We start from the raw sequence: 62,860 nt of genomic DNA, 5'->3' as shown, positions 1-62,860 counted from the left end.
TCCCAACACCCTTGCCCGATCGTCCAGATCAGGACTTCCACTGCCTAGTCTAACCAACTAGGTCTTCTCGCTCACTTCCACACATCCAAACATCAAGTCCTGTTTGGATCAACCCTTGGTCAAACTGACCAGACGTAGGTGTATTGTTAAACATCGAAACTCTAGGCAAGATCTTAGTGCATCTTGCACCAACACTTTCATTTTCTACCCTTTTGCTAAAACCTATGAAAAAGCTAAGGTTTCATCCTTATTTTTCATGAAATAAACCCAAGTAAATCTAGAGTAATCATCTACAATTACCAAATAATATTTATTCCCTATAAGTGAAGGGGTGTTATGACAATCAAATAAATCTAAATGCACTAATTCTAAAGGTAAAGTAGTGCTAGTTAGAGTTTTACCTTTGTGTGATGATTGAGGTTGCTTACCCTCTTGGCATGCATCACACATCTTGTCCTTGACATATTTGACTTTTGGTAGTCCTTTCACCAACTCCATTTTAGCCACCTTGGCGATGTTATTCATGTTGATGTGTTAAAGCCTCCTATGCCAAAGTCATCATTCCTCTTCTTTTGACATGAGACACTCAATAGAGGAGTTAAAAGCAAAAGACAAATTTATATAGTAAAGGTTTTGGTCCCTATATTCTTCTAATATCACAATTTTCAACCTTATTTGTCTAACTAGATATTTGTTTGCATGAAATTTAACTTGATAGCCCGAATCACATAATTGACACACACTAAGCAAGTTAAACTCCATGTCCTTAACTAAAAGAACTTTATGAATTGTAATTGTGGGTGATACCTCAATTGTACCTCTACCTATGATTTTAAATTTTTTACTATTTCCAAATGACACCTTTCCTTTCTTGATGTATTTTATTTTTGTAAACTTGTTTACATCTCTGGTCATGTGACTTGAACACCCGCTATCCATGATCTACATGTTAGTATCCTTCTTCTCTCTTACCTATACAATATAAAATATATCACATTTTGGAACCCAAAAACTAGATTCACTAACATTTTGTAAATATCTTTTAGGGACCCAAGTTTGTCTTATTTTACCCTTAGTGATTGGTTTGTTTAATGCATTTTGTCTTCCTACTAGGGAAATGTAAGAAAGCTCCTTAGGTCTATATCCTATTCTGACCTTGTTATAAATGACTCTTTGTCTATTTAGTATCATGTCAAGGTTCCTAGATCCAATTATAATTTTATCTAAATATTTCCTTAAATCAACAATTTTATTTTTCAATTTAGCATTTTTCTCATTAAGTTCACTAGAGTCACTAGACTCACATGCATTGTTCCTAATAGTCCTAAGCTCCTCTTTTAATGCATGTGATTTAATCTCAGAAATAACCTAGAGTCTTCAAAGAACCCCTTCAATTTCTCTAGATTTCTCTGATTCTCTTGAATTCCAGATCTAGATCAAGAAGTCACGGCGGAAGCAGATCAGCTGAAGAAACCCTCAACAACAGATCTTCCTTTGAAATTGTAGTTGAACATGGCTCGTAATCTTCCTTAGAGATCTGAAAATCAATTGGAAGGGAAAGAACTTGAAGATCCGACCGCGCGAGATCGAAAACAGAGGAAAAAATGATGAAGAAGAGAATGCTACAGTAACCGCAATTTCTCGGTAATGTAGCTTCTCGTTATAACCGGGTATTGTGCTTAGTTGGTTCGGCTAGCTTGGGTTAAACCTGAGTTAGCTTGATTCAATCAATTTCAATCAATTTAGCTCCAAATTGGCTCCGGTTTAGCTCTAATTCACACTTGAATCATGAATCATGAAAGTTGGCTTGATTTGATCTCAATCGGGCTCAATCGTGGTTCAATTTGGATCCTACAAAGAGTCAAGTTCAATTAATACAAAATTAATTATCAAATCACAGAAATTAGATCAATCATCTAAATATACATTATACCATAAATGCAATCAAATCATATCCATTAAGCAATTAATTGTTCATAAAAAACCCAAAATAAATCAATAAAATATAATAAAATCCTAACTCATTAGTCATCGACTCCTCTAGAGTTAATACATAGTGATCTATATGACTTAAAATTCGTACAAACTAGAGGAGGTAAAATTATTTTATTACTTTTATCAATGACTGCACGAGATTCTATTATGTCTTTCTTTTAAGAAGTAAAGACGAAGCCTTAGATGTTGGTGCAATCTTGTCTCAAGTATCATTTAATTTTAATGTTTGGCTAAATGAATTTAAGTTAGGCAATGTTAGTGATCTAACATGTGTGAATTGAGTAAAAAGGAAAGTCCAAATTTGAAGTCTTGGCAAATGGTAAAGTCCCAGAAGTGCGACCTCTTAACAAATGGTGAAGTCTCGGAGGTGCGGTCTCTTGACAAATGGTGAAGTCCCAAAGGTGCGGCCTCTTGGCAAAAGGAAGACTTAGCATGACGAAGCCGATGGAAAAATAACTGGTAGACTCTGATTCTCTTCCAAATAGGTAAAGTTCAAATGTTCCGGTAAAGGCTCCAACTCCAGCTGTGACTGCTCAGTAGATATGGGTGATACCTGGGGCTCAGTGCAATCCCCTACACTCACATACCTATCCTCTAAATCTTCTGATACAATCAATAATGGTGGTCCCTGGGGCTCAGTGCAATCCCCTACACCCATGTGATCATCTCCATCTGAAGGTAAATCATAACTAGGCTCCATATCAGCTTCCTGTATAGTTAAAACATCCTCTACAACATCATCCAAAATGAAATCAACCTGTGCCACTGTGTCTTCTGTGAAGTCCCTAAAAATTGCTATCTTCCTCTTGTTCATCAACCAAATTTATAGGATCAATTGATAAGGAAATTGGACTTGGACTTGGACTTGGTACACAATTAACTGTTGTAAAGTCCATTTCAGAGTTGATTTGGACTACAAATTGAGCTACAGGAATTTCTTCATGAAAATCTGATTTTTGAGTGCTTGTACATGAAGTAGACTCCCCATTCTTCAAAATTATTTCATTAAAATTTTCTTCAAGATTTGGAATTTCTTGAGAATGTAATTGATTTGATCCTTGAGCTTGGATTTGACTCATACTGCTTGCAATTTGTCCAATGTGTCTTTCAATGTTTTGAAAAATAGAATCATTCTGATTGTTGATCGGTTCTTGTTGTTGCAAGCTTTGTTGCAATCTCTCCTCAAGATTTTGTAGTTGTTGAAAGATAAACCCATTAGAACTCCCATAATCTCCATGGTGTGCAATGGACTTTTGTTGATCTTGAAATGCAATGGGTTGCTGAAAATTGCTTGAATTCTGTCCACTTTGAAGTAGCTGTTGTTGGAACTGATTTGGAGGTTGAATTGGTTGGTTTTGATGTTGAAAATTTACTTGAAAGTTCAAGGAAGGTTGCTGAAAATTATCTCTTTGAAAATGCTGATTTTGGGGCTGCTGAAAACTGTTTAAATGCTGAAATTGTGGTTGCTGAAATCTTGAGTATTGAGGCTGTGAATTATAGAATTGTGGCTGAAAATTATTGAATTGTTGCTGAAAATTCTGTGGTTGTTGGTAAGGATGCTGAAAATTTTGATTTTGATGCTGAAATTGGTTGTTCACTTGTTGAAATTGTTGAGAAGGCGGTTGGAAATCTTGTTGAAAATGTCCACTCTGAAAATTGTATTGATTCTCTTGATAAGGCTGATGAAAACTCTGAAATTGGGGTTGATATTGCTGTTGAAATTCCTGAAAAGGTGGTTGTTGATAAAATGAGTTTCCATCCATTTTATAAACCAACAATGATCAAAGCAACAATAAAGAAAAATGAAAAGATGCACAAGCTCAAATCAAACAATCTCTACTAGTTATTTCCCCGGCAACGGCGCCAAAATTTGATAGAGCCCACAAATAGTGTCACGAATGAGCCTCAAATTAGAATTTATAATCGAAAACCCTTAGCTCACAAAACAAATGTAATATAGGGGCCACGAGTCGTATTTTTCCAAGGACTAGTAGAAAGGTTGTATGAATCAAGCTAGAATGTCGTTCTTTTTGGGTTTTTCAAATATAGATGGGGTTTTGATGTTTTCAACGAAATGTAAATGAAAGAAACAAATGGAATGAAACCTATTCTTGAAGCTGATACTATCAAGCAAGAAAGCTAGAATGGCAAAACCTAACAATGTAGTAATGAAAAAGAAACAAATGCAACAATCAAAAGCAAGAAACATGAAATCAGAGATAAGGTCTAACAAGCAAATGTATGGATTCAATCTAAGGCAACAATGCAAAAAGTAAAATTCTAATTTTAATGTATGAACTCAAAACATCACAAGCTGATAAAGGATGAAATTCAGATTCAATCAAAGTTGAATATCTGATCTCTTGAACAACTATCTCAATTGTAGGACACAAACACAATCAGACTGATCAAATACAATGAATTACAACTACATTAAATCCTTCGACTAATAAAATCTGATATAACATCAAGAATTGATACAGAATTGATATGGAACAGTAATCAATATCCTGAAACTTAACAATATTAACCAGCTATCAGAGAGTAAAAGAAAATCAAGGAATCAAAGAGTAAATCAAATGACAGAATTCAACTACACAAACTAGTGAATCAATCAAGCAATTTGAATTCAAATTCATAACAGAACTGATTAATAGAGTTTCAAAAATCAACAAACAGAAACAGATGAAAACAGTAAAACAGAAATGAAATCAGATCTCAGATCTTCCCTTTCCTCTTGATTCCCTTCTTGCCGTCACACAAGATCTAATCAAAGATTAGAAATTCCATAGTACAATCACGTAGCTTAGCTCAACATGAGTGAAATCGGATCTGAACAAACACACATAAGAAACCCTCTCACGATGAGCAAAACAGAGCAAATCCATAATCAGCTGTAAATCGGAGATCTTCACTCTAATTCTTGAAACCGAACTTGAATGCTTGTGATTTAATCTCAGAAATAACCCAGAGTCTTTAAAGAACCCCTTCAATTTCTCCAGATTTCTTTGATTCTCTTGAATTTCAGATCCAGATCAAGAAGTCACGACAGAAGCAAATTAGCTGAAGAAACCCTCAACAACAGATCTTCCTTTGAAATTGTAGTTAAACATGGCTCGTAATCTTCCTTAGAGATCTGAAAATCAATTGGAAGGGAAAGAACTTGAAGATCCGGCTACGCAAGATCGAAAATAGAGGAAAAAATGATGAAGAAGATAATGCTACAGTAACCACGATTTCTCGGTACTGTAGCTTCTCATTATAACTAGGTATTGTGATTAGTTGGTTCGGCTAGTTTGGGTTAAACCTGAGTTAGCTTGATTCAATCAATTCAGCTCCAAATTGGCTCCGGTTCAGCTCTAATTCACACTTGAATCATGAAAGTTGGCTTGACTTGATCTCAATTGGGCTCGATCGTCGTTCAATTTGGATCCTACAAAGAGTCAAGTTCAATTAATATAAAATTAATCATCAAATCATAGAAATTAGATCAATCATCCAAATATACATTATACCACAAATGCAATCAAATCATATCCATTAAGCAATTAATTGTTCACACAAAAATCTAAAATGAATCAATAAAATACAACAAAATCCTAACTCATCAGTCATCGACTCCTCTAGAGTTAATACATAGTGATCTATGTGACTTAAAATTCATACAAACTAGAAGAGGTAAAAAGTATTTTATTACTTTTAACAATGACTGCACGAGATTCTATTATGTCTTTCTTTTAAGAAGTAAAGACAAAGCCTTAGATGTTGGTGCAATCTTGCCCCAAGTATCATTTTTTTTAATGTTTGGCTAAATGAGTTTAAGTTAGGCAATATTGGTGATCTAACATGTGTGAATTGAGTAAAAAGGAAAGTCTAAGTTTGAAGTCTTAGCAAATGTTAAAGTCCCGGAGGTGCGACCTCTTGGCAAATGGTGAAGTCCTGGAGGTATGGCCTCTTGGCAAATGGTGAAGTCCCGAAGATGCGGCCCCTTGGCAAAAAGAAGACTTAGCATGATGAAGCCGATGGAAACATCTCAAGCAAGTGCAAGGATAAGGAGTCGTGGGCTCGAAAGCATCTAAAAAGGGCACGAGACTTGTGAAAGATGTTTGAAGGTGTGAGTCTAGGCTAAGGGATGAAAAAGAAAGCTGAAAGCTGAGTTTCAGCTTCATCAGTTGACTAGGATGATACCAGTCGACTAGTGTCCTGATCTAAAATACACAGAAAGATTAGTCGAGTGAAAAACAGAGACCAGTCGACTGATAGTCCCAGTCGACTGGTATTTGAACGTTGGGGTTGACAGTTGAAGAAATAATATAATCTATAGTAGCTGTTGGAGCCCACCAGTCGATTGGTTCTAAAACAGTCGACTGGTATCGTGAAAATATAAAAAGACAGATTCAAGCTTGGAGACAACAAGGGGTTTTCACTTTCTCATCTCTGTAAGATCTTCAAGCTCTATCAATCTCTCAAACTCTTCCTCCAAACTTCTCTATACATTTGTAAGAGGAAGAGATCAAGTGTTAGGATTTCTCCACCTTCAAAGTTATTTTGAGAGGGAGAAAGCTCATAGTGAAAAGGTTTTGGTGGTGTGTGTGAATCCTTAGATTAGTCACTTCGAGGAGGTGTATACCAAGTAAATCAAGGGGTTAGCATTGCTCTTATTGTCTTTAATCTTATTTTTGTTCTTGTCTTGTGCTTCCGCTAACATATTACAGGCAAGATCGAAAAGTAGCTATTCCCCCCCCCTCTAGCAAACGTAACGGTCCTAACAAGTGGTATCAGAGCAAGGTTAGCTTCGGAAGAACTTGTTGGTGCAATAGTTGCCCCAAGTGCATTGAGTTTCAATGTTTGGCTAAACTATGTTTGAAGTTAGGCAATTCTTGTTGATCTAACATGTGTGATGCAAGTTTGCAGGAAAGTCCAAGCGTAGTCTTGGCAAAGGAAAGTCCAAGCGTAGTCTTGGCAAAGGAAAAGTCCAAGGGTGGTCTTGGCAAAGGAAAAGTCCAAGGGTGGTCTTGGCAAGGAAAAGTCCAAGGGTGGTCTTGACAAGGAAAAGTCCAAGGGTGGTCTTGGCAAAGACTTGACATGACAAAGCTGATGGAAGCATCTCAGGCTAGTGCAGGGAGGCATGAGGCTGTGGGAGGTGTTTGAAGGCCGAGGTCTAGGTCAAGAGAAGCTGAAATGGGATTTTTCAGCTTCACCAGTCGACTGGCCCTGCCAGTAGTCGACTGCTCATAAATCAGACGCACACAGAAAGATCAGTCGAGCCAGAGGAAGACAGGAGTCGACTGGGCAGTCGACTGGTGTTATGGTTAGTCGACTGTTTCCAGTCGACTGGTCTTGGACAGTCGACTGCTATTTGAACGTTGCAGAAAATAGGCAAGCATTTAATGCGCTTTAATGCGAGATTTTGTTGTCGATTGAAGGCATCAGTCGACTGGCCCTGCCAGCAGTCGACTGATGTTGCAGAGATTATAAAAGAAGCCTGCACGAGAACAACCTAATCTTTTTGCTATTCTTTCATTCTTTTGTGCTTCTTTTGAAACGTTTGTGTTCTCTATTCTCTGCTTTTTCCTCTCCTCCTAGACAATATTTCATATCATATTGAGGAGATCGAGAAAGGTGTAAAGGTTTCTCCGCCTTCGAGTTTTCGAGTTTACCCAAGTGAAAGCAAGTAAAGATCAGGCCTAAAATGTTCGATACAATATTTGTCGGATATGCCCATAATAGTAGTGCATATCGTTTCATAGTTCACAAGTTAGACATTCCTGATATTCATATGGGAACAACTACAGAATCTTGAAATACGATATTCTTTAAAAATGTATTCTCAAATAAGAAGGAAAACGTTCAAAGTGATAACAACGGAAGTTCTAACGAAAAAGACATTTCTAAACTTAGTTTTTGTAAAAGAACTATTGACGATCAAAGCGAAGAGCCACGTCGTAGCAAACGGGCTAGAGTTAAGAAATTATTCGGGTCAGATTTCATGACTTTCATGTTGGAAATAGACCCAAGAACATTAAGTGGGAGCTCTCTCTAGTCCCGATGTCCCAATTCTTGGGATAAATCCTAGTGCAATGTGCGTGTTCTCACGTTTCAAAAACGTGCGCAACGAAAATATACAAGAATAATTAAAACTAATTATCATCACACACGCATGCATAAATAAGAATTAACAATGTACAAAGCATGGCAAGAAATTAAAATTTTAGAATAAAAGATTATTCTACACATACAAATAAAATTTACAGAGAATTAAATAATTCTGCACGTACCTTTCCGATGACGTTTGAGCAGGATTGGTATCAATCGAGCGGTCCTCGTCGAAGTCCCACCTCTACTGGTGATCCACGTCAAATTCTTATCTGGACGGCTTCGGAAGCCATGAGTCACGTCATCGTCTTCGGTACTAGCCGATGATCGATGACAATCGAATCGAGAGAAGCCTTGTTCCGGAAACCACGCAATAATTGTCGCGATCGTTCCGAGACTTTCTAACTATTACTGAGAATCATATTCTCGATGTAGTTTCGGCGATCAACCGTTGACCGTCGATTTTAGGACAAACTGATCGGAACTATTTTGATAATGATGAAACAATTGTCCGAGAGCTTCGCAAGCTCTCGGTAGCAAACCCTAATTTTCTGCATTCCCTTGTGACGCTTATTTTGACAACGATTTCATAAATTGCGGGAAAAGGAAAAACAAAACAAATCCTTTTCTCTTCCTCTCCGATACTACCACAGCCGAAAATAGGACACGAAGAACAATACCATACAACCACAAACACAACTCTCCTTGTTATTCACACGGTTGTTGTTACCAAATGTTGTCTAAAATAACTTTCGATCATTGAGTCTGAGAGAGAGACAACCCAGACCTCTCTATACTACTTTAGCGATAGTTAGGGGTTTGGTAATAAATAAATAAATAATTTTGATAGGTGTTACTGACAAACAAATAAGGGAAATTATATAAATAAAATATTCCCATACAAAACGATCACATCATCACTCCAATGAACTGGTTACCTTTAATCAACATCCACGTTTAACTCTTAACATCCAATGTCTCCAGCAGTGAGATCGGCTGCTTGATTAATCAAAGAGTCTAAACGTGCTAGTCTCGACAGAATCGATGACGTTCACGCTCATCAATTCCTTGACTATGGATAATTTTAATACATTCATAATTGCACATATAGAGATGCTCACGAGTTGTGATCTAATCATAAATTCTCTCATACTATGAATTGTATTGTGGATATTCAATATTTTAGTTTAAGATTCAATCAAACACATATGGAATGTGCACTCAAATAGTAAATTGCTATTTATCCAATAAATAGTATAACCGTAAGACGATTGTCTTAGGACACCTCTCAAATTTAATACCAATGTGGAAAGAAGTTGTGAATAGTGAAATCGAGTCCATTATGAATAACCATACTTGGGAATTAGTGGACCTTCTTCTGATAATAAACCATTAGGTTGTAAGTGGTTACTAAAACGCAAGTATAAAGCTGACAGATCGATTAATAAGTATAAGGCCAGACTTATAGCCAAAGGGTACAAGCAAAAGGAAGGTCTTGACTACTTTGATACCTACTCACCGATGACAAGGATTACATCTATACGAGTGCTGATAGCCATCGCGGTACTGTATGACCTTGAAATACATCAAATGGATGTTAAGACTGCGTTCTTAAATGATGAGTTGAAAGAAGAAATTTATATGAAGCAACCCAAGAGGTTCGTGGCTCCAAGAAAAGAGAAAAAGGTGTGTCAATTTGTTAAGTCATTGTACATACTTAAGCAAGCGCCTAAACAATGGCACAAAAAATTTGGCAAAGTAATGTTGTCAAACGAATTCAAAATAAATGAATGTGACAAATGCATTTATATCAAAAATAAACCTGAAGGTCATGTAATCGTCTGTCTATACATAGAAGACATACTTATAATGGGCAGTAATCATGAGATAATCATGACTACAAAGAAAATGTTGATCAAAAATTTTGATATGAAAGATATGGGTCGAGCAGATGTTATATTGGAAATTAAAATTCTCAGGACATCTGATGAGATAGTTCTGACACAATCTCATTATGTAGAGTCGGTATTGAAAAGGTTTAATGTGTACGATCTCTCTACAGTGAAAACAACTATGGATCTAAGTCAACATTTAGCGAAAAATCATGGTGAGCCCATATCGCAATTGGAATATTCTCGGATAATAAGCAGTTTGATGTATCTCACAAACTGCATACATCCAGATATTGCCTGTGCGGTCAATAAGCTGAGTCGTTTTACGAGTAATCCATATGACACCTATTAGAAAGCATTGATGCGAGTTCTTAGATATTTGAAATATACTATAAACTATGGATTACATTACGGAAGATATCCTGTCACGCCCCGAGAGACGGCTATCCGAAAAATTTCGACAGCATCTCCCCTGTAACAATTTAACTTTTCCTGAATACATAGTATGACAGAGGCCCACATGGCCATCTATAATCCAACATATATACACAAGGGCCCACACGGCCATAACTACATATACACACATGCATCCACTACTACAAAAAATCCACATACAACAACGAAAATGTCAAAGCACCACAATAGTACTCACAATAAAATCCAAACAAAAACCATACGAAGTACTCAACAATCCAAAACATATGAAGGGAGACCAACTTCGCTTTGCTGTGAGATGGGGGCAGTCCGACAGAATTCCAAGCTTCAATATCCTTATCTGCTACCTGAGGAGACAGAAAATCCCAGGGTCTGGGTGGTGAGTATAAAAATACTCAGTGGGTGATAATTAGCATTTTCTATAGATAAATTAGGATTAGATTGAACCGGTTTGATCGCATTTCATATCATAAATAGGGTGTTTTGAGCTGATTCTTTATTTGGATGAAATTTCGGTGGTAATTCATTTTGTAGGAAATTCAATTTGGAGAAAAATCAATTTTGGCTCAAATCCGTATCAATTCGGATTCAATTTGGCTAGATTGGGTTCAAGATCAGCTCGGTTCAAGTCATGGTTCAGCTGGATCAGTTTGATTTGGCTCAAATCTGAGCTAAGCTTAAGTTGAGCTCAAGTCAAGGTTGAGCTCGGGTCTAATGGCAGTGTGGTCAACCAGTTCAGAACATCAAAAGCACCGCGCGAGGGTTCGCGCAAGGCGGGGCTCGCTCGCACTAGGGTTTTACTGCGATTCTTCTACGATTTTCTCCTCTTCTTCATCACCGAGCCCCACTGCCCTCCCTTCAAGTTTTCAGTCATCTCCAAACGGTGCTAGCCATTCCGATAGTCGACGAAGACCTCATCCTCCACAGTCCCCTTCCCTGTCGTTCAAGCATCTCCGCTGTGAGCAGTTGTTCCATCGGACGGTCGCCGCCGACAGCCACTGCATTCGCCTCCACTAAAGCACGAAGACAACCTTGGTCTCTGTCTGCAGTTGTAGCAGAGCTTACCTTGGCCTCTGTCTACGGTTGAAGCAGAGCGTCTCCGATCTTCTTCATCTCTTCACCGTCGCCGGAAAAGGGTAAGTAGGGTTTGTTTGTCTTGGTTTACTAACTTGTTTGCAGTTGTAGCAGGAAGGCGAACCATGGTTGACGTTCCCAGAGCTTTCCCCTTCTCTGATTTTGTCTCGCCGTGAGCGCAGCGGCGAGATCCACCCTCGTTGGCACAGATCCGCCTTCAATGTCTGCTGGCATTCGTTTTGTGGTTGATTGGGAACGATTTCCCTAACCCTAGCTAAAAATTCATTCCGTTGTTCCTTAGATGTTTTCATTCCTTACATATGTTAATAGTTTTACTTGATTCAAACCCCCCCCCCCCCCCCCCCCCCCCCCCCCCCCCCCCCCCCCCCGTGAACTCTAATCTCTAACCTTAATTGCTAAACCTAATTTTCTAACTCTGATATTAATGTCTAACAGTGATTCTAACTTGGTTCTTTGGTGTTTTGTTGTTCGATAGCATGAGGTTATGTGGATTTCAGTTTGGAATTGAACAATTTAGTTTGGAACTGTATAAGATATTGGAGTAAATGGTTGGTTAGCTGGATGATGTATAGGATTGTATGCAATATGTTGAACAGCTTGTATTTGTTGGGAATAGAATTGATTATGGAATTCATGATAATGGTTGGTATGTTAATGGGTGTTGAGTTGCTAGCAATCTGAGTATGAATTTGATACAGTGAATGTTGGATTAGAATCAATTGTTTGTGGATGTATGTTAATGAAGCTTCTTCATGGCATTGAATTCTTGTGGTAATTTTGGAATCATGATGCAACCGGTTGTATGCTTGTGTGTCTCAGTTTGATGCATGTTCGATTAGTTGTATGTCTTGTAATTGAAAGCATGTTGTATGTGGAGTTTGTATGAATAAAATTTATGTTGTATGATGTTAATTATGTGTTGTATAACTTGTAAAATGCATGTATAAAGTGTTGTGTGATTAGTGTAAAACTTGTGGGACATTGTGTGAATCTTGTATGGTTTATGTTGTATTGTATATTAGAGTGTAGATTGTAATTATTGTGAATCATTGTAACTTAGATGTAGTATGACATTATGTGTTTAGGATGTATAATTTGTATAATGTGCATGTTATTTTGACTTGTATAAGTGTTTGTTGTTGTTCTTGTTTAGTCATTTGTAATAACCATGAATTAAGGTGTATATTGTTGTATGTTGAATGAATGGAACTCATATTGTATATTAACTAGTGTTAATAAATGGATTCATATAATAATTTGTTGAATCTTGGATTTATGTATTGTGCATTATGTATTGTTGAATAATGTTGTAGTTAGGAATTGTATGTGTTGTATATATAATGTGTAGATATGTTGTATAATTTGATCTAATTAAATTGTAAATGATGTATATTTAGGATTCTTTTATTGATTGTTTATTTAATTATGAATAAATAAAATTGTAGATAGTTAGGATGAATAAAACACAATAAAACCCTGCACCATGAGTCTAGGATAGAATTTCCTGTTATTGAGTCCAAGAGAAACGACCCGGGCCTCTCTATATTACATTAGCGATAATAAGGGGTTTGGTAATAAATAAATAATTAATTTTGATGGGTGTAAGTGACACAACCAAATAAGGGAATAAAAGTAAATAAATAACAATAATTTCCCTAATAAAACATCCACATCAGTGGGTACTAGACAGAAGTGAACAACATAAAGATATATGCATAGATATCAAAGATATACAGTCTCAACAAATGATACATAATGAAAAGGGTCAATATACAACGACCAACTAACAGGTAACAGGAATTATGCAAATGTAAACAATGCATGTAATGTCACACCATGCAACAACCATATATCAAACAAGTGCAACAAATAAGTGCAACAACTATAAATGCAATAACTACCAACAACTACATGCACACATGCAACACACGACAATATGCATGGTCACTATCGGCTCGCCACCCCTAGACACCCACACAATGAACTGGGATGCACGACAGGACAACTGCACACACTCCAATAACAAACCACTACATGTGAGTCGAGAGTGGGGAAATATCTCCGGAGAGCTATCAAGCTGCCTGGTCACTATCTGCACTTAACATCCCCAAACACCTACACAATGAACTGGGATGCACGACAGGAGTCACCTGCTCTAACAACAGACCAACTACACGCAAGGGGGAGGGGTAGTATCCCAGGAGAGCTATCTAGCTAGTCCTGGTTTCACCCACACAATACTATAATGCTCTCACTGTACCACTGTCAACAATGGTCTAGTGAGAGCCAACAACAATAACATGTTATGATGCATGCTCAGTTCAACAGATAACTACTATATCTACCAAGATGTATTCAACATTAATAATGATAAGTCAGCACAGATGAACAACAATTAATGAGACTGTATTGAAGATAAACAGAGCATATCAAGGTCAACGGTAAGTGTCAAGCAATGAATTAAGCAACGAATGAAATAAGGATAGCAACAAGATGATTAACAATAGGATTATACTAAATCATGCACTACAAAAAGAAGACTTGTGTTGATCAAGCACAGGAGTACCCACCTGGTGTGATACACGTCAAAATCAAAAACTCTCTGTATAATAGGATCTATAATCAAGGTCCTGCAATTATACAAAATGCAACGCCCTCTTAATACAATATTATATTAAATTTTACCATAGTAAACCCCAACCAAATCTCACATCTCAACTGAATCTAATCTAACCAAGTCCAATTAATATAACTCAATCCGATTAACCTAATTAAATCAACACAACTCGATCGAATTAACTCAACTAGTCTAGTTAACTCAAGTTAACCTTAATCGGATTAAGAATTAACTCTAACCCAAATCAACTCATCATTTTCAATTAATCTAATTAAATTAATTAATCAATTATTAACTAACTATTAAAACTAATTAATGCTTTAACTGATCGATTCATTAATTATCTAATTAATGTTGTTTAACTATCAGCAAACCTTAACTTATCAGACACCCATGAACAGATCCAAGAATCAACTAGGATCTAACAGGTCCACAACCTAACAGGAAATAAACCTTTAATCGGATCAATCTTCAAAATTCTACAAATTTCCACTACAACCCTAACTACAACCGAAGTTAAATTAATCTAACCACCTCTAACTTGATCTAAAACTCAGGCTAGAACACGAGTCAGGATCATTTAAAATTATCAATTAATCACCTAACTGGTTCAAACACCTAATAGATCCATCCCATTACAAGAGACCTAGCTCCATAATTCACAAAACTGATATATGTCGTCAACAACAGATCCCTAGAAAAACTTAATCGGATCCAAAAAAACACTTACCTCATAGACTTGAATTCCTCACACAAAATTGAATTTGCAGAGGAGCCTAGAACACACGAGAAGGTAGGGAACTCGGTCGGCCGATCACCAAAGAACCTGAAGTTTCGGGAGGAGTACAACCCGTGGTCGGGATCGATTCATCGGAGAGAGAGCGATGGCTGATGGAGAGCGGCTGGAAGGAAGAAGGGTGGCGCACGGCAGTGGCAGGATTGTGGCGGTGTTGAGCAGAGGGCGATCGCATGGTCGGCAGAGGCGTCTTCTCCATGTGAGCAGAAGGGGGACGACGACAACGAGGGCGCGATGTCGGATTATAGCAAGCGGCGACATCGGATGTTGTTGGTCTTCTCCACGCGAGCAGCACGGGTAGAGGGGGTGACAGTGTTGATGACAGAACCAAAGGAGTCAGCGGCAAGCACAAGGGGACGTTCGCGAGGGGTTTTGGGAGAGGAGCTCGGTGGCTAGGATTTCGGCCTCGCCTTCTCTTATAGTCCTCGCCGGTGTGAGAAAATCGACGAAAGCCTCGGCGGCAACGCAGTCATCGAGTGCATGAGGAGGAGTCGCGGGTCGTGTGGAACAGAAAAAGAAAACAACGATTCAGTTATAACGAGGAATAAATAGTAACTTGAACTGGGATAGGATTAGAACTTAAAATCTAGGATTTATTATAGCAAATCAGGTTTAATTTTGATTCGCTTAATTTACTAACCAAACAAATTCCGATTTGACCCAAACTAGTTTTGTTCATTTCGTCTTCTCAAGACGAAAATTTTAATCTATTCCGTTTTGCCAAAATTCTTTTTCATCATGAACCAAACTAAGTTAGTTCAATTTGGTTCAAAACAGATCCATTAAAATTTTTGCATATCTTACATTTACTAACCTAATGGGTTTCGGCTTTAGTGATGAGTTAGGGTTTTATTAATTTTTAATCAATTCATTTTAGGTTTTTTGCATGAAAATAAATTATGAAATAAATCGATTTGATCTTAATTGTCCTATATTGCATAATATGAAGCTTGATTATAATTTTTATGATTTAATGGTAATTTTTGCATTAATTGGGTTTTAATTGATTTTAGGGCTCAAATCGGATCATACTCGAGCTCAATCGCGATCAAATCAAGCCAAATCGAGTCAATTTGCCCAAATTGATCAAGCCCACATGGAGAACATGACCTAGCTCAAGCCTGATCAAGATCCCTGAATTTTTCATAAACCCTAGGCTACCCTAAACCCCAGATCAAAGCTGCATCATCAAATTAGAAATGGACGGCTCAGATCATTTGATTAATTAGAAGGATATAAGCCGAATTTTGAGAAGTGAACAGTGGCCGCTACTGTGCTTCGTTCCCGACGTGCCTCCCCTGCTCACGAATGTAGCTCACGGCGTGCCCCCATCCACCCAATCTTCTTCCGTTGCAATCCTGGATCCCTGAGGAGCTTCAATCCGGTTCGTTGGGCGATAATCGGCGGCTGGACGACGCACGCCGGTGGGGGTTCTTCCAGCGGTGCCAAGCTCTATTCCTTCGAGTTTCGGCGAGGTGCTGAAAAATCCGAAGCCGCCAGTCGACGAGGGGTTCTCTGAAGGTTGCGGAACACATCCAAAGGGTCAGAAACTTCACCGGCGCAAGGAGGAGGAGAGATTTCCGATTTTGCCAGCTGAAAACAAGGTTCTGCATGAGCTTGTTCTTTCCGGAGAGGATTTCTTCAGCTGTTCGTGGCTCTGGTAGCAAGCAAACCGCACCAGCAACCGACGTGAAGACTCCTTATGGATTATTGAACTCACATTGTGGATTAAGCATTTGTTTGACACCGAGATGAGGAGAATCAAAGGAAGAAAGGAGGAGGATGAGTTTACTGTTTTCTGATACTACATTTTCTTGTTTCTGAAATTTCGATTCTGCAATTTCTGATTCTCATTGTAGTTAACAGATTTACCTACTCTTGAATTCATTTCATGTGGTTAATGCTAGTTTAGTTGTTTTGGATTTACTCTAGTTCATTAGCTTCAAATTCTAGTTATCGGTTTTTGATAGTTAGTTAGGCTATTGTTCCGTGCCATTTTGTTTCATCAGTTTTAAGGTTTGATTAGTTCTAGGTCTAAATTCAAGTTTAGTTGTTTCCCTTATTGTTTGATGATGTGTAGAGCTTAGCATTAGTGGTTCCTACAACTTTGGTTTGATTTCTGATTTCCACCAATTTGAGGAAGAAGAGTTGCACTTAGAGATTGTTTCATGCATAGTTTCAAGCATTTCCATTTTAAATTGATAAAACTTGCATTTTAATTCATTTACCAAATTCTAAATTTGCATTTCATTTCAAAATACCGAAACCCCCCATTTTTATAGAAAACCCAAAAAGAACGACACACCCAAGCTCAATTTAAGCAATTTTCTACTAGTCCTTGGAAAAACACGACTCGAGACCCCTATACTTCATTTATTTGAATTTATTATGGGTTTTCGATAAATTTATAAATTCTAATTTGAAGCCCTATCGTGACTCATTACAAATCTAGGGTTGTCAAATTTTAGCGCCGTTGCCGGGGAACACTAGTAGAAATTGTTTGATTTGAGCTTATGAATAATTTCCTTTATTGTTACTTGGATCATTGTTGGGTTCTAAAATGTATGAAAATTCATTTTATCAACAACCATCTTATCAACAATCTGAACAGCAAAAATTTTATTTGCAGGAGCCTTATCAAGATTTTCAACATGTGGATCAACAATTTCAACCTCAATATCAATACCAACAATCTTATCAAGGTTTTCAACAAGTGGATAAACAATTTCAACACCAAATTCAAAATTTTCAACACCCTTATCAGCCACCACAGCAATTCCAACAAAATTACAATTATTTTCAGTCCCAAATTCAAAATTCACAGCCTCAATTTCATCAATTCCAACCACAATTTCAGCCTCCAAACCAAAATTTTTAGCAATTTTCAAACATCTTTCAGCAGCCCCAAAATCTAAATATTCATGGCGATAATTTTCAGCAACATTCATGGAATTTTCAAGAGAATTTTCAGCATCAAAATGCATCATTTCAAGACCAAAATCAATGTCAATCATCATTTTCTCAAAGTGGACAGATTTCACAAAATTTTCAACAGCCCATCTCATTTCAAGATCAACAAAATGCTTACTCAAACCAAGATGATTATGAAAATTCTAGTGAGTTTATTCAACAACAACAAAGGCTTGAGGAGATGATGCAACAAATGTTACGGTAACAACAAGCTCAACAAAGGGCTGCTACAACCTTCTAAAATCTTGAGAGGCAACTTGAACAACTTGTAAGTAGCATGAATCAAATGCAAGCTCAAAGTTCAGAAATTAATTGTGAACCAAGTCCAGGAAACACAGAGGTGCAAGTTGATTTCAGTTTGGATAATGGAGTGGATGCATTGGTAAATGAGGAAGCTGATATGGAGCCTAACCAAATGAGTGTAGGGGATTGCACTGAGCCCCAAGGACCACCATTAGTGATTGAGGTATCAGAGGATTTAGAGGGCAGATGTATGAGTGTAGAGGATTGCATGGAGGCAATACCCCAAGAATCACTTCCTATTAGTATACATTCACTTGATTCAGAGCAGGAACCCTCATCTGAGGAGGATGAAGTTGTGGAGCCATGTAATCAGCAATTAGGGTCTATTTGTGATCACTCCAGTATTTGTCATGCTTTAGGTACCTCCTATTCATCTATGGTTAGTATTCCTGCCCATCATTCAGAAAATGTCATAGAGGTACCAGTTTTTGATTTTGTTGAATGTGATTCATTTCTTTATGCATGCCCTACACAGTCTGATATTGTTATTTCTGCTCTTTCTTACCCCACATGCGTGTGGAAGATGGGTTCTATCTTTGGCCTTGCAAATTTATTTGAAAAATCAGATTGCACACTTCCAAGGTTGATAAAGTCTCCATTTATGCTTAAAAAGACCCCAACAATTCAAGCAACAATCAAGCTTCCCAAGTGGGTGCTCCATCTGAATCTTCTCCGACCACCAAAAAGAATATTTGAGGAGATTATATTAGAGGAAGTTCGATTCACATCACCCACAGCAATTCCACCTCCAAGTTGGGAAATATTACTGAGTCGACTCCGACCATCTGAGATACCATCTAAGGAGGTGAAGAATTTTAAGGAAGCAACTCAGCACATTCATGGCCATATTATGAAGATGTTTACCTCTCCCCGATCCATTCCATTACCGGCGTGAATTTTATTGCTGAATCATCTACAATCGCCAAGACTCAGGGTAGTTTGTTCTAACTTTCTTTTCATTGTTAATACCATTTCCTGTTTTTCTTTTTAATTTTCAGTTTTAAATCAGTAGCAACTTTCCATTATCATGAGCATTTTGGTTTGAAATAAATTCTTGAATTTACCTCATGCATGGTAGGGTAGGGAATAAGTGTATCCCCCCTAGGACTTCTTTACATCATGTTGGAAGCTCTTGAAAGTGAATTAAATTTGATTGATTATTCGAGGAATTTAAGTCCATGGATGAATATTTTTGAAAACTTGGATTACCTTAGTGATGAAACCTAGAATGATGAAATTGAAATGGTGTAATTTTTTTCTACCTAGTGAGGTTTACCCATTTTGTGTGAAGCACTTAGGTGATTGCCACACTAGAACTTGCTTGTATTCTTTCAAGGCTACAATATCTATGATGGGTCCACATTTATCTAGATTTTTAAAATTTTCCCATAACCCATACAATTCCATGTTCCATTTATGCTTCACCACTTATTTTTAACCCTTTTTCACGCCCATTTTTAGCTTAATTTTATACTCTCTTGGACATGGGTATTTTTTATTGTTATTAATGTTCTTTTGCTCGAGACGGTCAAAGATTTAAGTGTGGGGGAGGAGGTGTTCTTTATCATAAAAATTTTTGAAAATTTTTAAAATTGGAGCTAGTTTTCATGGAATTAATGCTACAAGATTTTGGATGTTCAATTTTTATAATTCACCTACTATTTGGACTACAATTAAAGTGTTTCAAGATGATAAGTTGATCAGATTCATTTGAAAAAAAAAAGAAGAAAGGAGAAAGAAGAAAAGAAAGAAAAACAATGTGCTAAGTTTGTAATTTTGAAGCCCTTGTGATTTGCTATGATGTAATCTACTGAAGCTTCTATGTTGTGAAGCTATGAAAGGCTTAAAGAAGTGCTAATACTATGTTTATGATCAGGAATCAAAGTTGAAACAAAAATGAGAAGAAAACAGTTTGGAAAGAAAAAAAATGGTGATGAGCTGTTGAAGTTGTGGAATGGTTTTGCTTCGATTGTCTTTGATAAATCAGATGAAACTCATGGAAGAAGTGGGATTGATATGTGATAATCATGGGCACAAACCAGATTCGAAATTGCATCAAAACAGAAAAAAAACAAAACAGAATGAAAAAAAAATAGAATTTCAGAAATTATTTCAAAGAGAGAGTAAAGTATCAAAAGCTTGGATAAGTTGGTTAATTTCGGTGAAGCTAATTCATTTCAAGCATTTACTGAATAACAAGTTGAGAATCTAATCCAATTTGTTGATGGCAGCAAGAAAAAGAAAGGAAACAGCAAGGAGAACAAAAAGAAAAAAATCCAGAAAAAGTAGAAAACTACAAATTTTGTTTTGATTTTCTCAGCTGAGTTTGTATTTTTCCAGCCACTGATCTGAGCTCAAATTGCAGGAAAATTTGCATGGTTATTAGCATTATCAATCAAGATTCATGATGAAAAAAGAATGGAGGAAAAACAGCAAGAAACAAGAGAGAATAAGCAAAGTTTCAGACTTAATTTCAGAAATTTTCAGAATTAAATGTGCCATTGATACATTGAAATTGCGGTTTCATGTGAAGTGAATTTTGATTTCTGATGACTGGATGCTATTTGTTAGCTCTTGTAAAACCTAAATGTGAAAGAATTGGGTTTGATTTGAAAGGAAAATGCAAAATGGCACATTTCTAGTGAATCTTGAAGCAAAATGGAGAAGAGAGGAAGAGAACTTTGTATCAACGAGGAGAATTTCATAAATTTAGATCAGAATTGCTTCATGGATTTGAAGAACACACTTAAACAAATGCAATACAAGAGAAAGAAATTAGAAAGAGGGCAAGGTTCATTGATTAACATTTAACTATACCCATGTCTACCACTTGCATTTATTCTCTTTTCTTGAATTTCTTTTCTCTTGAAATTTCACTTCTAAATTCCTCTTTCATTTGTTTCAGTTCATGACTTCTCTATGTTTTCAATAAGCCTAGTATACATGGATTCCAAATCATGAATGGTGGTGGAGAGTAGAAAACAAGCAAGCCTATGGTAGTGCATGAACTTGAGTTGCTTGAGTGAGCTTCATTTCACTTTGATCTTGCATTATAAATTAGGATGAGAGCCACTGATATTGTCTATTGAAAACAACCTCGAGAGATTTAGTGTGATGCATTTACCTCAATTAATCATGAAGGGTGAAACTTACTATGCGGTTAACCGAGTACAAGAGTCTAATCCATGGGTTTAAGCTTTTGAGACTCTACAACTTAGATAATTCTCTTTTAATTATTTCTAATCATGATTAAGAATGATCTAGGCGGGTATGATCTTAGTTTATTTTGTTGGCTTGAGCGGGACGCTCAAGGGTAAGTGTGGGGGAATTTGATGAGTTAGGGTTTCTATGCATTTTAATCGATTCATTTTTTGGTTTTTTCATGAAAATAAATTATTAAATGAATCGATTTGATTATATTTGTGTCTATATTGCATAATTGAATGCTTGATTATAATTTTTGTGATTTAATGGCAATTTTTGCATTAATTAAGTTTAATTGATTTTAGGGTTCAAATCGGATAAGCTCGAGCTCAATCGCGATCAAATCAAGCCAAATCAAGCCAATTTGCCCAAATTGATCAAGCCCACATGGAGGACATGACCTAGCTCAAGCCCGATCAAGATCCCTTAAATTTTTACAAGCCCTAGGCTGCCCTAAAGCCCTAGATCAAGTCTGCACCATCAGGATCAGAAATGGACGACTAGATCATTGATTAATCAGAAGGATATAAGCCGAATTTTGAGAAGTGAACAGTGGGCCGCTACTGTGCTTCGTTCCCGACGCGCCTCCCCTGCTCACAGACGTAGCTGACGGTGTGCCCCCATCCACCCAATCTTCTTCCGTTGCAATCTTGGATCCCTGAGAAGCTTCAATCTGGTTCGTTGGGGCGACAATCGGTGGCTGGATGACGCAACCGGCGGGGGTTCTTCCGGCGGAGCCAAGCTCTGTTCCTTCGAGTTTCGGCGAGGTTCTGAGAAATTCGAAGCCGCCAGCTGACGAGGGGTTCTCTGAAGGTTGCGGAACACATTCAAAGGGTCAGAAACTTCACCATCGCAAGGAGGAGGAGAGATTTCCGATTTTGCCAGCTGAAAACAAGGTTCTGCATGAGCTTGTTCTTTCCGGAGAGGGTTTCTTCGGCTGTTCATGTCCGGGCAGCAAGTAAATGCACCAACAACCGACGTGAAGACTCCTTATGGATTATTGAACCCACATTGTGGATTCAACATCTCGAGTGACGCCGAGATGAGGAGAATCGAAGGAAGAAAGGAGGAGGATGAGTTTACTGTTTTCTGATACTGCCACTACTAGAAAAATGTTAATAGACAACGCGGAAAAAGCGTTGTCTTTGTGGGTTAAAAAGCGTTGTAAGAGGCCCTGTTGTAAAAGGGGTCCCTCAACGACAACGCTTTTTAAGCGTTGTCTTTGTTAACATCGACAACACCTTCGCAACGCAGAAAAAGCGTTGTAAATATTACAACGCTTTTTGCGACGCTTTAAAAACGTTGTTTTTAATAGGTATGACAACACATTTTGCAACGGTTAAAAAGCGTTGTAATTTTGTTACAAATTGCTTGGGTATTGTAACGTTTTAAAAAGCGTAGTCTTTTGTTTTTTTAGCAGTAAATAAGAAACCAATATATTTTGTAAATACAAAACTATTACATACAAAATTTACTAAATGACTTCCATATACAAAAACATTATCTATTATATTTACATAAAACCATTGTTACAGCAGGTTCATAACATACAAGTTCATAACACATGTCCATAACATACAACTTATACAAAAGTTGTAGCATCGGGTCCATAACATAAAGGTACAACTTCAAGTGACAACTTCCAACATAGAAGCTCCATAACATCCATTGATGGTACATACACAGCGACTTCTCTATCACACAACAGCAGGTCCATAACAAAGGTTACAACGCAACAGAATAATGTCCAACAGCAGCAGAAATAGAACAGGTGCATCACAACATTAGCAGCAGAATAGAATTGCAACAGGTGCATCACCAAGTAACAGCAGGTCCATCTGCCAAAGACCAGCCTACCAAAAGATAACACTAACTTATTCCAGTTACTACATGTACAAGATAATATCATACAAGATCTCCGCAAAATTGTAAAAATGAAAACCTAAACTCATACAAGTACTTGCCTTCTTTAATTCTTCTATGTCTTTACTAGATTTATTAATGATGGAGCATATCCGAGCATGTGCATACAAAAGGTAGACAACAGTATTTCCCTGTTCAAATAACATATAGCATACAAAAGACTGAACAATAAAAGTAAAAATAAAAATATACAACACAAAAAGAATCCATCGGTAACAAAATATCAGATCAACTTTAAAAGCATATTGTTGATGTATCATGTATGTTTTTCAGTTCGAGTGCCCAACGATTAAGAAAGCAATAAAAAAAACAACAAACAGGACTTTGGTTCATGATATTTTCATAGATCTACAACACCAAGGACTATTAGGTCTTTTAGAATGAATTAGATCTAGTCAATTTAATAGCTTAAGTTAAAAAGATAAAATATTCTATGGAAAAATAACAAAAGGAAGAAAGTGATATAACTACTCAATCAGGCCTAGAAACTATATTAGCTTAACAATATAACCATAGGCAGAGTAAAAAAATAAGAGATACCTTGTCATTCAACATCAGATCAAAACTAAATGTATAGTTTGTCAAGCGATTGTTCTTCAGGTCTGCATATCTGTTTGAAAATGATATTAGAAGTTACATAGAAATGAATTATGAATTATCACAGGCAATAACAGGAGCAATGATAAGCTTATGGAGAACACAATAAAACTAAAAAACTATTTGTTGAATTGAGACACCGTTACAACTTACAACTACATGTGACAGATTGTAACAGTAGCTGTACAAGCTAGAATAAACCATTCATGATACATACACTGAAAAACATATGGAAATGTTGCTGCTGACCAACATCAGTAATGTAAATAATCCACTCAGCTTTCTCTTCCTTTAGCCGGTACCTCCAAAAATCATGAGAAAAAAGGCATTCAGGAATAACCAATCATGGAAATAATTTAGTGGAGATTAAGTGTAAGTTTAACATTGAGAAGGTATTAAAAAATAATAATGAAGCAAAAAAGAAACTATGACAACTTATGTGTTGCATGGACCTGTAAGCTACGCAGAAATAGTATTTGGTGCTGGCTAGCAGGAAAGAAGATAACTAAGCAAATTTAATGCATATAGTAATCAAGAATCGGTTTAGAGATGGCCAAAAAGAAACTCCAAGGGAATTGAATAGACCACAAACAAATCTAATATAACATATATTTGATGGTTCTTTTGTCCTACTATACACATTTATGTTCTATTAAGGAACAGCATAATGAATCCCTGTGTTTTCTTTGAGTTATTTAAAGGTGAAAAACTCTGAAAGACATGAGAAGACAGCTGTTCAAGCCTTCAAGCACACAAGTGAACAAAAACAATAATCTTTCAAGACTAACTAGTCTGTATATATGTTTTAAAATTAAAATAAAATTGCATAGTTACAAGCAAGTTCAACACGTTAACCATTCCTAAAGCGGTTTACTTTCAGTTTTATCCAAGTTGATACATACACGTTAACCATTCCTAAAAAGGAAAAGAAGATGAGTGTATATATTCTTTGCAAAAGTTATACTCATCCTTATGTTGCATTTTGCCACAAAAATATAATTAGAATCGCATCAGACAACCCTAAATTATCCAAGTTCAATGAGAGGAGCATTGCAGTGGTGATAACAATTAAACATTCTTACAACTATAAGAACTCAAAATGCAATAGACTTGCATAGTCAGTTTATCAAGCACACAACAGAGAAACAAAGAGGCTTTGCTGAAATTTGGCTGAAGTGATCTGCTGAAGAAGAATATAGTAAGAATGTTACCATTGATAATCACCGAACTTTCCTTGGCAAGCCGCAACAATGGGCTGAACTTCATCTGGGAATAACGATTCAAGGGATTCTTTCACCGCACATTCACCTGGAATTTTAAATGGCAATACACTAACCATAACGACTTCATCAGGCTTAATTCCTTCCTCCAACATTTTATCAAACAGAAACAGTGCTTCATCGCCATGTCCATGCGTCCCATATCCAGCAATCATTGCTGTCCATGAAACTATGGTTCTCTGATGCATTTCGTCGAATACTTTACGTGCTTGAGCCAAATCTCCACACTTGGCATGCAGATTGATGAGTGCATTCTTTATGTGAGTGTTGGAAGCATATGAATCTTTTTGGTTGATGGAATTTTCTATTCTCCGTCCGATGGAGTAGGCGCCAAGGTTGGCGCAGGAGGAGAGCACACCAATGAGTGTGATGGCATCTGGTTCTACTGAGGGAGATTCCTTCATCTTGTCGTAGAGAGCTAACACTTGATGAGCGAGGCCATTCTGGGCATAGCAGGAGATCATGGCGTTCCAGGAAACAAGGTCTTTTCGTTGGTCGGGCATTTCGTCGAACAGTTGGCGAGCAACATCGACGGCGCCGATTCTGGAGAAGCACGAAAGCAGGCAGTTCGAGACTGATGGAGCGGAGGCGAGAGAGGACCTGAAGGCGACGCCGTGGAGCGGCGGAATTGAAGCTGGAGGAGCGGCGGGTAGGAGCGCGAGGAAGGTGACGTCGTCGAAAGGGACATCCGCAAGTCGCATGCGGCGGAAGGTGGCAAGGGCGGCGGGGGAGGGGGAGGGGGAGGATGCGAGGGCGTGGCCGGAAATGAGGGCGTTGAAGGCGGACGTAGCGACTTCGGCAGCAGGGAGCTCGTCGAGGAGACGGCAGGCGAGGGGGAGGAGGCGGAGGCGGGAGTAGGCGGTGACGACGGTGGTGAGGACGTAGGCGTCGGCGGGAAGGAGCCCGGACTTGAGGGAGATGGCGTGGAGGTGGAAGGCGGCGGCGGGAAGGGAGAGGGCGGCGGCGGCGAGAAGGGCGGAGGGGAGGAGGGAGGCAATAGGGATGGGCAGCTGAGGGTACCAGAGAAGGGTGTGGCGGAGAAGAGCGAGCTAGAGGTGCGAACGGGAGAGGGACGAAACTGGGGCGGGAGAAGAGAAGAAGAGGCGTACGCACGAAGGAAATCGCGGACTCGCCCGAAAAAAACCTGGATATAAACTCTCTAAACCCTCAACGACAACGGTAAACGACAATACTTTTTAAAAGCGTTGTCGTTGGCAAAAAAACCCGCTAAAAGACAACGTTTTCGACAACGCTTTTTTAAAAGTGTTGTGGTTGACCCAAAATCAACACTAATAGACAACGCTTTCTGAACAAACGTTGTCTTTTAGTTTTCAAAGACAACGGTTTTGACAAAAAGCGTTGTAAATTGAAAAACCACAACGCTTTTGCTAAAAACCGTTGTCTTTGGGGCGTTGTCTATTAACTTTTTTCTAGTAGTATTTCTTGGAAGATATTCTGAGCTGGACGAAGGCTGTGCCTGTCGTACTTATACACTGTGATAGTCAATCGATGATTGGAAGGGCACAGAGTAGTATGTATAATGGTAAGTCACGACATATATATCGTAGACACAATATCATTAGATAGTTGATCTCAAATGGAGTGATTGCAATTGACTATGTCAAGTCCAAAGATAATTTGACAGATCCTCTTACGAAGGAGCTAAGTCGAGATCAAGTATACTGCTTATCGAGAGAATGAGATTAAAAATCTACAACTAAAAATGACTGTAGCGGTAACCCAACTTTGTTGATTGGAGATCCTAAGATCTTGGTTCAATGGGACAATGAAGTTACAGAATTTGTGTTACAACACACAAGATATATTATCTCTATCCTAATCCTAGGATGAAAATGTGTTGTCCTACCACATATAGTGAGGTTAAGCTTATGCTTTTAATGACTTCTATACCTTTATAAGGTGGAGTATGATAGGATACTTTTGATAGAAGTGTCACCTATGTCAGTGTGAAGATAGGCTTATTAGTGCAAAAAGCACTAGTAGATCAAACCAGAGTTTTGATTATGGAACTAGGATCAAGTTAAGTATATGGTTTGACTAACCAAGTTAAACTGAGCTTACAGGAGACAGGTTAAGTCTTAGTGCTGCTAGACATGAAGTCTTGGCAGAGTCAAAGTGCACCAGGTGAAGTCTGGGCTGGTTAGGAGGACCACGCCGCAGCAGAAGTCTGGGCTTGGTCAGGAGGACCAAGTTGCAGCAGAAGTCTGGGCTTGGTCAGGAGGACCAAGATGCAGCGGAAGACTGGGCTGATCAGGAGGACCAAGTTGCAGCAGAAGTCTGGGCTTGGTCAGGAGGACCAAGATGCAGCGGAAGACTGGGCTGATCAGGAGGATCAGTTGCAGCACAAATCCTTGGGGGCAAAAACAGAGCCGAGCACAAGTCCAACGAGTCAGGAGGACCCTGTTGGCAATCAGGTAAATTCTCCCGAGGGGAGTGGGTGAGGACGCGTTCCCGAGAGGAACATTAGGCATCTGTCTTGTAGGGTCTAAAGAATGTCCGCATCTCTACAATGTCATGATATTGTCAACTTTGGGCCTAAGCCCTTATGGTTTTGTTCTTGGGCTCTCCCCAAAAGGCCTCATGCCAATGAAGATACTTTCCATCCCTTTAAACTCATGATCTTTCCCATGTGTTTTAGATGTGGGACTATATTTGCACCCTTGCAACCCAACTATCCCCCCCCTCAAACAAAGGATCACTGGAAGCTCCCTACCATTTCTCATGGTCCGGCTGCCATTTCTCATGGTCCGGCTGCCATGTCCCTCATGGTTCGAGCCTCCCCTACTTCCTTTATTTTTTCCGAGGGTCCCCACATGGTTAGATCTGGATCATGGCTCATTCGGCGATTAGTCCGGTGAAGAGCGGCCTCGCTCTGATACCAATGTAGGGTCTAAAGAATGTCCACATCTCCACAATGGCATGATATTGTCCACTTTGGGTCTAAGCCCTCATGATTTTGTTCTTGGGCTCTCCCCAAAAGGTCTCATGCTAATGGAGATACTATCCATCCCTTTAAACCCATGATCTTTCCCATGTGTTTTAGATGTAGGACTATGTTTGCACCCTTGCAACCCAACAGGTCTAACCCAGGATCTCATCGGAGATCCGAAGTTAAGACTCGTAGTTGGTTCGGTGAACCAACTTAATCCTTTACATATTATTTTAGCTAACATTTTTGTAGGAAGGAAAAGTCAGATGAATGCGAACTCTGGACAAAAAGTTGAATTTTTGGATCTGGATAAGTGAAAAATAGAAATTTGAGTTTGTACAAAAAGTTTCAACTTTTAAATCATTCGCTAAGTCCGAAAATAAATCAAATAGTAATAAAGAATTTTTTAAGAATAAATATTTAAAAATTTAAAATGACTTTAAAAAAATTTTAATAAAATTTCCCTGAAGTATATATTTATATTACAATCTGAAAAATTAGATCTGAGAAAATAAAACTCTTATCGATTTTTAAGATTTAGAAGATTGAATTTCGAATGAAAATTAAAAAATTGTTCAAAAATTTTTCAAAAAAAAATTTTAACCCATAAATAGTATTCTCTGTACATTGAGGAAAAGTAGAAACATAATTTTTCTTTAGTAAAAATCAATCGAACTAAATTTTCTAAAATAATGAGAAATAAAAAAGTTAGTCGTAAACAAGTACATATGTTATAAAAATCAGTTAAAAAAGATTTAGGAATCCAAAATAAGTTTCTATCTACCGGGTTGCATATAAAAATTTTGGGAATATAATTTAACGAAATTTTTTTTAAGTAACCTTATGATTTTTCACTACCAATTTAACCCTTGAGTATAATAATTTTTTTTTGTTAAAGGGACACCAGTAATATCAATTTCTAATTTTGTAACTAAATTTTCTAAATTTTCATTTCTATTTTTAAATTATTCAAACATGCTTAATGGACATGATGTAGATAATTGCTTTTTAAATTTAAAAGTTTTTTCCTATTTCTAAGTAAATTTATAAAAGATTTTGTATAAAAAGAAAATAATTATTCATCAGGAGGTAGTTTATGTAGGATCGATGTGACAACCTAAGCTAGGAGGGGTGAATAGCGTGTTAAGCAGCTTTGAATTTTTCGAATTAGAGAACATAAATCAGAGATACGTGCGGCAAGCACAGGAGTATCCACCTGGTGTGACGCACGTCAAAATCAGAACCTCTCCGTATAATAGGATCTATAATCAAGGTCCTGCAATTATACAAAATGCAACGCCCTCTTAATACAATATTATATTAAATTTTACCATAGTAAATCCCAACCGAATCTCACATCTCAACTGAATCTAATCTTACCAAGTCCAATTAATATAACTCAATCCAATTAACCTAATTAAATCAACACAACTCGATCGGATTAACCCAACCAGTCCAGTTAACTCAAGTTAACCATAACCGGATCAAGAATTAACCCTAACCCAAATCAACTCATCATTTTCAATTAATCTAATTAAATTAATTAATCAATTATTAACTAACTATTAAAACTAATTAATGCTTTAACTGATCGACTCATTAATTATCTAATTAATGTTGTTTAACTATCAGCAAACCTTAACTGATCAGACACCCATGAACAGATCCAAGAATCAACTAGGATCCGATAGGTCCACAACCTAATAGGAAATAAACCTTTAATCGGATCAATCTTCAAAATTCTATAAATATCCACTACAACCCTAACTATAACCGAAGTTAAACTAATCTAACCACCTCTAACGAGATCTAAAACTCATGCAAGAACACGAGTTAAGATCATTTAAAATTCTCAATTAATCACCTAACTGGTTCAAACACCTAATAGATCCATCCCATTACAATAGACCTAGCTCCATAATTCACAAAACTGATATATACCGTCAACAACAGATCCCTATCAAAACTTAATCAGATCCAAAAAAACACTTACCTCACAGACTTGAATTCCTCGCACAAAATTGAATTTGCAGAGGAACCCAGATTGCACGAGAAGGTAGGACTCGGTCGGCCGGTCACCAAAGAACCTGAAGTTTCGGGAGGAGTACAACCCATGGTCAAGATCGATTCATCGGAGAGAGAGTGATGGCTGATGGAGAGCGACCGGAAGGAAGAAGGGTGGTGCACGGCAGCGGCAGGATTGCAACGGTGTTGAGCAGAGGGCGATAGCGTGGTCGGCAGCAGGTGTCTTCTCCACGTGAGCAGCAGGGGGACGACGACAACCAGGGTGCGATGTCGGATTATAGCAGGCGGCGACATCGGATGCTGTTGGTCTTCTCCACACGAGCAGCACGGGTAGAGGGGGCAGCAGTGTTGATGACAGAACCAAAGGAGTCGGCGGCAAGCACAAGGGGACGTTCGTGAGGGGTTTTGGGAGAGGAGCTCGGTGGTTAGGATTTCAGCCTCGCCTTCTCTTATAGCCCTCACCGGAGAGAGAAAATCGGTGAAAGCCTCGGCGGCGACGCAGTCATCGGGTGTGCGAGGAGGAGGAGTCGCGGGTCGTGCGGAACAAAGAAAGGAAACAACGATTCAGTTATAATGAGGAATAAATAGTAACTTGAACCGAGATAGGATTAGCACTTAAAATCTAGGATTTATTATAACAAATCAGGTTTAATTTTGATTCGCTTAATTTACTAACCAAATGAATTTCGATTTGACCTAAACTAGTTTTGTTCATTTCGTCTTCTCAAAAGAGTTTTGCCAAAACTCTTTTTCATCATGAACCAAACTAAGTTAATTCAATTTTGTTCAAAACAGATCCACTAAAATTTCTGCATATCTTACATTTACTAACCTCATGGGTTTCGGCTTTAATAATTTACGTATTCAACCAAATTCTAACTCCAAGCTCATTAACCTAAATGGCTTGGCTAATTTTGGGGCTTTAACCCACTTAATTCGGCCTAATTAAAAACTCAACCTTTAATTTATTAATTCTAATCCTAAAATTTTTAGTACTTTATATATCCCGCTGTCTTAGAGGAATATTATGATGCTAATTGAATATCAGATACAAAAGATTTTAAATTCACTAGTGGATATATATTCATGATTGGTGGGGGAGCGGTATCTTAGAAATCCACTAAGCAGACGTGCATTACTCGGTCAACTATGGAATCCGTGTTTATAGCACTAGATAAAGCAGCTGAAGAAGCTGAATGGCTGTGAAATTTCTTGGAAGATATTTTGAGCTGGACGAAATCTGTGCCTGTCGTACTTATATACTGTGATAGTCAATCGACGCACAGAGTAGTATGTATAATGGTAAGTCACGACATATATATCGTAGACACAATACCATTAGACAGTTGATCTCAAATGGAGTGATTGCAATCGACTATGTCAAGTCCAAAGATAATTGGGCAGATCCTCTTACGAAGGGGCTAAGTCGAGATCAAGTATACTGCTTATCGAGAGGAATGAGATTAAAAATCTACAACTAAAAATGACTGTAGCGGTAACCCAACTTTGTTGATTGGAGATCCCAAGATCTTGGTTCAATCGGATAATGAAGTTACGGAAGTTGTGTTACAACACACAAGATATATTATCTCTATCCTAATCCTAGGATGAAAATGTGTTGTCCTACTACATATAATGAGGTTAAGCTTATGCTTTTAATGACTTCTATACCTTTATAAGATGGAGTATGGTAGAATACTCTTGATAGAAGTGTCACCTATGTCAGTGTGAAGACAGGTCGCTTCAATGAAACACTCATGAATCTAAGATGGTGTCCATGGCCGAAACGGAACCAACCATGAGAACCAAAAGTAGATGAGATAAGTCTCTGTGTGGGCTATAAGATGATCGTGTACTATAGGTTCCTCTTGTCCCAATTAATCAAGACACTAGCTAATTGAACTAGCTCATCTGCTTTTTGATTTTCAACTCGAGGTATTTTTTGAATAGTAACTTTTTAGAAAGCAACCTTTAGTTTATCGAAGGCCTCGATACACCTTCGATGCCTATCATTATGAATTTCAAAAGCTCCTTCGATCTGTTGGGTAGCTAGTTGAGATTCTGAACAGATAACTACTTGAGTTGTTCCAACATGTCTGGCTGCTTGTAACCCAGCAATTACGGCTTCATACTCGGCCTCATTATTAGAGGCTTTAAAATGGAGCTTTATGGTCATCTGTAACGTATACCCTTTAGGAGAACAAAATAATCTTCCGACTCCACTTTCCTTTTTTGTGATGACTCGTCTACGAAGGTATTTTAGGTTTCTTGCATATCCATACGAAGGGTTTTGGTCAGGAAGTCGACACCCCCCCTCTAGCGAACGCACCGATCCTAACAGAGTGGGTAGGGCTATGACAATTGTGCACTCTGCCATCACTGCTCCTGCATGATCGAGTGGACAGGATGCTGACGGAGTACACCTATCCTCCTACCCCAAGTATATGGGGGAGCAATGCTCTCATCTCCTTGTCTCATAATACGAAGGAGGGATCCCTGTATGCTACCACGCTGCGGCACTACTATCCCTGAGCGGCCGAGCGGAGCCCTGACAGAGCAACTGCACACACCCTCCTGATGTACCACTAACCCATGAGTGCCAATGTGTGCAGATCATGTAACTAGCGATGGGCTCAGACTACAAATGAGTCAATGATCGCTAGTATGCAATCACGCAAGGATGGTACATGATGTTGGGGCAATTTTGCCCCAAGTGATTTGGATTTTAATGTTTGGCTAAATCAGTTTAAGTTAGGCAATATTTGTGATCTAACATATGTGACTTGAGTTCACAGGAAAGTCCAGGAATGGAGTCTTGGCACTTGGTGAAGTCCCGGAGGTGCGGCCTCTTGGCAAAGGACGAAGTCCCGGAGGCGAGGCCTCTTGGCAAGAGAAGTCTTAGCACGACAAAGTCGAGGAAAACGTCTCAAGCAAGTGCAAGGAAGTGCACGAGGCTTGTGGAAGGCGTTTGAAGACTTGTGTCAAGGCTAAGGGATGAAGAAGATGCTGAAAAAGAGAGTTTTCAGCTTGGTCAGTCGACTGGCCCTGCCAGCAGTCGACTGGGGTTGATCCGAAGAACACACAGCCAAGTTCAGAAGTATCAGTCGACTGAAGCTTGAATTCCAGTCGACTGGGGTCAAACAGAAAGATCAGTCGAGAGATGCAGTCGACTAATACCAGTCGACTGGTGTTGGAGCAGTCGATTAGTAGACTACGGTTGGGGCAACAGCTGGAAAATTAAATGCGTATTAAATAGTCATTGAAGCCCATCAGTCGACTGGCCCTAGGAGCAGTCGACTGGTGCACTAAATTTTATAAAAAGAGCGGTCAACGTCGCAAAAAAAAAAAACACCTGATTCTTTCATCTTTTTGATAGCTCTTTAACATTGTAGAAACTCCTTCTCTTCCTCCTAAACTTCACTACAAATCTTGTACGAGGAAGAAACTCTGTTGTAAAGGTTTCTCCGCCTTCGAAGTGTGCTTCGAGAAGGAGGTTGTTTCATAGTGGAATCGTCGGCTGCGTGTGTGGATCCTTAGATTAGTCAACTCGTTGAGGTGGATACCAAGTAAATCGAACCGGGTTAGCATTTGATCTTTGTGCTTTATTATTATTATTTTGCTTCCGCTAACAATCTCGCAGAGAAAGATCGGAAAAACGCTATTCACCTCCCCTCTAGCGAACGCCTCGATCCCAACACATGACACTAATGCGTGCAACACCTACCAATCTATGCCCAGTAAGGAACAGTATATCACTACATATATTTGATAAAGTAAGTAAACAAGTAGCAGGTAAAAGTCATATAACATGATATACTCATGAATCAAGTAGTAATATACCAGGGCAAATATAACAGCATGCAATTATTACTAGATATAGCAACACTATACATATCAAAACGACATATCTAAAAAAATAAATCAAGATACCCGCCTTTAGAAAGGGGTCTGTATCCAAAAAGAACCTCCGTCAATAAATTCGGTTCAATGTCCTGTAATTAGAATAAATAACTTTTCTAAATACAACGACATATATATATATATATATATATATATATATATATATATATATATATATATATATATTCCATCAAATAAATACCCTAGTTCCTTTCACTATTGAAATTAATAGTTAGTGGTTTCACCATCTTCAGCTATATTTGTATGAAATCATTTAACCTATGCAAGGATAGATAGATTTGTATGATTCCACTACAAAATCTCATTAATAGAAGATTCACGGATGATCCTCAACTTCATATCATGAATATATATAAAGAAAATATCTCATTATGCATATCGAATAAAATGCACTAAATGAATAACTAATATACAAAAAAAAATCACCATGCAAAGTGCTTTAATGTAGTCAATATAAGGCCCAAGTTCAGAATATCATACATAATTAAACTATGATATTCTAATATCTATCATTTTTGTATGATGAATCATTTATGGTTGAACGTATATCAATAAAATATAATCCATGGTTTTTACAAGGATTCTCTACTGATCTCTCATCTTTCATATGACTTAAATACGTAACTAACCATTTGCCTTCTCTATTTCTCAAAGATTTCATCCAAAAAGAAAAGAAAATTATTTTCGATATATCAGCTAATGATGATTTTCCTCTATATGATCCACTTCTCCTAATGATTCTTCAAATATATATATAACCAAAACATTAAGGCATTTGATCGAAATGAAAGAGCAAGAAAGATGGAGAAAAAAATCACCTGAAGGGTCAACACAAAGATACCCTAAACTATTAAAAGATAGCAGATCGAAAATTAAGAAACACAAAGATGGGAATCCCTTAAATTGAACACCTCATGGTATTATACAACACAACTATAGAGAAGATAAAGAGGGAAGGGTTGTTCGGGGACCTGAGCACGGCGACGGCGGCTCTATCCGAGGATTCCGGCGTTCCTCTTCCCCACACAGTGGTGAAACCTCGACAGAGCAGAGCCGGTGGAGGAAGCAGGTGTGGTGGCAGTTGCGGCTAGGGCACAGAGGAGAGGGAGATTGAGAGGGAGGAATCGCGACAATGGGAAGGAGAGGGGTCGCGGCAGGGAGGAAGAAGGAGAAAAAGAAGAGGAGGAGGAGCGGTCGTCAGTTTCAGCGAAGAAAAGGGGGAGAAACGCTCGTGTGTTTCCGGGTGTAAGAAAAGTCGAGGGGGTTATGGATTCCTAATGGGTTTCAGATTTTGCACCCGAATCCCTTAACCCTCTTTTATTTATTTTATTTTATTTTATTTTTCTTTCGTATTTTACATGTTCTGGGCTGATATTGTATGTCATACTTGCCCATCTCCGTTGTCCATTTTATTAGTTGTCCCGAGGCCTCCGGATTAGTTAATACTCGACTTAGAGCACTATTAGTCAATACTGTGACCGGACGTGAGAGGAAGTTTGGCCGAAGTCTGCGAACAATTAGAACCAAAGATAAAGCAAGTTTTTCCAAAGTGATGTACCAAGTTTCAGCATCCTTTAACAAATGACTGGAGAAATAAATAGGTTGCTAGGTATTTCCTTCTTGCCTGACTAGAATCGAGCCCAAGGTGCCTTCAGAGGAAGACAAATAGAGCCATAGATATTCATTAGGTGTAGGCTTTGACAAGACCAGTAGGTTTGTCAAATATGTCTTCAGATCGTTAAAAGCCTGTTTACATTTCTCATCCCAAGCAAATCTAGCTACCTTGCGTAGTATTTTAAAGAAAGGAAGACTCTTCATAGCTAATTGTGATATAAATCGTGATAATGTTGTAATTCTTCCTACTAACCTTTGAACTTCCTTGGTATTCCGCGATGAAGCCATGTTCTACAGAGCTTGTACCTTTTTTGGTTAGCTTCTATCCCCCTTTCGGTTACTATATATCCTAGTAAATCGACCACTCTTGACACCAAATAGACACTTGTCATGATTTAATTTGAGATTATACCTTCGCAAAGTACTACATGTTTCCTTGATATCACTGATCAGGTTTTCAGCTCGAACTGACTTGATTAAGATATCATCTACATATACTTCGACGTTGCGACCTATTTGGTGCTTGAAGACTTTATCCATAAGTCGCTAATAGGTGGCTCCTACATTTTTCAACCCAAAAGGCATGATCGCATAACAAAAAGTTCCTTCCAAGGTGATAAAACTGATCTTTCCTGATGTTCTTTGGCTAATGGAATTTGATGATACCCTTGATAGGCGTTCAACATACATATGAGTTCACACCCTGAGATGGAGTCCACTAATTGATCAATTCTACGGAGGGGGTAACAATCCTTCGGACAAGCTTTATTGAGATCTCGAAAATCAATACAAATATGCCACTTGCCTCCAGGTTTTGGGACCAACACTATGTTTGCAAGCCATGTTGGGAATTGAACCTCTCGGATGTGCCCATCTTCGAGAAGTTTAGTGATTTCAGCCTGAATTACTTTGTCTTGCTCAGGTCCGAAATGTCTCTTTTTCTGTTTAATAGGTCTGGAATCGAGGAGGATATTGAGTCGATGTTCCATTATGGCAGAGGCTATTCTGGTAACTTCTTGAGGAACCCAGGCAAATACATCATTATTTTGGATGAGATAGACAATCAGCTCGATCTTTAATTCAGGCGTTAGATCGACAGTGATTTGAGTGACTCTGTCTGGCAGCCCGGACACGACCTGCAATTTTTCTTTTTCCTGTGATAATACAGGTGTGGGAGTTTCCTATAAAGAGTGTACTTCCTCTCGCAGAGTTCTTCGTAATTTTTTGATATCAGTACGAACCATGGTTGTGTAACATTTCTGAGAGACGTCTTGATCTCCTTTCACCGAGCTGATCTGATCATCTATCAAAAATTTTATTTTTTGATGAAAGGTGAAAACTACTGCTTGGAATGCACTGAGTGCTAGTCTTCCCAGAATGATATTATATGAGGAGGGAGCATCTATCACTGTAAAAATAACACTTTGAGCTCGTATTAAAGGATCTTGTTTCAAAGAAAGAGGTAGCTAACCTGTTCTAACGGTTGTATTTCATGTCTAGTGAATCTGAACAGAGCTTTGAACATGGATTTCCATTCTGTTTGGTCTATTTGCATTTAACTAAAAGTTTCCTTGAATAATATGTTGACGGAGTTGCCAGTATCAATAAATATCCGGACCATGTCATAATTGGTTATCACAGTGTGAATGACCAAGGCGTCATCATGGGGAGTGGAGACTCCTTCCAAGTCTTGTGGACCAAAACTGATAATAGGTCCCTTCGCTTTGTCCCTTCTGGCACTGATACCATAACTTTTTTTAATCTTCTTCCATAGGCTTTCCTTGCTTAATTAGAATCTCCATCCATAGGTCTTCCCAAGATCATATTGATGCTCCCACGGTGAGGGGTGTTGTCCTGATGAGCTCAACCGGGATGGGGATGATCTTTTCTTTGATCATTTTGGTGATTCTGATGCGGATCAGGAGAGTTTTGTCTAGAGGGCCTTATTTCTTGATGTCTGGTAGGATTAGTTCGGTTCCTATTCACTCGCTCTTCCATATTTCCCTATCGGGAGTATTTAGGGGTCAGGTGCTTGGATGCGGGGGATGAAGCTCTCTTTCCTTGTTGTTTTTCCTTTATGACTCGACCGACCTCTTGTGCCAACTACCTACATTCATTAGTGTTATGACTAGATGATTGATGATAAGTACATAAACGCACTTGCTCTTCTATAGGGATATGAGTAGATGTTTCTGTAGAAACAGGGAAAGAGGTTACGGCGTGTACTGTTCGTTCTTCTCATCGAGAGGGTATATATCGCGATGCCCCCTTATTAGTTGTGGATTAGGAGATTTTCCTATCTGATCTAGCAGTGACCAAGCTGTTAACCCGGCGGGCGAGCTGTGTTTCTTCTATATGTATATACTTTTCTGCTCTTTCTAACAACTTGGCATAATTGGCAAGGGATTTTTTCACCAGAGATCTGAAAAATTCTCCATCTATTAGTCCTTAGGAAAAGACATTGGTTAATACTTCTATGGAGTGGAAGGGATGTCCCAAACGACTCGATCGAATCATTGGATGTATTCTCCGAGAGTTTTCCTAGGCTTTTGCTTCATGGTGAATAAATTTAATGGTGTCTTCTGATACCTTTTACTACTGATAAATTGATGGAGAAAAGCAGCCTTGAAATCAACAAAGGAGTGTATGGATGAAATAGGAAGACGTCTGAACCATCTCTGATAAGGTGGTTAATAAAATCATACACTTAACTCCATTCGGATATTAATGTAGTAGAGCAGCGTTCTTGAAACGGCACAAGTGGTCTTCTTGATCTGATGATCCGGTGTACTCTCCCAATTGTGATTGTCGAAAGTACCGAGGTAGTTCTTGTTCCAAGATTTTCTTAGAGAAAGGTGTTCGGAATATGCTTACCTCTTCTACAATTGTTGTCTTACCTTTATAATCAGATAAGTGTTAAATTTGAGGGATGTCCTAAGGTAATCGTCATACGGTTATACTATTTATTGGATAAATAGCAATTTATTATTTGAGTGTACATTCCATATGTGTTTGATTGGATCTTAGCTCAAATACTGAATGTCCGCAATATGATTCATAGCATGAGAGAATTTGTGATTGGATCACAACTCGTGAGCACTCTACATGTGCAATTATGAATGTATTGAAATTATTCCTAGTAAAGGAATTGATGAGCACAGACGTCATCGATTCTGTCGAGACTAGCACGTTTAGACTCCTTGATTAACCAAGCAATCAATCTCATTACTGGAGACATTGGATGTTGAGAGTTAAACGTGGATGCTGGTTAAAGATAACCAGTTCATTGGAGTGACCTGCCTTGAGATTTCATATGGTTCTATACATATGTCAATGAAGATCTCAGTACCTCTTAAGTGTGAGTTTCCTTTGACTTGTAGTATTCAAGTCACCTTAGTCATGAAGGCTTATACTTTGACATCTTAAGCAAACAACTCCGAGGAAGTGTAGACCTGAGATGATTGGGTATAAGTCAAAGTTTCAGAAGGTGTTTGAATAGCCCATAGAGGATTCATCGCTCCTTGGAAAGGGAGGCGTATATCTTGCGGTCACTTGTCAAGATTGTTACTAAAAGTTTTTGGCCAAAGCATTACATGTCAAGAGTACGGTACTCTTGGACGCATGTACAAGTAACTTGAATCCACAGGACAAGAAAGTAGCTTGGTAGAGGTGTGATGTAGTCAGCCTAGTAGGGATCGAGACATAGATCATGTCCTGAACCAAGCGGGTGTAAGACGGTGAAAGGAACGAGGCACGTTTAATTGTAGCTACTGAAGGATTTAGAATTGTTCTGGAATCAATCGTTAATTTTTCGATCAATTGGGGATCATGATCTACAACTAGGTGTCACTCATGATCGTTCTGTAATGAATAGTTAATTATGGACAACCAACATAGCCGAGAACTTATTGGGTCACACGCACTACAAGTTCTTCGAAGGACTTAAAACGAGTTTGAGAATTGGATTCTCAGATAGAGAGAAATAAAATCTGGTTAGATCGGACAAAGGACTTTATGATGGAATAGGTTTTGATAGAATGGATGTGGTAAGAAGCGTCGTCTTGTGAAGATGAATCAAACAAAACTGGTTTGAATCAAATCGGAGGTCATTTGATTACCAAATTAAGCGAACCAAGAATGAACCTGGTTCACTACAGTTAACATAGGTTGAATCAAATTCATCTGGGTTATTCTTTCCTTTGGTTCAGCTCTGATTCAACCCACATGTGCCAACCCTAAAAGCCTGGTTCGGTGAATCCCTAGCCACTGCACTGTAGCATCTCCTTACCAAAGGAATCGCGATTTCTTGCATCCACGGGCGCGACAAAAATAGAGAGGAAAATAGGGCTTCATGTGGCATTTTCTTCCTCGCGCGGCGCTGTCCGCTGTGGCTGCCCCGAAACCCTAAGGCGTCGATTTCTTCCTTCTCCCTGAGAGGTGGCCGGCGACTTCTGCCTTCTTTCCGAGCGCATGTTCATCATCTTCTCCCGCGATGCTAGAGCTTTGCCCAAAGACAGGTCGGCCGCAAGCGGGTGAAACCAGAGGATCGCGGCTCGCCGACTATCGCGGCGTTGCTGGTCTGCTCGCTGGCCACCGGAGAAGCGACAGGAAGAAGAGAAAAGGGCTCCTGTTCTTCTCTTCCCCGCGACGCGCTGCCGACAGCTGACCATCTCTGCTCGCCAACCGCCGCCTGTCGCCGGCCCTCAGTGATGACTACGAGGAGAGGGAAGGAGGTGAGGCCGAAGTAGATGTCGGCCGTCGGTTCTTGCCTCCTTCACTGCGAACAGGAATGACACCAGAGCTTGCCACCACTGGAACTGCTTCTTCTCCTCCCGGTTGAAGCTTCTCTATTTGTGGCCGACTACCGAAGGAAGGATTCTTGAATCTTTCTTTTGATCAGCTTCCCTAATCATGCCAGAGGTTAAAGGTTTTGTCGGATGGTCTTGCCACCGCCGGACTTTACCATCGAACCGGTTTGCCATGTAACGCCCGTAAAATTTCTAGCAATTTTATAAGAATTTTTACAAGATTATAATGGGCTTTTATGTGGGCTTTTTCAAAAGAATAAAAGAAAATAGAGCAAAAAAAGATGTATAACTAGGATTTGAACCATAAACCTTTAGATTGTAAAATAACCATAATACCACCATGTCAAAGGATGCTTCTTGATTAAGGTATACACCGAATTTAAATAGATTATATATTGTAAGTATGAGAAGATGAAGAGTTGTGAGTTGTTTCATCTCCCTAAGTATAAAAGGAGAATTTATTTCATCTTCCTCCTCATTCCTCCTTCTCCAACGAAACCACCTTCTCCTTCTTCCATTTTCGAAAATTCAAGATCTAGGGGTTCCTCCCTAGGAAGTTCACAAGGGGATCACTCAAGGGCTTATCCCCTTATTAAGGCAAGGATACGCAAAAGAGAGTCTAGGAGCGGAGGCCTTCTCTTCTCTCCACCAAGGGTACATTTTCTTGTGGTAAACCAAGCGAGAGGATGTAAGTAATCCCCTCACCTGTGGTACAAGTTGCTTCGAGTGTTTTTCGATTGCTTAAAAACTTAGGACTACCCTTCTAGGATTTCGGCCAAGGAGGAATATAGGGCTAGGGAAGAAGTTTTAAACTCTAAACATGCTTATTAATGATCTTCCATTGTAACGCCCCGATTATTTCTCCCTATTTTAGGGATTTTAATTAGATTTAAAATTATAACAAAAGTACCTTAGTTAAACAATAGAAGAGAGTTTAATAAAATAAAATGGATAAAAAGGTTTGTCTCGTGAAGACGAATCCAACGAGACCAAGTTTGCCCAAATCGAAGGTCGTTTGATGGCTGAACCAGGCGAACCAAGATTGAACCGAGGTTCGCTACAGTAACCGGTTCAAGGATTTAATTTAACCCGGTTTAATCAGCTCCTGTCATAGGGTTAATGTTCCGAGTTTTCCCCTCCGGTTCGCCGCTCACGCCTGCGTCCGCGCGACAGCGCCTCACCCGGTCCGCCGCCGCCCGAGTTTGCCGGCGAGGAAGGCGGAACGGACCCCGCGGAGGAGGCTATAAGAGAGTTTGAGGGGGAGGGGTCGAGATCCCAACCCTAGCCACCTCCCCTCTGCCGCCCGACGCCGGCAGCCGAAGCCTCCTCCCTCCGCACCGTCGCCGCCTCTGCTCTGGACTATCCACGCGGAGAAGACGAAGCAGAGCAGCCGTCGCCTTCCTCGGTTCTTCGCCGACACCCTGCTGCCGCCGCCTGTTCGCGTGGAGAAGACGCTGAACGCCGCCGACCTTCTGCTCTGTTTCGCGAAGGAGACGAAGGAATCGAACGGACCCCTCCCACCGTCGAAGACGCGCCGCCATCAGCCCCTGCTCGCGCCGCCTTGTCCTCGTCCAATCGACACTGGAACTGACGCCGCCGGCCGCCGGTGCCCAGCCGCGCCACCGCCGCAGCTGCCCTGTTCCACGCACGAGGAAGAAGACGAGCGCAGGATTAATTAATTTCATTAATTAATTAAGGTATGATTTAATTGATTAAAATTAGTGATTAATTAAGGGATTTATTTAGGTTAATTAATTCAGGTAATCAAATGAATCGATTCATTAGTTAGGGTTAATCAAGTAAGGAATGGTAGTCGATGTAATCAAGGATTAAGAAAATTAATCTAGTTAATTGGATTATGAACTTACTAATGATTTGATTAATTAATTAATTAATTGATTAGTTAATTGAGTTAATTAGTTAAAGGATAATTAGGAACTAGTTCAGAACTATAGTTTTATTCATGGCTTAATAATTGTTTATTAAGTAAAGTTGATTGATTATCTAGTCTAATAACAATTATATAGTTAATTGTTAAGTTAACTAATTAATTAGTAATTAATGGGTTGATCAGTAATTAATTAGTAGCTGATTGTTTTAATAAAGTTATCTAAGTTGGATAATTGATTAGTCAGTTGATTAATTAAGTTAATCAATTTGCTACTAATAAGTTAATCAGTTTAATTAGATAAATGATTGGTTAGATCGGAATAGGATTAACTCTTAATCGGATTGAGTAATTCGAAGAGGTTAAACTAATAATTACGGTTAAAATAGTGTTATGATTGTTCTAGGTCACGCGAAGAAGTCGTTAGAGCACCTCGGAGAAAGAGCTTCGATTTCACAAACCTTAGCGTTAAAACCCTACTGAGCGGACAAGGTAAGTACCTCTCACCTGCAGTATAAGTAGTTCCGTTTGTGTATGTATGTGGAGATTAGTTTTCTTACAGAATGTTGTTGAAAATAATTTACCTTGCCTTAGTAATTATGGACTCGAGTTCGTCCATGGGTGGGCTCCGAGATCGCCCCTAGGCCCGAGATCGCCTAGTATATGCAAGGTTAAAGAAAAAGAACTAGTAAGAAAGTATTTTACTTTTGTTTAGGGCATGTGCTTGGACCCGAGTTCGTCCATGGGTGGGCTCCGAGATCGCCCCTAGGCCCGAGATCGCCTAGTAGTACCCTAATGGATTCGGGATTTGCTACCTCGGATCTATTTAGGGATGCGCGCATAAGAAGCACAATGCCGGGCCCACAGAAGGATGATTACTATTTTCACTTACTATATGTATAAGTTTTCAAAGTTCATTACTAACTTGAAGTGAAAGTAGTTTTTAGATTATGTTTAGTTCAGTTATGATTTTAGTCCATGTGCTTATGATGATGCGTATGCCATGATATTTATCTAGCTTATATGTTTCAGTAGCAATACATGATAAGCATAAAGATATTTCCTTTCATATTTTTCAAAAGCATGATTTTAAAATATGCATCGATCGTTTTGTGAGTAGGATGGTACTTACTAAGCTTTATGCTTATAGTTTTATTTTTCCTTGTACTGCAGATAAGGGCAAAGAAAAAATAGCGGAGGCGGCAGGGACGATGCGAAGTGTGTGCTGTGGTGGAACATAGAATAAAGATCCTTGGGAACTTGCATTATGTTCAGAGTTATTTATTTTCCGAATGTTAACAACTATGTTTGTTCTATTTATATGTTATTTAATTCCGCACGCCTATGTTAAGAAGGGCGGTCGTTACAGAAAGCTAGTAAAGATTTCAAATATTTGGTTCAACTTGGATTGTGCACGAACTGTAATAAAGACAGGAGCCTAACGAAGTGTACAAGGAGCATAGGTAAATAAGGCATAATATAACTAAAAGCAAACCAAAGAGCCAAAAGTCAAGATTGTTTAAAGAGGTTTTACTAGTCCGTCCGCAGAAAATTAGAGGTATTTAATTACAAACTTATGCAATAAAAACTATTTTATTATTAGAAATTTGTTGACAAAAATTACTTCCTAACATATGATTTTCAAAATCTTCTAACTCTTCTTCGATCTCTCCGAATGCAAGAGGAGTCGCGAACGAGGTGAACTGAGCAATTAGAGTTTTGGCAAGCACGCGAAGGCGATGATGTTTAGTAATGGGGGTTTGGAGTCCCTCAGCAAACAGATGGCAATGATGGTCAGAATCCTGATCCAGATGAGACTTGCGCCAAGGGAGGATATGGTGGTTGTCACCGAAGGTGGAGGGGCATCACTGTCATAGAGGAGGAGGGAGGAGCGGTTGCCTCAGTGGGGGCAGCAAGAGATAAGGGACCTCAAAGCGATCAGGGCCGACCTGGAGCGCTACCCCTCGCGGTAGTGCGGTGGAACCGGATGCTATGGGATACGGTGGTGGCCAGGATGAGTGACCGTGGCTACCTTCGAACGTCGGACCAGAGTAGCAAGTGGAAGAGTCTCATCCTCCTCTCTTTCTCTCTTTTGGATTCGCCCTCTTAGACTGAGTTATAGTTCAGGATAGTCCATGCATATATCCGTCTCTATTGACTATTAATGTATTAACCGTTCCTACGTGTAAAATAATGTTCAAGTCGTATTTTAATGCATGTAATAAAGTATTGAATGATAAGGAAAGCCAATCGAAGGAGGATGTAGTGGAAGTTTGCATATTATTTGTAGGTATTATTTGTAGGGCTGAGTATTCGATTAAAATCGAATTAAATTGAATTGAATTAATCAAAAATTGAATAAATTGATTTTTTTTCGAATCAATCGAACCGACTAATTTTTCAATAAAAATCAAACAAATCGAACTGATATTTTATCGGTTAATTCGGTTTTCGACTAAATTAATCAAAATTTTTAAATATTATAAAAATTTTACTAATTAATTAGGGATTTATAAATTTATTTACTTAAAATTTATAAAATTATTTTTCTAATTTAATTACTTCAGTTTATTCAGTTTAACTGAATAAGAAATTTTAAAACCGAAACCGAACCGAATTAATCGATTTTTTTAAGAAAAAAATAATCAAAATTTTAAAATAACCTAGGTTGATGCACATCAAAAAGGAAGAGATTGTTGGTGCCCCGGTTAGTTTTGATATGATCAATTAGGTTAAATTAGGTGATGTGTTATTCTAATCCCTCTGCTAAGTGTGCAGAAACTTAGGTATGGAGGAAATCGAGCGTAAGACGTAGCGGATGAGAAGGGTTATGCAGGAAAGTAAATCAAGGCTTGACGCAATCCGAGGACGCGGAAGCTACGGAAGAGTACGCTGATAGAGCGAGAAGGACGTACGCGACGTCCGAGGGACAAGAAGCTGGGAGGAAGCACGCTCGAGGGGCGAAAGGCCGGAGTCAGATTTTGGTGAGCCTAACTCTGATTGGTAAAAAATCATCCAACCGACGATTCTAAAAAAGTCAACAAAAGTTTGACTATTGACTTTTAACCGTTGATTTTGATCAAAGTAGAAGACTTAGACTTGGACCTTTTGGACGTGACTTTTGAAAAAAAAAAAGAGAAAAGATAAGATTTATCTTTTATCATATAAAATATAAATACTTAATTTTTATTAAGGATAATTCTCTTTATCTTTTATTAAAGATAAAGTTTATCCTTATTTAATCAACGATTACGATCAAAGTGTATCTCCGATCAACGGTTAGGATCACATCAATGGATCAATGATCAAGAGAAAGTTTATCTACGATCAACGATCCAGATCTATTCTCTTGGACTACAAATAAGACTTAGAGTTTTAGAAGTGAAATCATCAATTTACTTTGTAATTTTCTCTCTAAGTCTCTATGCTACAACTGTAAAGGCTTCTCCGCCTAAAAGAGTTCTGATTGAGTATTAACTGCCTTGGAAGTAACGATCCAGTTGCAACCAAGTTTCTTTTTTAAAAGATGAGTGCTATTCGTCTTAACCGTCTATTCACCCCCTCTAGCCGGTCCAATCCGATCTTACACAACTAGGTCATGGAGGACCAGATACGTACTTGACACGTGATAGAAAGTCAAGTAGGTCGTGGTTAATTGGACACTTAGCAACAAGAGAAATCTCAATAAGTCAAAGATAATAAGATATTAGACAACGAAAAGTCCTAGGAAGTCATGGATGACCGGATGCTAGGCAGAGAAAGTTCTGATAGGTTGAGGTTAACCAGATACCAAGCAAGATGCGAATTTAGTATTGAAAAAGCTGAAATTAGGGTTAGCAATCGATTGGTGCGATGTAGCAATTAATTGGTAAACCTTAAACCCGAAATTCAAAGTTTACTGCGTGACCAATCGATTGGTGAAGTTCATCAATCTATCGGTAAATCCTAAACCTGAAATTCAGGATTTAGGGTTGGCTATTAATCGATTGGTGTTGATTGCTCAATTGTGGTCAGCTAATAGAAGGCTTTAAAATTGATTTGCTAGTTTGACTGGGAGCTTCTAATCAATTGGTCAAGTACAATAACCGTTTTATAGGTTTAAATGGTCAAATCCAACGTGATAATCGATTGATGAGTGGTCAATCAATTGATTGATGAAAATCAACTAGAAGAGCAGCCTTTAAAAGAGGGTTTTGAGGCAAGTAAGCAACATCGATTCTTGAAGATTTTGAGGTGAAGTAATAGTGTATTTCTAAATTAATAAGAGGTTAATCTAAGTAACAAAAAGCATTCAAAGTAAAGTTATTTTCAATTTTATTTGTATTCTTTTCTAATGGGAAACACTAGAAAATCCGTTCCGATGAATTCTTGCAGAACAAAATTTTTTTTGGAAACGGATTTAAGTTGCCCTCATAGTTAATCAAACAAAGTTTGATCGACGCATTTAGATCATTGGGCTCTTGTGTTTGGTTTACAGGATCCATGGAAAAGAAGAACAATTTATTAAAGCGGAAACATAAATTATACCTCTTCTTAACGGGATGTCTAGAAGGAGTTGAAGACCTCTTGATCTTCTGCTGAATTCCTCTCCTCTTCTCGAACGTTGTGTGGGCAACGATCCTTTGAGATGATTCCACCAAGTCTCTTCACTCCGATGGTAAGCAAGCAATGAACCAACCCTTTCTTTTCTTCTCTTTTGCTTCTCCTTCCTTCTTCTTCTTGGCTGCCGACCCTAGAAGAGCTAGAAGAGGAGAAGAGGAGCCGGCCCTAGGGAAGTAAGTGAAGAAGAACTCCTTAGGGGATGCCGGCCTTAAAGAGAAGAAGAATAGAAGAGGAGGAGGGCCGCCGACCCTTCACAAGGATGGAAGGTATGTGGCCGGCCCTAGCACAAGGAGAGGAGGAAAATTTTCCTCGTTGTGATTTTCCCTTTGCAAGCCTCCTCTTTTATAGCTTAGCCATCTCACAAAATTTGGTATGATTATAATCAAATCAAATCTTCTTATCCAGATTTGATTAGAAAAATCATAATTAATTTTGTCTGCGGAAGAGATAAAATTATGATTCTAATCAAATCAAATCTTATCTTAGAAAAATTATAATTAATTTTCTCTGCGGAAGAAATAAAATCATGATTCAGATTTGATTAGAAAAATCATAATTAATTTTCTCTATGGAAGAAATAAAATCATGATTCTAATCAAATCAAATCTTATCCAAATTTGATTAGAAAAATTATAATTAATTTTCTCTACGGAAGAAATAAAATCATGATTCTAATCAAATCAAATCTTATCCAGATTTGATTAGAAAAATCATAATTAATTTTCTCTGCGGAAGAAATAAAATTAATAATTTCGTAACAGAAATTTTAATCAGAATTTCTTAACAGAATTTTTCTCTGAAAAAATAATTTCAAAAATTCTTAAAATTTCCTATCCAAATTTCATATAATTTTTTTAGGTGGATACGAGGTTTTATCCAGAGGCTACAGCAGGGACCTAGAGGAGAAATTGGTTTTGGCCTCCTGATGGGCTTGGGCTTCCTGTGTTCTCCCTGAACACCCAACTCAAGCCCATCAATAATATCCCATACCACTAAAGGGTTATTATTGAACTACCGCACCAATCTCATATTATACAATATGAGCTCCTTCTTACTATAAGTACATTAATCTCCCTGTGTTTAAGATATCGTATGTCCGTCAATTAAATGAGTTACTGACAACTCAAATTTAATTAACTTCTAATCCAAGAGTAGTACCACTCAACCTTAGTTATCATGCGGAACTAAGTCCACCTGCAGGGTTTACATGATAATCCTTTATGAGCTCCTCAAGGGGACATCATCAGCCTAGATTATAGGACACAGTTTTCTTCTATAATCAACAACACACCATGTACATAATACTAATTCCCAACTCATCGGGCCTTTTGATCTATCGCGCTAAATCTCACCCTTTGATGAATCAAAGAAATATATACTAAGTACATGTGTTTGTTATTATATAGGGATTAAGAGCATGTACATTTATAGTAACAGAGGTTTAGTCCGATTATATAGTCAGTATAAATCGAACAATCCTCAGATGGTCCTGCTCAATACACACTTAGTGTACTAGTGTAATTTTATAGTCAAGACAGACTAAGACCAAATTACACTACAACCAGTCCAATGGTTTGTCCAATCCATCTTGGTTGTGAACACTGTTTATAATTTATAAGGAACTGATAATATGGTCTTCTGTGTGTGACTCCGCACACCATGTTTATCTACAATATAAATTAAGTGGACACTTGCATACAATTAAATGCAAACATTGACCAAATGCGATTCTCATTTCAGAATATTTATTTATATAGATAGCTATGATTCTGGTATACATCCCAACATTTTCTTGTTATGTTTTTATAAGAATAAGGTTATAAGAGGTTTTTCCACCTTTGGTTGTTGTCCGATAACGAGAATGTTTAGTGGAAATGGATAGTTATAAGTGAACCCTTGGATAAGTCGCATTAAGGAAGAGATGGATATCAAATAAACCAAGGTGTTGTGCATGTGCCGTCAATTTTGGATTCAAATTTTCATTGTGCATTCAAACGATGAATACATGATCAAAACGAAAAATGATCGAAGTTATTCATCCTCTCTAGTTCACATGAATCCTAATATAGTTCTAAAAGTGATCTACTAATGAAGCTTAGATTGTGGAGAAGAGATGGTTCCGAATAATATAAAAATTAATTTATTTGTATCATACATTTTTAGATTTGTTACTTTATTTATTTTCGTTGTGTATTAACAAATTATAAAAACAAGCACGATCAAAAGCAAGAAAAACTATGGATGTTTAATGATCCCCTTTAGCCGCATCAACAATCCAACACATATTTATCAGGTATCGGTTGAATACAGAGAAGCACCTACAAAATTGAGATGGAATTTCAATATTCTACTTAAAAATTTTAATTGAATATTTTTATAATATATTTGTCAACAAACTATATTTTATATTAAACGATAAATTAAAATTGAAGAATCTTGATGAGAATAATAATTAAATAAACTAATTTATCAATTGGAGCAAATACAAATATTTAATTGCATTTCAATGAAAAATAACCACATCCAAATGAGTAGAATAATCATTTATTAACTAATATGCTTTTTTAATTAAGAGGGTGTCCGGCTTAATGTTACCAACGATGGATGTTATGATCATTGTAAAAAAAAAAAATTAAGATAAATGTGAACTCAATTGAAGCATTTATTAAGATTATCTTAGCTTTATTAGCTATAATAGATACTTGTATTTGGTAACAACATTGATAAGGTTGAAAAAGAGGGGAAAAACATAATTCATTTTCATGCCAATTTCACATGATTATATCCATTTTGCCAACTCATATAATCTAGGTATTATAATTTTCTTTGATTTTTTAAATCTAATTAAATAATTGAATAATCGGATATGTGAATTTTCAGATTAGATATGGAGATGGATCTGATAAAATATTATATATATCCGATCCATATATATTGATTATATATATATATATATATTGTTCTTTGAAATCAAATACTATATAAATTATAAATTAATTTTTATTATTTTTAAATGAAAATATTTTTTAATAAATTTTTAGTGAATAATGGTAATTAGATGGGATGGAAACGAAGATGAATATCATAAATGGAGACAGATTCTTTTTCTTTTCTGGAAGAAAAGAAAAAGAATCTAAATCCGATACATAAGCATCCTTAATATAACCCATGTTTGTTACCTAAACCCTAAACCCTACTTTATTTAACCGGGCAATTAAAAAAATATTTTTTTATTTATATATTAAAGATTGGAAAATATTTTTGAAAGATATTAATTTTATATAAATAATAAAAAACAATTTATAAAATTTAAAAATTTAAAAATATATTTTTTATAGATAAATTATTTTCTATTATAGAAGAACTAATTATATAAATAAATTTCTCGGAGTTCCGCCACACAGCCATGGAAGATGCATCGACAGAGCAAAACGAAGCGGCGGCCGCGGCCACGCCCATGTCGCGGTTAGGAGCGTATGGTAGCGGCGTGGAGTTGGTTGAGACGGCGGCGGAGGAGATTCTTCTTCTGTGGGCGTTGCAGCAACCGGCGTCGCGGCGGCAGAATCTCTTCGTCAGACACTCGTCCCAAACCCTCGCAATCGACGCCTGCGGCCAGCACCTCACCATCCACCAGTCCCCTTCCTCCATGGTAAAGTGAAATCCTTTAACTTCCTTTTGCTCGAACTCCTTAGTTCTCATGCGCACCATTTCTTATATTTCCAGAGCACGCCTGGAGTTACCGGGGCCGTGATGTGGGACAGCGGAATTGTTCTCGGCAAGTTCTTGGAGCATTCTGTGGATTCGGGAACCCTACGTCTCCATGGAAAACGAGTCATTGAACTCGGTGCTGGCTGCGGCTTAGTTGGGTAAAACTTTGATCCACTTATCTTTCTAAATCTATGCATTTAATTTAATACCTGCATCTGAGTTAAGATGGTGGCTTTATGAAAGCATATTGTTGAAGCTTATCGAATGCTCTTTCGTGTGCTTTTTAGCTGTATAGCAGCTCTCTTGGGCGCAGATGCCGTTCTGACTGACTTACCTGATCGGCTGAAGCTTTTGAAGAAAAATGTAGATCAGAATGTGGAGAAAGGCAATAGGCGTGGTTCAACGCATGTCACTGAGCTTGTATGGGGTGATGATCTGGATCAGGATCTGCTTGATCCCTTGCCTGATATTGGTAAGACTTGTGTGCATCCGTTTCCTCATCTACTGGTTTGAATGATTAATTTTCTATTTGATTTACCGTAATCAATTATATAGCAATAGCTTCAATACAATTTGTGAGCTGCATTTGCACATCATGGATATACTAGGACACCTCTACCTGAGAGGATATGCCTATATACAATCTTCCTTGAACCAATGGTTTTTCAGGGGAAAGGATGGATTCCTCTGGGTCTTTTAAATTTTCGTTCATTCAATCGGGCAAAGTAATTATTGCTGGTGTTTACATGACCTGAAAATAGAGAGCAGGGAGTCTACTTTTTGTGCTAAAGAAACTACGCCTTTCTCATTCGTTGAAACCAAATTATGTTTCGTTTCTCACAGATGATTTCCAGATCTACCATGTCCTAAATTGGAACAGTAATGGAAGAATTTCCTCTATACTACAGCCATATATAAATATAGAGGATCTAATATACAAGGATAAGGCCCTAGGTACTAGTTTGCACTCCTTGTAAGAGCATTGGCATAGGACATCTAGTGTGAGTATTGTTCTTCTTTGATTCTTCACAAAGAGATGAACTTCTAGCTTGCTTTTCTATACTTATGCTTAAATATGAATCTTAAATTAGTTCCTCTTTTTCCCTTATAAGTGTTTTCTTTAAGTTGCTTTTCTGATGCTGGATGCATTTTGGTAAAAAAAATCAATCATAGGGAAAAAAAAGTCATTGAAACAATTAACAAAGTTGCAAGATAGATGCTTTAAAAAAGCAGCCGAAGTGGCTGCATATGTGATCGCTTAGGCTTTTTCAGTGGCATATCACATTGTATTTAACATACACAATCCTCGAAATCGAATGTGGTTCAAATCAAAGTTGTAAGGTACATGCTTTAAAAAAGCAGCCGAAGTGGCTCCATATGCAACCACTTAGTCATTTTCAGTAGCATATCACATTGCATCTAACATACACAATCCTCTTTATGTGGAAATCGAATATAGTTCAATCCCAACTGGATTGAACCAAATCAAATAGAAGCCATAATAATTTTTTATTACTGCAACAAAAGTTAGATTTAGCGTCATACTTATTTGCCCTAAATAATTTTCCTCTAAAACATATTTGGACATTTAAAAAAAAAAACCTAGAAGCTAGTCTCCCTAAAAGCATTAGGGGCACTAGAAAGTTTATAGAGGCAATTATAACTGTCACTAAAATTCAACATTTGTTTTAGATGCAATTAATAAATTCTCAATCTATATCTATACACAATTATAATTATTGCTAAAACATAAGTATTTTTTAGAGAAAATTAACTCTGTATCTGTAAATACTTATAAAAACAATTATAATGGTCTCTATTGATAACCTTTTCTAGAGGCAATTGAATACAATTCCATTTATCTCCATATAGATTATCAGAGTTAAATTAACAATTTGTTCCTAATAATCCTATAGAGATAATAATCTATACAGAGACATTATAATTGCATTAAACAATGATCATTTACAATTTAACATTAAATATTTATAAAATCTCCTATCAATTTAATATAAATTTCCTTTTATATTAAAATAGACAAATTCATTATTAGAGTGGACGAACTCTTCATAGTTAATGATGTCCTCAATGATTCATCCATCTAACGAGTCAGCAACGTCTCTAGGGATTATGCATAGTGTGAAGAACCTTCCATCTTAAGATTCTCTATGTGCTAAGATTCTGTCTGCCAATTGATAGAGAAAAATATCTCAAAAATCAAATCAAATTAGAATATGTAATTTCAAATGGAAAGGGAAGATATAAAAACAAAAAGAACACACTTGAGCATTCATGTAACACAAGCAATGGGTTAGATGAAATATAAATTAGAGTCTAAATCATAATTCAGTACAAAGACCTATAGTTTGCTCAAAAAAGAAGAAGCAGTGGCTATAGGATGAAATCAGTTACTAAAAATAAACCACAATTTGATTTTTTGAATCCTTTTATTGTTCTTCCTCAGTAGCCTCAATACCTTGCTCATTTTATCTGTGTTCCGTTTCTTGTTGTTGTCTTGCTTTGATTAATCCGTTTTTTCTTGAGTGTTAGGACCTTGCAAGCTAGAAGAGGGGGGGGGGGGGGGGGGGTGTGAATAACTTCGATCACTTTATCTCGATCTTGTGCTTGTCTACAAATTGTTAGTACGCAATGGAAACAAATTCAACAGATCAATGTAGACACATGCACCACAAACTAATTTTACTTAGTTCGCCGCCTCCCAAGGCGATTACTCCAAGTTTTAGTCTTATGGATCTACCACCACTATTCTTTTCCTTCTCGGATACCTTTTGGAGGTGGAGAAACCTTTTACAACACCTGTTGTTACAAAGCAATACGAAGATGAAATTCACAAACACAAATAAAAGTTATAACTTTACAAATGAACTTTGCTTTGGATTACTATTTGTCGCTTTGGATTGTTTCTTGATAGTAGAAAATGCAACAACACTTTGCCTCTAACCTCTTAAGAATCAGCCTTTTTAAAACATCTCAAAACCTTCTTTTATAGGGTTGTTGTTCAGGCTGATTTTCACATATTAGTCGATTATTCTTACCCATTAGTTGACCACTCTGTCGAATCTGACCATTTAAACTTGCAGAATGACTCCTTCTTGACTTGTTTGACCACCATTAGTCGACTGCTAAACCATGTAGTCGACTTATCATGAACAGTTGAATCTCACAGTCGAGTTTTGAACTCCTTGTTTACTTGAACAATAACTTCAATCAACTGATACACTCTATCAGTCGACTGATCGTAATCAGTCGACTGATCGTAATCAGTCGAGTTTTCTAGTCTAATTTTGAAGCTTTTGTATATCGCTATAGTGCCCAATAGTCGATTGATTAAACTCATTAGCCGATTTTTATTATAACAACCCTATAGTAAAATACCATTCACGGGTACTATAGCAGAATGGTTCTTTCTTGACCTATTTGACCACTATCAGTTAAATCCTATAGTTAACTTGTCACAAATAGTTGAATCTCGTAGTTGAGTTCTGAACTTTCTGTTACTCGAACAATGACATCAGTCGGCTAATCGTAATCATTCGAGTTTTCCAATCGAGTTTTAAAGTTTCTGTACACTACTATAGTGCCCATTAATCGATTGTTATTATAGCAAAATATTGTTCTCGGGTACTGTAGAATAATGACATTAGTCGACTGATACACTTATCAATCGATTGGTCGTAATTGATCGAGTTTTCCAGTCAAGTTTTGAAACTTCTATACACTGCCACATTGCCCACCAACCGACTATTAATGTAGCAAATTACTGTTCATGAGTAATGTAGCAGTCGTATCCAGTCAACCTTGACCCGTCAAGACTTTTCGTTGCCTAACATCTGATCAACCTTGACCTGTCGGGACTTTCTTGTTGCCTAGCATCCGGTCAACCTTGATCTGTCGGGATTTCCTTGTTGCTAGCATCCGATCAACCTTGACCTCTCGGGACTTCATGCATTATGCCAACTTCCTGTTGGACTTCCGACCATCAAGTGCTTTGTCAATCGTGACCTACTTGGACTTTCTTTTTGTGCCAATTCCATGTTGGACTTCCGACCGTCAAGTGTTCGGTCATCCATGACCACTTAGACTTCCCACTTACCAACTCTTTGTTGGACTTCCGATCACTAAGTGTCCGGTCAATCGTGATCCACTTGGACTTTTTGTCTTGTGCCAATTCCATGTTGGACTTCCGACTACCAAGTGTCTGGTCAACTATGATCCATTTGAATTTTTCACCGTCAAGTATCCGGTCAACTTTGACCCACTTGACTCTTCCTCGACCAACTAATATATTGATCGACTGTCAAATATCTAGCCAACCTTGACTTACTTGACGTCTCGACTAACTAATATATTAGTCAAATATCAAACCCCAACTCGCATCAACTCGAGCTTGGTCAACCTGGTTATCTTTGATTAGGAGTCGATTACACCAACATTGAGCTCATCCTTTCTTTTCATTATAACCTTTGTAAATTTTAACCAAGTAATAAAATGTCTCACCATTAGCCCATAAGCAAGAAATCCCAAATTATCAATTTAAATCTTACGAGGAGCACTGCAATGTTGCAAAAAATTGATTGAAAGACATCGAGATGATAACCATTATATATTTTTTCTATTTAAAGACATGAAACAGCTTCACGGTATCCCATGATATGTGCTTAACAGTATCATAGAGGCTGTGTCTATTTGAAGGGAGGAAGATGAGAAAGAAAGGAAGAGTATTGGGTGAGGGAAAAGGGAAAGAAAGAGAGAGGGGAAATATTTCTTTTGTTTGGTCTACTTGAGGAGAGGTAAAAAAGGAAATGAGAGAACATGGCAACTTTAATCATTTAATTTAATCATTTCTAAGACATGCAAAGTTAAATTGGCCTTGTCACTTTTTCACTCATTGGTATGTTCTTGGAACACTTTCAGAATGTATGTTCTTGGTTTGGTATCTTATAGGTGTTGATTTAAACATTTGTTTCACATGTGTTTAATCTTTGTAGTTTGCAATATGACATGTTTGACAATGTTAATCATATAGATTGTTATATATTTTATATTAGACACAACGGTAAAGTTGTTGCCATGTGATCTTGTGGTCATGAGTTTGAGTCGCAGAAATAGCCTCTTGTAATGTAGGGTAAGACTGGGTATAATAAAGTCAATGTGGTCTAATTCTTTCTCGGGACTGTATTGGTGGGAGTTTTATGCATTCTTTATTAGACACACATATATTAGCTTTTTAAATATGGACCATATATGCACTATGCATTGGGTATCTAATACATGGGTCTCTATCTGTCCCCTCTATACATGCGTTACATATTATATCCACTGACATTTCAAGTGGACAAATGCTATCCTTATTGATCAAGGGACATGGATCTACACTTGTCTTGAATAAGATATTGTCAAAGCAACTTATAATTAGATTTTTAAATTGAAAGACACTGTTGGTGCAATCGACTTCAGATCAAGGTTGATCGGGTTAATCAAGTTCGAGTTGACTCGAGTTGGATTTCAATATTTGAGCGATATTTCAGTTAGATGTCAAGTAGGTCAAGGTTGACCGATACTTGATAGTGAAGAAGAGTCAAGTAGGTTAAAGTTGACTGAATATTTAATGGTGAAAAGTCTAAGTGGGTCACGGTTGACCGGATACTTGTCCAGAGATGAAAAATCTAAGTGGATCATAGAGAATTGGACACTTAGCTTGAGATTGAATATCCAAGTGGGTAATGGAAGATTGAACATTTGGTGATAATGGAAGTTTGGCAGGTCAAGATTGACCAGATCTTAGATAACGATGAAGTCTCGATAGATCAAGGTTAACTGGATGTTGGGCAACGGAAAGTCGCAATAGGTCACGGATGGTTGGATATTAGGTAGAGGAATTCCAGATTGACCAGGTGTCAGACAACGATGAAGTTTCGACAGGTCAAGGTTGACCGAATGCTGGGCAATGAAAAGTCTCAGTAGGTCACGGATGACTGGATGTTGGACAGAGAAAGTCCTGACAGATCAAGATTGATCGGATGTTAGACAACGGGAAGTCCCAGCAGGTCACAAATGATTGGATGTTAGGTAGAGAAAATTTTGGTGGGTCGAGGACAATCGGATATCAGGTAAAACACAAATTCAATCTTGAAAAGGATGAAATTATGGTTAATAATCGATTGACGTGACAAAACAATTGATTGACAAACCCTAAACCTGGACTTTTGGGTTTATGCGTGACTAATCAATTGACAAGATTCACCGATCGATTGGTAAACTTAAACTCGGAATTCAAGGTCTAGGATTGGTTATTAATCAATTGGTATAATCGATTGGAAGAAGGTGGCTAGAATGCTTTGGAATGTAAAGCAAAAATAGCTGTTCTGCAGGTTTAAATGGTCAGATATGATATGACAATCGATTGGTGAATAAGGCCAATCGATTAGTTGGTGAAAATCAACCCGAGAGTAACCTTTAAAAAGGGGGTTTCATGGAGATTTGAAAACGCTAGTTCTTGGAGGTTTGAGGAGAAGGTGTTAGTGCATTTTCAGACCAATAAGAGGCAATTCCAAACAACAAGAAAACACTCAAAGCAAGATTCATGTAAAATGATTTACTTTGTATTTGCATTTGTATTTATTTTCTTGTTGTGTTTGTTGTAAGAACAACTTGTAAGAGACTTCTCCGCTTTCGCAAAGTATCTGAAAAGGAGAAGTTTATAGTGGAGGGAGATTACTAGGAGTAAACCATGGATTAGTTGCCTCAAGGAGGTGGATACTAAGTAAATCTCGGAGTTATGCATGTGGTGTCAAGTATGATTTAAGAATTTCGGTGCGCATTCAAATGACGAGCATTAGATCAAGACTAAAAGCGATCAGAGCTATTCATCCCCCTCTAGTTTGCACAGGTCCTAATAAGTGGTATCAGATTCAGTTGCTCTTCATCGGATTAACTTTCGTCGGAGCACGAGCTAGACGTAGAAGATAAAACTTTAGATTTTGATTTATATTTTGAAGAGGTCAAATGAATTTCAAAGACGGACTCAAATACGATATTTGAGTTCCACCTCTTTTAGATTAGGAGGGTTTGCTCAATGAAAGGCTAGGGTTGAAAATTTCTTCATGATGAATTTTAAAGATTAGTTCATTCTAATGGAGTGATTTAAAGTGATTTAAAGGCCTAATTGATGGCTAAGGAAAAAATACTCGAAAAGAAGAAATGGAACGAGGAGCAACTTTAAAAATCTAAGATAACGACAAGGTAATCAAAATTTTAATTAATTTGATTCCTAATGATATTTTGTATAGAATAGATATATATCAAGATACCAAGGACCTATGAAGTAAATTGACCAAACTTCATGAAGATCCAACCTCAATGCAAAGTGAAGTCAAATTCAAAGAGGGGGATTCTTTGGATTAAGAACATGAGGATTCAGAGGTTGGGAGGTGCTCAATATTCGAGAAGGATATTGAAGAGACATCCACCTCAAGGATTGAGGGGCAGCATAAGCCATTAGCGGCGGAACAAGAAGAAGCTTCAACATCCAGAACCAATGAAGAATCATATGCCACCCTACGATTAAAGAAGGTATAACAAACTTAATTCATAAAGATAAAGATCATATAATATGCTTTGAGTGTAGGGAGAAAGGATACTATAAGATCAAATATTCGAAATTAATCAAGAAGAAGGTTACAATGACACCCAAGGTGAAGGAGAAATCAAAAGAGATCAGCCTCGTAATACGAAAGGGCAAGGAGCACGGTGTGCGCTTCTTGTGTAATAAAAAATGACATTATAGGAATCAATGTCCAATGGGAAATCATTAAAATAAAAGTAAAGGAGAGAGCTTAAACTTAAGGGAGGTTTCATAAGTATCATTTAATAATGTTATTCCTTCACATCATGATAAGATGCATGCTAGAAATAAATGTTGTCATCTTAGTGCTCATTATCATGATAATAGAAAATATGAAAATTCTAAGAATAATTATAGATCATATCATGTTAGAACTATTTAAGGATAAGAAGATAGAAAATAATCTAGGCAATATCCATAAGAATTTTAGACACATGTCTAGAAAGAAAAATGTCCAAGGCACCATGAATAACTTAGAAATGGAAAATCAAGTTTTGAGGTCAAGACTTGATAAGTTTGAGAAGATCTTAAAAATTATGACAAATGAGGTTAAAGGGTACACAACAACAATAACAATCAAGTCTTATCCCACTAGGTGAGGTTGATTATATTGATCTTTCTACGCTATTGGGCTCTATCCCCTACTATATCATCATCTATATTTAAATAAATTTTATCTTATTTTATTGTTGCTAACCAAGTCTTTTTTGATCTTCTTCTTTCTCGTTTGATGTACCATCTTAAACATGTGTTTCGAAGTTTTTCATCAATAGATGCAACTCCGACTTTCTTTTTAATGTTATTATTTCTTATTCTTTCCATCCTCCTATAACCACACATCCATCTTAACATTCTCATCTCTATAACTCTTATCTTTTGCTCATGTGCTCGAGTCATGACCCAACATTCAACGTCATATAACATAGCAGGTTTAACTGTAGTTTTACAGAATTTTCCTTTAAGTTTTAGAGGTATTTTACAATCACATAAAACACTCGATGCTCTCTTCCATTTCAACCATCCTTTTTGTATTCTATGTAAAATATTTTTCTCAATCCTTCTTTCGTCTTGTAAAAATGATCCTAAATACTTAAAGTTCTCAATTTCAGACAAATCATCATCTTCTATCTTAACAATTGTTTCGTTACGTTTAATATTGCTAAATTTAAATTTCATATATTTCGTCTTTATTTTACTAAGTTTATAATATTTCACTGCTAGTGTTTCCCGCCAAATTCTAGTTTAACATTACTCCTTCATGTGTCTTATCTATCAAAACAATATCATTTGTAAATAACATGCACTGGTAATGTGTCTTGAATGTGTCAAGTGAGTTCGTCCATGATTAGTATAAAAAAATAGAGACTTACGCTCTGTTTGGGAGGAGGTGAGGGAAAGGGAGGGAAAGGCAAGAAAGGGGAAAAAAAAATTTACCTCTGTTTGGGATGGGGTGAGGTAAGGAAGGGAAGGGGAAAGAAGGGGAAGTGTTCCCCTTTCATGCCCATGAATAGCCACAATTTCTTACACCCCAAATCGGGGTGTAAGGAAGGGGAAGAAAAATATTAAACGTATCTTCCAATTTTACCCACCGGCACGGGAACGGAGAGGACGACGAAATGCTGAACCTGGTCTCGCCAAAGGTCCGCGGAGTATACAAGCTCCCTCGCCATGGGTGTCTTCTCCGAATCCCCAGAACAGTCGAGCATCGTCGTCTTGTTCGTGGGCGAGAGCAGGAGCAGGGTCTTGGGACGGCACGATCGCACTTCTCCAAAACCAGCGTCGGCGCCCAGGTGAAACGCCGACGTGTCTGTCATGCTCCGAGGGGGGGGGAATTTGGTCCGTTCGGAAGGCTGCGATTGGCGCGACACGCGAAGGCGGAGATCGGGATCGGAGGAAAGAAACTGACCGGTAAGCCAAGATTCTTGGGTTTGTGAGGTTTTCAATGGGGATTTCTTCGGATTGCTGAGATTGCTGTGATCCACAGCTTGCGTTGAAGTTGGGCTCGATTTCTTCGGATTACTGACGGCGGGTGGTGCTCGACAGTAAGGGGAGATGCTTCAATCGGAGGTGAGATCCCTTCTTGGCTCGTTTTTTTTTGGTTGTGCTTGCTGTGGCGAACTGCCGATTAGGGGGATTTCGGCTCCATGGCTTGTTACTGGTTGATGGGAATGTTAGGTTTAATGATCCAATGTTGCTTGAGGTTCATGGTTTCGGAAGGGGAAACAAAGTGGAAGGAGAAGGGGTTTCAGAAGCGCACCTCGCCGATCAAAGTTCAACCTTTTGGTTCTTCTTCCTATTCTGCTTATTATCGCCGAGGAGTTTGGGAAGAAATGCAGGTTATTTTTGACCTTTTATATATTTAACTTCTATTCCCTTTCCTTCCCTTCCGAATAAATTTTTTTTTCTTCCCAAACAAGGTTACTTCTCTTCCCCTCCCTTTCCCTCCCTTTCCCTCCCTTCCCTTCCCTTCCCCTTCCATTAATGAACCTTCCCTCACCCCATCCAAACGGAGCATTAGAGCTGATTCTCGATGTAACCCCATCTTTATTGGAAATCTTCAGTTAATTCGCCTGAAGTCTACATCCTCATATATCCTTAATTAGTTTAATATATGTTATGCTAACACTTTTCTTTTCTAGAATTCTCCATATAATTTCTCTTGCAACTCTATCATAAACTTTTTCTAAGTCAATGAATATCATGAGTAGATCTTGCTTTTGCTCTTGATATTTTTCTATTGTCGACCTTCCAGGCATGAATCTAAATTGATTTTCGGTCACCGTAATCTTCTTTCTTAATCTCTTTTCTATTACTCTTTCCTAAAGTTTCATGATATGACTTATTTGTTTAATACTTCTATAGTTTGCATAATTTTCTACGTTTCCTTTATTCTTATACAAGGGAACTAAAGTACTTACCCTCCATTGATCAGACATTTTTTTTATTTTCAATATCATGTTAAATAATTTTGTAAGCCATTCAATATTTTGTTTCCCTAGATACTTCCATACCTTCATTGAAATATCATCTGGTTCAATGACTTTTCTATTTTGCATCTCATTTAAAGCTTATTCTACTTCTAAAAATTGAATTCTACGATAAACATTTAAGTCTTTTTACTTATACCTACTTAAATTACCTAAGCTAAGTTGATCATCTAAACCTTTATTAAAAAGTTAATGAAAATACCTCTTCCATCGCTCTTTTATTTTTTTCATTATTTACTAATACCCTATTGCATTCACCTTTAATAAATTTTGTTTGGATAAGATCTTTTGTCTTTCTCTCTTACTTTAACTATTCTATAATGTCTTTTCCCCCCTTCTTTTATATCTAATTTTTGATATAACCGTTTAAAGATTTCATTCCGGGCTTCATTCATTGCTTTCTTAGTCTCTTTCTTGGCTATTGTAAATTTTTTAAAATTTTTCTTGTTTTTACAAAATATATAATTCTTTATAGGTTGTTTGTTTTTCCTTTATTTTCTCTTGTACTTTCTCATTCCACCACCTAGATTTCTTACGTGGTGGTGCATGTCCCTTTGACTCATCGAATACACTCTTTGCTACTATTTTCAACATTGATACCATTTTATCCGATGTCGTATTAAAGTCGCCGTATTTTTTACCTAATACTTGTACTCCTACTTTCTCTTTAAATATGTTTTGCTTCCTATCTTTTAACTTCCACCACTTAATTTTAAGAGCGTATATATATTTCTTTTATTAATACTATGCTTGAGATGCATATCCAACATTACTAACCTATGTTGGGTAGTTAAACTTTTTCCAGGGATGACCATGCAATCTATACAAATCTTTCTATCTCTTTTTCTAACAATAAGAAAGTCAATTTGCAATTTATTATTCTGAAGTTAAAGGGCCTAACAAGAAAAATCTAGGCCTAGGTAGACAAGAGCCATCTATGGGCAATAAAGGTTTGAGATATAAACCTAAGTCCAAGGAAAGCATGATTTCATACCATAGAGTTCCATATAACTATGGAACTAATTTTAGGTCTAGGAGTCAAATCAAGGTTACAAGGAAGGTTATTCCTAGTGTTGATCTTGAGAAGACTAGCATGACTAAGACTTCTAACAAGCCTAGAAAAGTCATTAAGAAGATATCTAGAGAAGTTATTCCTAGTAAGTATCAGTGCACCCAAGGAGCTCTAATAGATATTGGATGTCTAAGAGTGTGATCTCTTCACACTATGTGGGTATAGGGTGTGTCAATCCAAATTGGAAAGGTAGTTAACTCAACCATGGTGAAGTTGACATTTTAGGACATTTTCAAGGTATTATGATATTTTGAGAATGAAAATTCAAATCTTATTTTGGAAGATTTCTATAGTGTGCCAATAAGAATTGAGTTCTTAAGTTGATTAAAAGTGACACAAATAGGATAGAATTCAAAAGTGTGTCAAGTTGGGATTTTTGACACAGTCGAGGGAGATAGAACTACCTACGTCAAATTGTGGATTTGACATAGTGATTA

General features: G+C 37.8%; 2 protein-coding genes and 1 long non-coding RNA gene across 5 annotated transcripts in view; 1 reads left to right on the top strand and 2 right to left on the bottom strand.

Moving 5' to 3' along the window:
* Positions 1-23,055: 23,055 nt before the first annotated feature.
* On the bottom strand, positions 23,056-24,387 carry LOC141841255 (uncharacterized). The gene is made up of 3 exons (XR_012602794.1): positions 24,141-24,387; positions 23,867-23,936; positions 23,056-23,256 (listed from the first exon to the last, which is right to left on the bottom strand). It is a non-coding gene; the product is annotated as an uncharacterized LOC141841255 (long non-coding RNA).
* Positions 24,388-25,130: 743 nt separating this feature from the next.
* On the bottom strand, positions 25,131-30,472 carry LOC141827219 (putative pentatricopeptide repeat-containing protein At3g11460, mitochondrial). The gene is made up of 3 exons (XM_074714456.1): positions 30,147-30,472; positions 29,345-29,429; positions 25,131-26,252 (listed from the first exon to the last, which is right to left on the bottom strand). The coding sequence occupies exons 1-3, from the start codon at positions 30,470-30,472 to the stop codon at positions 25,131-25,133; spliced, it is 1,533 nt and encodes a 510-aa protein (XP_074570557.1).
* Positions 30,473-50,417: 19,945 nt separating this feature from the next.
* The window catches only part of LOC141845964 (uncharacterized), a 16,465-nt gene continuing 4,022 nt past the window's right edge, over positions 50,418-62,860 (top strand). For all 3 annotated transcript variants that reach the window (XR_012603310.1, XR_012603309.1, XM_074733951.1), the window contains exons 1-3: positions 50,418-50,660; positions 50,735-50,877; positions 51,007-51,191. Coding sequence is in view for 1 of the 3 variants with exons in the window: in XM_074733951.1 (XP_074590052.1) it covers positions 50,418-50,660; positions 50,735-50,877; positions 51,007-51,191 (571 nt within the window). In the remaining 2 variants the exon portion in view is untranslated. The remainder of the gene's footprint in view (positions 50,661-50,734; positions 50,878-51,006; positions 51,192-62,860) is intronic.

This window comes from Curcuma longa, chromosome 1 (genome assembly GCF_044706935.1).
Source record: "Curcuma longa cultivar G26 ecotype Majalengka, Jawa Barat chromosome 1, ITB_CL_G26_1.1, whole genome shotgun sequence".
Lineage (NCBI taxonomy): Eukaryota > Viridiplantae > Streptophyta > Magnoliopsida > Zingiberales > Zingiberaceae > Curcuma > Curcuma longa.
This window is presented reverse-complemented; position numbering and strand designations above follow the sequence as displayed.

Coding starts and splice junctions, on each gene's coding strand:
- LOC141827219 (XM_074714456.1), bottom strand. CDS start 30,472: ATGTCGCCGCCTGCTATAATCCGACATCGCACCCTGGTTGTCGTCGTC. Junction 29,430..30,146: donor GAGGAATTCAAGTCTGTGAG/GTAAGTGTTTTT, acceptor GTATAATTGCAG/GACCTTGATTATAGATCCTA. Junction 26,253..29,344: donor TACTCCTGTGCTTGCCGCAC/GTATCTCTGATT, acceptor TCGCACCTCTAG/CTCGCTCTTCTCCGCCACAC.